Below are 72,089 nucleotides of genomic sequence, written 5' to 3' on the forward strand. Positions count from 1 at the left end.
GGTCTAATTGGCTTTTATTTCAAATAGAAGTTGCAGGCATGAGGTAAGGCGCTCTAGGTTGTGGCGACTAAGTTTAAAAAATACAAATATTTGATGGAAAAGGTAGTTGTTTTTTTTCCCAATGGATGTTTTTTTCAAATATGTAAAAAGGAAAAATAAATAAAAAAAAACAAAAACAAAACATGTATTACAACCTTGGTATGTTTTGAAGCTAGGTAATGGGTCTCTCATGTTGGAATGTAAAAATGTGTAACTGTTGTTCCTTTCTTCCCGCTTGTAGCACCAGACAAGATAGTTCAGGATGGTACGACGCTGTTGGTAAGCAGCTGGAGTTCGACAAAGGCCAGTCACCTCGCTTGGACTCCCCCTCCCCCCCCCGTCCCTAAACGCCGACAAGCTCTCCTCAGCCATGGCTAACCTAAGCAGTGCGCTTTGCATTGAAAACGGACAAAACGTGGACGTGTCGCTCTTACAAAAGGATAATCTTCAGGACGGTGGATTAAGCCATCTTTTGGATTATAACGCCGAAATGGAAAGGTACCGATCTTTTGCGAACTTTTACAAAACCAACGGGGCGTTCCCACAAACTGCCAAAATCGCCCGCATCACGACGCCCATTTTCCCCAGTGCCAGGATTGGCATGTCCCCTTGGAACTGCGATAACGCCATGCTTTGGGGGAGGAAATCAGCGGCAATAAACCCTAATAGGACCAGCATGCATAGAAATGACTCCCAGAGGCCGGGTAAGCCTGGCGTGCCGCCAGAGACGCTGCAAATGGCAAATAATAATTTCCTCTCTACCTTATCCCCCGAACACTGCAGACCTTTAGCAGGAGAATGCATGAACAAGCTGAAATGCGGCGCTGCCGAAGCAGAGATAATGAATCTCCCTGAACGCGTTGGAACTTTTTCAGCTATACCGGCTTTAGGGGGCATCTCATTACCTCCCGGGGTCATCGTCATGACAGCCCTTCACTCCCCCGCAGCCTCGGCAGCCGTTACAGACAGTGCGTTTCAAATTGCCAATCTGGCAGACTGCCCGCAGAATAATTCCTCGGCATCGAGTGGAAACCCGGCAAAGAAGAAGAGGAAAAGGTGTGGGGTCTGTGCGCCCTGCAGGCGGCTAATCAACTGTGGTGTCTGCAGCAGTTGTCGGAACCGCAAAACGGGCCACCAGATCTGCAAGTTTAGGAAATGCGAGGAGCTGAAGAAGAAGCCGGGCTCGTCGCTTGAGGTGAGAACCGGGACTCAGCTTCCCCATCTTTTGTTATTACCCCCGTGCACTCCAAAGCATTAACCTTTTCATCCAGTCACGTTCTAAGCCCTTGAAAATTGTTTCCATGCCCACCCATGCCTGAACATCCCCCCGGCTTCTCAAATCTGCCTACCCGCCTCGCCTAATTGGCAGTAATTAGGGGTGTTTGTGCGAAGCGCAAGCTGAGCTTGGCTCAGACACCCCTAATTGCTGCCAGTCAGACTGGGGTTGGAACATATCCGAACAACCCAGCGCTTGGCTCGCCTCCAAGCAGGGCTGGGAAATGGTTTTCAGCAGAGAGCTATCCCTCTCTGCACCCGGTCATTTTAACCAATTATGGAAACCGTCTCTGGACGGAGAGAATCAATATCCCGCAAAGCCTCGGCCTCTGACCACCGAGAGATGCTGAAAGCGATGGCAGGACTGCTGATGGCATTTCTCAAAACACCTCCCAACTTTACCTCGCAAAGAAGTATATTTTGACGTCAAACTACATGACACTATGTATCTCCAGTTGCGGTTCAGTTTGGTCAGAGGTAAAATAGGTGAATTGGTGAAACAATCACAAAGTAAAGACCGACTTGATTTTTAAGGAAGTGCATTGTCCGAATTCGATGGCAAAGTTGTTTTCATCGATTCTGAAACACTTGATCAAGTACCGCAGGTCCTTGGTATACATTCGTAAACCCAATTTTTACATAAATTGGAACACGTCGTAATGTATCACTAATCTACGGTAACGCTGTAGAAAAATCCTAATGACAGTCAATACTTGTACGAAAAACGCACAGGCCATAAATATGGCAATCAAATGAAAACCAGTAACGAATAGAGGATAATTCCTCACCTTGATATTTTCGCATCATATGCAACCATGAAATGCTAAATCGAAGACCCCCTGTATGTATTGATATTCTTTGAATAGCTTTAGATGAATGTCTTTGGCGTATGCATTTGACACAATTGATCATGCTCGGTTTTGCTAGTGTCTGTTATGGTTTGGCAATTGGCTAGCATGGCATTCAATACATTCTAAGCTAGTGGTCACATACAGAGCTCAACATGAATGACTACACCTTTTGAAAAGTAAGCTTTGTATGCATTTTATTGTTTTTCCAGTGAACACGGAATTTGGATTTGAATTTTGCACCACAAATGAATTTGACTGTCACGTGTGCAGGTTGACAAATATCGTTTGGAATCAGTTGTGGCAGTGTTTTGTACTCTAGTATGCATGGCTGTACCCGTCATTTCAGAACTTGTGGAGGTAAATAGATCAGGAGTAGGACAACTTTTATGAGCAAATCCTCATCCTCTCGCATTCAACTGCTTCTCTACAGTGACCAAAGAAATTAAACAAACTAACTGTCGAACTCCTGTTGACAACACAATGTATGGTAAAGCATGAGTTGCAAGATGATATCTATGTCCAATGGCCGCACTGTCCAACAGTGTCCTGAACTGTGAGTGTTTATGATGCGTTCAAGGCGCAGCTCGGAGAAAAGTGTTGTTAAGACGGAAATTGAATTGTTTTGGTGGCTGTGAAAGTGTGTGTGCGCGCGCGTTTGTGTAGGATCGGGGGGGACAGATTGAGAAAGTGGGGGGGTCTCGTGCCCCCTGCTCCCTCCTCCAACTACGCTGCTGCTAGCATGCCATGGAAAATACCGATCCTGAAATGAAACTCAAGGTTCACGAACACATATTGCAATGTACTCATTGATGTTATAGCGTAACTTTGGAATAGTAAATACAGATAGCGTAACTTTGGAATAGTAAATACAGACTCATTTTTGGCCACCAAAGTAATTGTGCCTTGAGAAAAAAGAAAATGATAAGATTTACTTCTCTTCGATCAAAAAGTAGCACTTAAACTGATGACTTCCTTGTCACTTGGCAGAGAGTTCTTTCCATTTGCTGGCTGTGATGTTTATATGCATCACATGGTTAGAAGTAGAATAATGGCAGCACCAAGGTTTATGTGTTCTGATAAAATGTTCCTCTCTGGCGGGTTACAGCTTGGAATCACATAGGTGGCAATCAGAAGCTTGTGTACTGTCTTCTTGCGTGTATTGTGTACAAACAGGTGTCTCAAATAGATGTCCGGGAAGTTGGTGTCACTCTGTCTTTTAAAGTATGGGTACACTCCCCAAAACAAATCCACACTTGCTTTTAAAAGTGAATTTCGCTAGTTCTGATTATGGACTCTAAAAGCGGTAATTACACCTGCACACCTTCCGTTTATGGAAATGTGTTGCAGGGTCTAAAGCATTGGCGGGGAAGCTATTTTGTGGTTAAATGTCTTTGGGCTTTTTATGTCAGTTTTTCTGAGGTTTTATTCGGGGCCCGAGCACCAGGTGGTGCAAACACACTCTTGGATTTCCTTCTTCTGACGAATAAATCATGTTTTCAGTGGCCAAACCATGACTGAAAACTCACCAGTTTTTGCCAACTCATGTCATGTATACTGGTGAAAATCTATGTTGGAGTCAGGAACACGTCGCCCAGAAACTCACTCAGTAGCACTGACTGGAAAGTTAGGAATAAATTAGCCCAAGGCACTAGTTTAACAACACAGAATTGAGCAGGAAATCTTTAGCTAATTCCAGGGCAAGCATTTTGTTGAACTTCTACCAAAGGCATTCTCCCAAATGAGCTCCATTTGGAAGCTGGTAGACTAAGACAGATGGACGACGGCAAGTTGCAAAGCTTTTTTGCCATCTGATGTGGGCGGAGCAATGGGTCAAACTTTGATAATGATTTTGAGGACTGGCTATTTAAAAAAAAAAAAAAAAAAAAAAAAGGTTAATTGCCGCTTGCACCGTTAATTTTCATTAATGTAACGACAAATTAAGAACCTTTTTGGTGGCCTCGACATACCCAAACACTCACCAATTTTTGCAAGCACATCTATCCTGATGATAATGAATGGAGTCACCAACGCCCCAAAATTTAGTCATTAGCGGCCTAACTTAGAACAAATTAGCCCCCATAATAGGATGCGTGAAAAGGTCTCAAGAACCCATGAACGAAATTGAACAGGAAATCAGCCATTTTGGACCAATTCCTGGGCTAGTGCTTTGATAAACATCTACAGCGGGATTTGCCTAAATGAGCCCCACTCGGAAGCAGGTGCGAGGTCCCATTCACCTCTGCATAGTTTCAATTGTTTGTACAATTGGATAGCGAGTTGGATCGAATGTTTCGGGGGCTGTAGGTGACTCATTCCTTGTCTAAAGTGGGCCTGACCCTGGTTTGTCAGAATTATTTACAGTTCACTGGTTTATTGGTGCCAAAGTAGACAAAGGAGGCAAACTTCTCCCGTCAACAGTGACTAACTGTTGAACAGCCACGCTCTGGCTAAATACCAAGACACACAAACCTACTCGCCTCATCTACCTTGTTGCCTTGCGAGCGGTGATAAGCGACTGGCAGCCACTTGGATTTGGCTGTCAGCGTTTCCCACACATGGGACTCACCCTGAAGTAATTATATCTAAAGCAGCGGTTGAAAAAATGCAAATCAGAATTTTACTCACACCCCTGAAATCGGAGAGCCAATTTAATCTAATACCCCCTTTAATTTAGCGCGCTAATGCAAGGCCCTCGAGAGTTGCCCCGTGTCACCGCCGTGCCGTTCGTCGGCACGTTCCCGCTCTCGCTTTTTCCGCTCTTTGCTAGCAGGATGGATTAGCCTGGCAGAGGAATCTCATCTAACCTAACATTTCCCGTGCAGCTACACCTCCACTTACGCTCAAAGGTCTTTCGTTATCTTTGTACGTGCGATGGTATGCGTTCCGGCGTTCGCCTCGGTTTACCTCAACTTTATGCGTGGATGGAGTCTCATGGATCAGCCTCAACAGTCGCTTGAATGTTAATTACGCTCTTGGCAGCTTGTGTTGACATAGTGGTCCACATGGCCTTGCTTGGGATGGGCCACACAGGAAATGGTGATCAGTTGACAGGAAGTGGTTTTGGACTGCAAAGAAAGCTTGAAAATGTAGTCTGATTTGGCTTGGAACCTCTTAATTGCGACCCTGACCTGACCCTCCTGCTATGTTCATTTCTCAGGAATAGCAGTAATGTTCCTGGGTTAGCTTTCTTAAGCATGTTTAATGAGCCAAAACTGTCAGAAATGAAAGAACACCAATCGACATTGTTTATATCGCGTTATCTCGACTTGCAAATATGTGAAACGAAGCCTTTTCGTTGTACACCCAAACACTACTCATGTTTCAATTTGACCCGCAGCGTAACCAGAAAGGTTAATCTGCTTACCCGTCGTCTACTGCTATTAGCATACGTATAATAAGTAGACCATGTCCAAAAAAATATTACTCTTTGACTGGCCATTACTGATCTGTGTAATTTTGGTTTAGGTGTTTCCTGCCATAGATACAAGTCTGAGTTTAATTTAAGAGAATAACATTACATTTATGATAATTTAAGAAAAGATTAGCCAAAACAATAAATAGGATGCGTAATGGGTAAACAAAGAGTGAATTCATACTCCAGACATACTATTCATGCCACAGTACATATAATAGGTTACGAGGTTTTCTTTGGTATTCTGTAAATTTCATTACATTAGAACCTCTAGGACGCTCGATGACCATTCAAATTTCAAAACAATCTTCCCATTGGGAATAATGGAAATTAAACCTAGTCTCCACGGTCAAAGCGTCATCATAAAACCGTAATAAACGGTCCTGACAATGTTTTAAATAACTTTATTTTCTAATTGCCCATAGAATTTTAAAAATGAAGTTGTATAACTACGTTAAAATGATAAAACACAAGTGACGATGAGCATTGCTAGCGGTTATCAGTTATGACTGGCTCGCTAGGGGCTAGTGCTAACAACTAACACTGGCTGTTCGTTATTATCATCGTGTCGATGAAGTACAGTAGCTACGGTCTTGAATTTTGTTCAGCGACGCAACCCAAATTTGTTTGCAAATCACAGTTTAACGTAGTCTAGTCACGTCGCTAATACAGCAGTAAAGTCAGGATTACAGTGAACATTTGCATGAAAAAAAACCAGAAGGAACAATCAAATTTAAGAGTGGAAACTGTGTGTGTCTTCTTGTGCCACATGACTTCATATTTTGGGCAAACTATCTTATTGTCGGATTGCAAAAAAAGACAGCATAACTCCTGTAATGTTTGCTGAACTGAGGTCTTTTGAGGCAGGCTTTGACTCGTTCGAGGTTCCGCTATCCGGTTTGTTCGAGCATTTGTTTGCTTTTGTTAGCTTTACAGTTGTCGTAGTAGCGATCATAAACATGCATAAATGTCGCCATTTGACATTTCCATTAAAAATGTCACAATAGTTTATTGCTTAAATAGCAAATCTGATTTAACCTGAAAAAGAAGAAGCCCTTGTCGGTGTTGTCTCATAAAGCATGATGATCCACAAGGGCGTCAATTCTGAGTAACTGATCCATAAATTAGGATTAAAATGTAAACAAAAAGGGTTTTTTTGGGGTTTTTTTTTTTTTTTTTTTGTGTGTCTGTGCTTCCGAATGCATCTTGTTCCTGACCGATGGCGTCAAGTAGTAATGGACCTTCCCAGACCGAGCGACAATTTAAATTCAACCTTCAGTCGCACTTTGAAGGTTATGCGTCGCATGCATAATTTATTTGTTTTTCAAGGTTTTTTAGCTTGTGCGTGACGCCAGCAGACCTGGATGCGCTCCAGCGAAAATCCGAAAGGCAGCCTCTTATTAATTTCCAGATGACTTTTAAAAAAAATTAAAAAATAAAAAAAAAATTTCTTTTTTTTTTTTTTTTAAATACACTTTTTTTTGGGATGGAATTGATTATAAGGAAGTAGAGAGAAGGCTAGGAGTAAATACATTTTACTTCCTCGTACTCTATTTCAAATATGTATATTTTAACTTTATATTTTTGTTCAAATCTTGTTTGTTTTGTTGTTTTTCTGTTACCTTTTTTTACCTTAAATTAAAAAAAAAAAATCCACAGGCAGCTGGGATGGATGGGTGGATGAATGGAGACAGACAGACTTTATTCATCCTCAAGGAAAATTTACTGTTAGTCTCAATGAAAACAACCCAAGACAAAGCAGCCACGCCGAATTAGTAATATTAGATGTATAATTATTATACAATATTTCCATACAGAAATAAATGTTATAGTACTAGGTCAGTTTAAGGGTAGAACAGGTGCAGTTTTAAAACAACAAGCGATGTGTTTCACGTTTTGGAACCAAACGTGGATGGCATGGAGGACAAAGCACAAATATTCGGTTGCACAGAATTCAGCCTTTTTTTTTTTTTTTTTTTTTTTTTTTTTTTTTTAAATGAGCAAAATGTCAAAGGCCGGCAGCGTTGAGTCACGTGCGTGGAAAATGCACAGAATCCAAACCCACCCCACCCCCACTACCTCCCATCCCAGCGGGTTCCTTTGTGTCATGTTGATATGGCGACGTGAAATGAGCGCCACGCGACGGTGGCACGTCTGCTCGGAAGCCTTTTTGCTTATTGTGGCAAAAAAAAAGAAAAGAGGAAAAAAAAAAAGGATAGGAAAAGCGGCACCTTGAGGAAAATGGCAGAGATTCAGCCTCTTAATGAGAGCGAGGACGACGACGGCGGCAGGCCAGGTCTAATTTGTTGTAGGTGTGCTCGGAATAGATAAAGACCAATCTGTAGCCTTCACCACCACCACCCCTCCTCCTCCTTTCCCCCCCAACCTTTACCTCCCCCATTGGCCGATAACACAGAGCGCTCCCAGCCAATCTCCGTGGGCAGAGGGAAAAACTGCACACAGAAAAAGCCTGAGGGAGAGAAGACGGCCTTTAGATTTTCATACTTAGCGGGTTTATTCAAGCTTTAAAACTGCAGATTAATTTGGATTGAGCGGAGCGAGGTTGGGGGGGCGGGGCGGGAGGGGACTTGGCAGTGAGCATCTCAACCTAAAGGGCAACCTTAAGCCCCTGTCAAGACAATAGGATTTTGCCGTCGGAACCAGGATGCATTGCGCTTAATTAAACGCGCACCCCCCCTCCTCGCGGATGTTCTGTCAGCTTCCATCGGCGGCATGAAAGCTGTCATCCTCAGGCGAGCCCCGATGCGTGACACCGTTAAAGAATTCATCCCTTTTTGCCACCGCTGCCAATTAGGGACAAAGCGTAATCGGAGGCGTCCGGATGATGCCCTCACGTTACGTGGCCCGTCGCCTTCCTCTGCCCTCGTGTGATTTAACATCCCTGCTTCAGTGGTGACGCAGAACTCATTGTCATTGTCTTTATGAGAAAGCGGGGCGGGGGCGGGGGGGGGGGGGGGGCAAGCCCAGGCGGAGGACGGACAAGCGTGAAAAGAGCAGGTGCGGCGAGGACGTTAATGTGTGGCGCTTTTAAATTTTAAACAGACGGTGGTAAATTATTGATGCCGACTCCGGCGGAGAAGTTAAAAGGTATCTCGTCATTACCGAAGGGGGAGAGAGGCGGAAAAAAGGCTTGGGTGAACGCACGGCAATGTCTCAGGCTACAAAGTGGTTTAATACTCCTCAAAACGTGATTGGTTTGTTTTGAATCTACACGTTCATTGAAGGTTTTCTTCATACAGTTGGAAACAAGGGACGCTCTGCCCAAACTACGTTTTGTTGGTTTACATGACAGTCATGCCATTTGCGGGAGATTGGTACTGAGCCCCACCGCTAGGGTTGGGCATAGTTTGAATTTGAGCGATTCCGGTCTCGATTCTGGTTCCAAACGATTCTCAATTCCGATTATTTTTGGGGGCTGGGTCAAAAATGTTTGCATGTTTTGTTTTTTTTTTTAAAAAAAGGGTGTCCAAATTATGAATATCGATCTTCTTAGCAGCCAGCAGCATAGACTAAAATGAACATTTGACTCGGGGTTCTTTATAACCCAATTGACTTAATATTCATTAATTGTTTCAGCTAAACGTTAACTATAGCATTGTTAAAATAGTTATTTGCGACTGTATTATCACGTCAAATGGTTTATTTTTGCAAGTTTTAACTTGACTTCCTGTTTTAAGCGTGTAGCCTTTTATTTGGAAGGTTTGGCACCGGAACCAAACATTTTGACACGAAAAATAACTACTAGACTTTACACCGATTTTATCGGGCTGATCGGTATCGGTCGATATTGAACATTTTATGCTGATTGCCTTTAATGTCATAATTCGCCGATCCGATCAATGACGTAATTGATCGGGTACGCAAAAGACATCAACTCCGCGTCGCCGCGTGCACAGTATATTTGAATCCAAAAGCTAGTTAATTTTTGCCTTGTCGCGTAGTACTGTAAATATCTGATGGCCAATGAAGTTATCCATCCATCCATTTTCTTTGCCGCTTATCCTCACTTGGGTCGCGGGCTGCTGGAGCCTATCCCAGCTATCTTCGGGCGGGAGGCGGGGTACACCCTGAACAGGTCACCAGCCAATTGCAGGGCACACCCCCCCCCGCCCCCGTTACCCTTAAAAAGGGTTTACATATTTATTTGTTTTCGAAAAAGTTATATCTACTTGCTGCGAAGATTCTCCATAACGTTCGCTAACAACCCCGGCTAAACTTTGCTCCTTCCCGACATGGACACTGTGAAGCCAAACAGTTTTTCATAAGTTGAACCAAACTGAGTTCTGGCATTAAAACTAGTACCTGACAGGAACTGGCACTCGCTCAGTGTGAAATGGTTAGTAATGAGTGCTAGTAGTAGCATTCCAAGTGAAGTTTGGATATATATATATATATATATATATATATATATATATATATATCTGTCTCAATTTGTTGCCCCTCCCCAAATAAAGATCTCCTTTAAAATTAACAAAGTTCTCCCAATCAACTGCCATCAACATGCCGAGCCTCAAACCTTACTCAAGCATTTCTACAAAATAGATGCCTCCCTCAAATAGCCTAGCAAAATAATTAAAAGGAATACACTAGTAAAGGTTTTATGATGCTTTCTATTTCCATTATTTTGTACCCAAATAGGCTTCATTGGCTGGATTCTAGTGACGAGTGAGTTTGTTGGATCAAAGGGCGAAGCCGTGAATACATGGGGGTGTCGTTCGTCGAGGTGAAAGTGAAATGTGTGAGTGACAGCCGGGGACGGCGATATAAATCGGCCAATGTGGGCTTTTTTTTTTTTTTTTTTTTTTTAAGCGTCTCCGTTTCTGCAAGTCAAATCCTCACATGCCGCCACCTCCTCTATTGTGGCTCTGCTCGCACATTATGAATATTTCATGGCAAGCATCTGACACCATGCCCAGAAAGATATTTCAAGGTTTTTTTTGTGTGTGTGTTTTCACCCCCCCCCCCCCTACCCTCCTTCCCCCACACTCTGACAGAAAGCCCGAGGTTAGAGAGCGTCACTGAAGTGTGAAGTGGGGCTGTGGCCCCCGGGCAATGCATAGGATTTATGATGGTTGATCATCAAGTGGATATTTCCCATCTCCTCTTCCCCCCTTTTGTCTCCCACTGCTGATGAACTATTAAGACGTTGAGTTTGTCATCACTCGCCAAAGACGTTTGCTTGATCGGTGTATGATTTCAGTCCAACTCGGAACGCCCCCCCCCCCCCCCCCCCCCCCCATCTAACGAGGTATAATGACTCAGCACGGGATCGGGGGTTCTTATCTTACACTTGTTAGCTACAGCTGCCTCAAAAGTGGCATAGACTGCTAATGTTTGGTGCTAACACTAGCTGACTTGCCAACTGGTTAGGTGTAATATCTATTGTCACGCTGTTTGTGTAATGTGTGTCCTAATGCGGTAGCAAAAAAAAAAAAAAAAAACAATTGAGGCCCCGTTGAAAAGTTTGTGTAACTGCTTGTATTAATAATTAAATCTGTAAATATCGCAGATAACAAACTATGATCACTAAACACTATCATTTCAGACTCAATTTATATTAGCCTAAAAAATAAACGGCTGACAGATGATTTGGAAAAAAATGCACCTGAAGTGCGCATGTACATGTACATAACTTTCCACTAACAACCCAGTCTAAACTGAACTCCTCCCCGATATACAAAGATATTAGTCTTTCAGTCGAAATGTATTGCTTCGACATACAAAAAAATGCAAAAAGGTGAATTTGCAAATAGGGGATTACTGTATTTGTTGATTTTTTTTGCACTAAATGAGCAACATATTATATTTTGTTTGTTTGAGAATATTTATAGTTTTTTTTTCCATTTTGATCATCATTAAATCAGTTCCTGTTTCCAGTTTTGTTTTACATTTTGTTCCGAATCTAACCGTGATCTAAAACCAAGTTACATACCAAAATGTAACTTTTTTTTGTTTGTTTTTTTGCCCATTACTTTTACACCCCAAGTTATTAACTTATTTTCACATTCGTGACACAGTTAATGTTAACGATGCCGTCATAAAAGTTTGAGTGTTTTATTGTTGTAATTAAGCATGGGCCGGTATCAGATTCTGACGGTATGATAACCATGAGCAAAGATCACACGGCAAGACGAGACCTCGGTAACCCAGACAAATTATACAATCGGGAGGAGCGGACGCTGCCTTCCGGTGTGCTCAAATGTCGCTATGTTGTGGTATTTGCAATTCTGTTGTGTTGTGGTTTCAAAGTGATGTGTTGTGGTGGGGTTTGCATTTGTTGTGGCGTTTGCAATTGTTGTGACCCGTCTCGGTCACATATTGCAAGGAATAAAATGTACAACCGACCACCTGACCAGCCATTTGGCACAGGGCCGCGCCCCCACTCGTCCTTTCCCGTCGCTAAACGATTGGCGATCGCAAAGATCCGTCAGCAGCTGCCTTCCCACCCAAATGTTTGCCAGTCTGCGAAACGTGTTCTAACATGGACCAGTTTGTGGCGTAAAAAAGGGTGGAGGATCACTGGTGTACATTACTACTGTGCATTGCTGTATGTTTGAGTTACATGGTGTTTAAGAGTATAGAAAGTGTTAGGAAAGGAGCGTGGGGAAGATGAATAAGTGTGTGATGGTTCATACAGCTTTAAAATATGTATAAATAATACCAACCAAATAAGTGGTCGCTCCTTCGCAGATTTCACCTATTGCAAGGGTGGTCCAGAACATAGCCTCTGTGGTAAACGAAGGGTTACTGTACATCCCACTTTCTGAGTTGAGGCTCCGGCTTCAGGGGGAGGAGTTATGATTAAACTTCTGACTCGGAATTCGGACATTCCGACATTTGTGTCATCCTTTCAAGACAATGTTGTCAAAGAAAAAGGGGAGAAAAAAAAACAAGAATTATACCACAGGAATGGTATGATGGAAAATTTGAGCAGTTTTGAAACTGACTTTTTAAAACCGCTGTATCCTGTGCAACGGGTAAACTAGGTATGGGCACCTAGTGGTAATGTATGGATATTTTTACACTTGTGAATGTTGCCTGTAATCTTACGAAACGTTTTAAAATGACGATAGTCTGACGCTGGTGTGGATTAATGAAAATTGTATTTCCACTGTTAGGAATTGCTGCCAAATCGGGAACAAATTGCAGGTCACCCAGTGAGTAAAGGGACACACAGGCACACACACACACACGCACACACAAAAGTGATTCCTTATTCGATGGTGCTACAAGTGGAAGTTCTTCTAATCATTCTTAATTGATTACTTTAATCCTTCTTTCACTCTCTGTAATTGGGGAAGCTTTTTTTTTCTTTTCCATTTGTTGCGGCAGCTGTCCTAATGTTATTGTCTGCTGGGTTGAATTAAATACATTCACATTAGGTTCTCTTACTTTAAATAGTAAAATGTTATGTTTTCCCCAATTAGAATGAGTACTGTGTAACCAGTTCAACATAATGGGTTGTCCAGCACTGTTTTGTCATTAGAAAAGAGGCTGAATGAGATTGTTTACTTCTAACCCAAAGTAGCCTGATTTGTTTTTAATGGCCCCATGTTTGTATTCTACACACTTTTCAAATGCCTCCTAGTCCTCCGACTTTATTGGGTATTTGGTAAAGATGACTGTACGAACATTTCATATCACCATTGATTCCGATTTACGATTACGGTCATCAGCTTTTTGTGAGTCAAAACATTAAGTACGCTGCTGACACGCGTCAACGAAAGCCAAAGCAACGCATAAATATTTAATTAAAAATATGAAAATGTTATTTCAGTGGCACAGCTGAAAATATCAGGTACACTTGCACACTCCAACGGGAGCCAAAGCAATATTCAAAATATAACACAAATGCACAAAATTACAAATACAATATAAAAACATACAACAAATGTTAGTGATACTAATACTGAAATATTGGAAAAATATAGAATAGTGGCATGGAAAATATATAAAAATATTAGGACATGTTGAAATATTAAGAAAATATGACGAAAATTCATTGAAATAGTAGACCAAATATACATAAATGTGGGGGAAAATACAAACTCTAGAAATAAAAAGACTGCATTTACAAAAATATTAGAAAATATTACAAATAAAGCTTAAAATATTCCTCCCACAATTTATACAAAAAAATACATAAATATAGGGGGAAATTACAAATTAGACAAAGAAAAATGCTACAAAATAGTCATCTTTAAAAAAACAAATTAGTATAATAGTATACTATACTTAGTATAATTAGTCAACATAAAATGTAAGAATATTAGTAGTACACTGTTTTCTCGCTGTATTGTGCGATTAGCTTCTTTTTGATTTGCTGTTCTGGGGCCCACCAGATGGGCGACACCGAAAGGCAACTACTACTCTCAGAAACGCTTAACAATATTTTTAATAGTAATTAACAATTTAAAATGTAATACTGTTTATTTACTGTTTTATTTGGGGGGTGGGGGTGGTACCGTATTTGTTAAGACCAGGCATTGTGCGCGTGAACTGCAAACTCTGTATATAAAGCAATATTCCAACTTCTGCTCGAAATGAATTTTTATTGCGAGAGAGGTGATTTGCACCACGTCCCAATTGAGTGCCGATAAAGATTCCACTTCAGCTGTTTGTCGTCACTAAGCCTAACCTAAATATTATGTTGATTTACAGTAAATATGCGGCGTTGTGCGTAAAGACCCTCTGAGTTCCAGGGCTCCCACACAGATGCTGAGAAATCTGCTCCAAACAAGGCGGCCCCGCTCCTGCTTTGCATTTCAATTTACCATTTCACAGAAGTTGCGGCGCGTTGCCTGGATGTGAGCGTCGTTACACCCACGCGGCTCCTTGCTCCACTCGCTCGCTGTTCAAAGACCTGCGACTTGGCTGGGAAATTGGGGATTTCCACAGCGGATCCCTCAGGTATCAAAACATCCAAAGCTTGTCGGACACATCTTCCCACCTTTCTGCGCTCTGAATTGATGTCCTGACTTCGCGGTGGCGGGCCGTGCATTTGGTACCTGGGCATCCAGTTGGGATTTAGCTGACTTAATCCACCACCTCGTAATTATAGAACCCATAAATACTGTACAAAAATGCAATATAACAGCATGCAACTGTGCCACGTACATCATCTGAAACGGTTCAAGATTAATATTTAGCTAATAACATGACAAAAACAGAAAACACTGCGATAAAATGCGTAGGGCTGAGTCACGATCCGATGTGATTTCGATTCTTCTTAATTCAATTCGACTTTGATTATTCTGCGTGAACAAGCCTGATGAGATGGGACATGAAAAACGTGTTGCCTTCAAAGTCCACTTGCAGGACCTCCACCTCTAGTAATCCCCCCCCCCCCCAGAATAGTTTTCAATCGGGAAACACTGACGTTAGTGTTAAAAATGGCTTGCTCTCTTTGTTGATGCAAAGTTAATGGCCCAACAAGGACGCAACTTTTTTTGGTTTCCTGAAAAGTGATGGTTTTGGCGAAACAGGGATTCAACCTGACGCCAGCGATTATGTGGTATGCCACCACATTTTTGAGCAATAAAACATCAGGGGGGAATGCAAAATAACGAATAATTTGTGCATTTGAAGTACAACAGTGGGGGAAAAACATGACAGTTCTGTATAAACAGTGGAAAAAAAAAAGGCTTTACTTTTATAGCTTAAAGCACCAACCAGGAGCTGAATCAATTCAGAGGTGTTGCTGAATCGTTATTGAATTGGGGGTGAGAATATTGCAATGCATTGATTAATCGCTATTTTTTACCCATCCCTAAAAATACATCATACTCAGCAGAGCTTCTGATCATTCTATATATTCATGTGTGCAGATTTCTACAGACTTGTTTTGCTACTCAAACTTGGCTTGCTCTGACCAGCCAATCAGAGGACCGAAAAAATGCCGATGTCATTGAGTGCTAGCACTCGAGCCGACTGAGGACAAATTAAAGAAACAATTCCATTGCTAATATAGTTGAAGTGACATTTGCCAGCACTTCTGATTCTGAAGGCTTTAGACAGGTTAGATTGACATAGCAACACGTAGACTGAAATCTGATTGGACACAAAAAAAATTCCCAACATCCACATGGACTAGAAGCAGGGCAGCCAAGAGAAATGCTACGAAATAAAGAGATTAGACTGTTGGGAATAAATATAATTTCATGTGGGAAAAAAAAATATATGAATTGAGTTGATGTAGGTGAGTGTTTCTGATAAACTCTTGCTTGCCCTGACTGTCACCTAATCACGCATCCGTTTTTGCTGTGTTCCTTCCCCCCCAAAATCTCACCTGTTAGGCGTACGTGTCAGCGTCTACCATATTAGCTTTCCTCCCGGAGGAATTACAATAGCTTTCCGCGCAGCGTCGCCCGAAATGGCCCGGCTTGGACAAGGGTGCTTATATAAAGCTAATTGAAATGGTGGCAGGCGCCGACTAGAAGGTGATCTTGACTGCAGACGGCTGCCTCTGACCCAAGGGTGCGTCGGGCTCAGCCTCCCATCTGTGTGGGAAGGGATTTTCCTCGCGTGACAAATTGAAGCGTCGTGGCGTCTGCAAACCCATCTCCCAGAAATGACATTCCCCATGCCTTCCGCTGTGATGTTCGGAATTAGACGCACGCACATTAGCGTCCCCGGCTCCTCGAGCCAAGCTGGCAAATATCCCCGAGATTTTAATGGTAAATTCCGACTGAGACACATGACGAGCAGACGGATCTCGTGGCTACACTTCAGATGGTAAAGTCATGTATCCAGCAGGTGTTTCGCCTTTAGCTGCTGATGGGGAACATCTGCCTTGAAATCAGCGAATCGGCTGTGTCCGTAGTGGGGAACAGATGCGTTTGCATGTAGACCACAGACATTCAACCCCGCATATTCGCGGTTCGGCTTTTGCAAATTGGCCTATTCCCTGATTTGTTTGGGCAGCAGCCTATCATCCGTTATTTATCCAAAAACTCACGTTTTGCTGTTGCCGAAGCCGTGTCTAATATTTCAATATAAAATAGCCACGCAGACTGCCTAGCACGGCATTGTTCGATGTTGCATTTCCTAATCCTGCAAAACCAAAAAAACTGGACAAAAAAAAAAATAAAGGTTTTCTTTCAGAAACCGACAAGTGCCATCTGCGTTTTGCTGCAGCTGGCATCACTGAAGCCAATCACGAGCCCTCACGTCTTTAAGTCATCAGCTACTCGTCACTCCTCACGTGTGGCCTCAAACATTAACCCCATTATTTCACATTAATTGGCATCTATTATAACTTCGATTGCCCTTGATACTACGCTTACACTTTATATTGATATTACACTTGATACAAAAACATTATGGCAAGGATAACAGAAAATAATACACAAATAGCAGGAATAAATACAACAATACAAAATCTGAAAAATATGAGAAATATTTTACAACAAAAACAGCATCATAAAAAATTCATCATAGCTTAAAAAAATATCACCGAAGAACTAAATGGCATAAGATCAGAATCAGAGAATATTAAAAAAAAAAAAGATATCAACACAAATACAAACATGACAATACAAATACAAACATGACAACAATATAAAAAAAATTACAAAATGTGGTACAAAATACGGCAATATTAGGAAATACAAAAATGTGGCAAAAGTTTTATAAAACAGCCAAATATTGGATTTACAATATACAAATATTGGAAGAAAATACGATATTACGACAATTAAAATTGAAAAGTACATAAAATGTATACAACATATTAGAGAAATTCAAAAGTATTAGACGAAAAATACAACTATTCAAAACTACTAAATAGATGAAATTCAGGCAAAAATACATGTTTGTGAAATACAAAAATGACAAAGATATTTGCAAATAATAAAATATGAGAAAAGCAAAACTATTAGGGCAAAAATATATAAAAAAAATATAAAACAATATAAATATCAAATTAAAAACCGTAAGTACGGTGGTTAAAAACGTGCAGCTGGCGACATTCTTAACGACGTTGTTATGCACATCCGCTCCTATGCGGGGCTTATGAAATGCGTGTCTGACACTGACGTCACTGTAATTACATTGGTTGTTTGCGAGCGGCGTCGCGCTGAGCTCGGCCTTCCGGCGGCTCGTCGCCATATGGTCCATCTGCACGTCAGCGAGATTTTGCCAAGAGTCTTTGCGAAGGTCAAAAAATCAAGTCGGAGGACGCTGCCGGAATTGCATCTAGGCTAATTGCTTTCGCCTTCATTCATCTCGGGCTCGCCTGCTCTCTCTGTCTCTCTCTCTTTATCTCTCACTCTCTCTCCCCCCCACCCCCCTCTCTCTCTCTCTCATTGCCTCCCACTGAATTTAGTAATCTGCTTTAGGATGTTTCGGAGATGGAGATGGATTTGATTTTCCACTGCTGCCCCCCAACCCCCACCCCTAATCTCCCCCCTGTGACCACCACGCCTCTTGCAGCTCTTAAGCACACCATCATACATCTCCCCCTCCCCTCCTCCTACATCACCGCCTCGGTGCATGAGCCGAGTCAGCAAAAAAACTCCCAAATTCCTCATTACTCACAAACACCCGCAATACACTTAGCGTGATTTGCTCCTAACGGACGTTTGGTGCAAGGCTGGCCGTTGGAGTAAAACTATTTGGGGTGGCTCGAGATCACACGACAATGCGCCAGAGGATGTTTGTGTGTGTGTGTGCGTGTGTGTGTGCGCGCGCGCTTTAGCCCCATAGTCATTAAATATAGGACAGGTTTTTAAATGTGCACATTGTCAGCAGTAATAGGCTGAAAAAAATTGGCTAGCGCTGTCTTACTTAATGTGACCATGTTAGTCAAGCTTTCCATCTCACAGCTTCTAGGTCGCAAATTAGAGATTGTAGCTCTGACACATGTAAAATAATAATAATAATTAAAGCTGAAAGCAGCGATGAAAGTGCCCTCAGACTCCGCGTTCTGAAGTGATCAAGCTCTGACGTTATGTTCCGCCCTCGTTGTGTGACATGGGCAAAAAAGAAAAAAAAAAAAAATCTTTTTTTTTTTTTGTTCCCCTCTATTCTAGTGTTTCTCAATTTTTTTCCACATCACGTATCGGTCCACCTAAAAAAAATAAAATAAAATAAATATCTCCTAGTAGCATAGTGGACCAAAGTGTTCCGGAAAAACGAGACATTTTATTCCGAAAAAGTGTATTTCTCATCATTGTTAGCCACTGTGACATTATGCACAGTTTGAACATGAACACTGTTCAATTGGGGGAGGGGGTCTGTACTTATATTGCAAATAACAGTTAAATAAAAATTGTACCAAGCTAACTTTAATAACAGTTCTTCGAGATTAGAGTTAATGTTTTTGAAAAGAGATCTTAATTTTGTACAGAAATTTGAACAACAAATGTGATTATAATAAACAATATGGCTGATGTTAGTGTTTCACAAAGCTTTTATACCAAGGACCATCTCAAAATGTAATTATCTTTCCAAGTACCAACATAATGAACAACATTAAAATACGGTAGCATAATGGGCCTAAATGTTCATCAAAAACGAGGCAGCGGTTTTATTCCTAAAAGTTATATTTAATATTATTGTGAGCTGCTGTAATATTATGCACAGTTTGAACATTAACGCAACACTTAAATGTTCCACTAGTGGGTACCCATACCACACTTTGAGAATCACTGCGCTAGACTGCACAGACACAACTCAATTGACAGAATGAATCTCGACTTTTACTGTAGGATAGCCCTAGCAGCAATGTAAAGCGATATTATAAATTGCATGCAGCTCTTTAAAATTAGTTTTATATGGCATATTTTGAATGTTATCCCATAATTTGAGTTGTTGTAACGTACACTATGTGGCATCTTCTTGAGCGACGATGCAGGCCCGGAGGTCATTGGCATGTGCACGGCGAGATGAGCATCCCGTCAGTTATGGCGGCCTTGGCAAGAGGTACCTTTTATAAATGGCATTGGGGTAGCGGTAATATTGGCTACAAGCGTGGAGATGAGATCCCCCCCACCCCAGCCTGCGGCATAGGTGATGGATTGCTGTACCTTCCAGGTTTGAGCTTGGCAACGCCCCAATATTCCCGCCGAATAAAGTGACAGGCAATATATAACCCATCAGTTAAGGCCGACTGCACTGCTGAAACTCCCACTCACCGCTTCTTTCTCAGCCGTAACCCCCACTTTGAATGTGTGCTGCCTCCCTCCTTGAGCGTGATGAAAATTATCCCCAGCTCCGCTCTCCTGATTTTAAACGTGAAACGCGAACCTCCACAGCCGCACTGATTTCACCGCGCGGCTTCGTCGCCCTACTGTTCATAGACGAACAAACTCCGGTTTCAGAATTGATTTGCGGTTCAAGTCAAAGGCAAACATGGCGACAAATTTGCTGCAACCAAATCTATCTTACATCCTTTAAGTTTTTAGTCAACAGTATACAATATATGGAAAATATTATATATATATATATATATATATAAAATATATAAGTATATATAATATATAATTTATATAAATTATATATAAATATATAAGACATATGGACCTCATTACGTTAAAATTTTTGGGGACCTAGGTGCAAAATCTGCGTGAAGTTTGAGGCATCAATTGTTTTAGTGTGGTCCACCCTGGTTGACATTTAGGGGAAGGGTCACCCAAGTCATCATTTTGGGGAGCAGGGTGCATCATTTTGTGGAGCGGTCAGTCTGGGGTGCAAATAGTTTAGGGGCCAGTCACCCTTGGGTGCAGAATTTGGGAGATCGGCTCAAAATTTCAGGGTGAAGTTACCCTGGGCGAAGAAATTTGGGGTTGTGATACATGGCTGCAGACTGCAGAGTTCACCCTGGTCGGAAAGAAATTTGGGGCATGGGTACAATCACTCTGGGCGCAAAATTAGGGGGAAATCTTCCGGACTGGACTCCCTAGGCAAAAGTAAATAAATAATTAAAAATAGATACAGCGTAAATAGAGCGACTGATTGCAAGATGACACAAACAATTGGCCTCCACATTGTCAAAGACGTCAACTTTGACTTGTTTCGGCACGTTTCGCATTGCCGAGCAAGAACTATGGTGGCTATAGATATACGAGTGTACTTCTGCTGCATTTGCTCAGATTTGTTTTTTAAAATTTATTTTGAATGAAATCCCCCTACTTTCCCCATCTAGAAGTAGCCATGGTTGACTTTCTTCTCCCTGCCCACCAGCTCCCCAAAATCCCGCTTAGCTCCACTCCGCTACACCGTTCCCCCCCCTTCTGTCTTGGCCATAGCCATGTGCAGCCAACAAACCTGACTAACAATTATACACGCGTGTATTTCTATGGAGTGCGTGATGCCAGATGACGCAGACAATTGGGCTAGATGTCGACTGTGACTTGTTTCGGCATTGGCAAGCCAGAACTACGGTGGCTAACGAGGAACAAAAATGCTACTACATACTAGTACTGCTACATCTGCTCATACTTGTCGGTTTTTGAAGGGAAATCTTCCTACTCTCCCATCTTGCACACATTCTTCAGATCGGAGAAGGAAGCGAAGAGGAATATGTGCTTGGCTCAAACATATAATTCCGCTAAATTAAAAATGTCCAAATGATTGCATTCCTATCGTTCGATCACCGGGGAACCAAAACGTCTCGGGAGAAAGCGGGGCACATTTCCAATCACCCCAAGTTCAAAAGGGTAATTTATTCGCAGCCTGCGCTTAAAGTCAGTCTGCTCAGGATGCCGCTGGGGTTGCGCCGCCGGAGAAGAGACACATCATTTTCATTTTTCGCTCGCTCTTCCCTCCCCACCCCCGCTCGCCGTTCTCCTCTCCGCCTGTTGTTGTTCCTCCCAGAAGCCCCGCGTGGCGTCTTTTAGCGCGCGCCGGCGAGCATATTTCACTTTTACATTCATCCGCGCTGACGTGCCGGCGCTGATTGAATTCTGAGGCGCGGCGGCGTCTGCCATTATCGCCCTCATCGTCTTGAGTGGTTTATCTCTGGCCGCGGCTCAGCGTGACTCCAAGGCTGTGGCGTAGACCGGGGGGCAGGCTTGTGGACTCTTCGTGCCTTTTTATTATTTGGGGGGTGGGGGTAGCTTGAGCTTGCCCTTGGGTACATGTGCGCACCTGCTTTCAGTTCAATGGAATACCGTAAAACCTCACGGCGGATACAAACTGATCTCTGCCACGATTAGCACAAGAAATTGACACCCAACTTACGTTTTCTGAGCTATAAGCCGTCGGTTGATTTTAGTCATTTATTTATTTTGCACGCTGAAATTTGAGGTACGGTTGAGCATCAGCTTGATGATGTGAAAGAGGAAATGGAGCAATTACGCTTGTGTGATGCCTTCGCATGTGAGCAAGGAGAGCCACAGTCGCCGATGCACTTTCAGCCGTTTATTGAACAGGACAACAAGTCAAATGCACACAAAAAAAAGAAAAGAAAAATGACAACAATCGCAAGGAGCTGGCCTACCTGACTCCAGCTCTTAATGTCACTCATAGACCACGCCCCTTAAAGGCACACGTCCAACACAAATACTACAATATGTACAGTAAATACATTTTATAAAAAGTGTATTTCTTTACATTCTCTTTCACAGTTTTCTCCCTCCAGATATGTTTTCTTCCAAGTTTAAAATGGCTTACTTTAACCAGGATCCCTCGCCGTACCGTAGCCAGAGGTATAAGCCTGGGTTGCTTTTGTACCCGTTGGTGCCGTAAATCCTTGTTCCCTTGGACCAGCTGCATCTTTTCGAGCTTGCTGGGTAGCTAGCCGGCCGGCCGGCTCTCATCTGCCACGCTGTGTGTTTTTTTTTAAAGTAAATGCGGCATTGCAGTAGATGTAGCTCTTGTCAGAATGAAGTAACTAGTATGTTATTCTTTGATTCTTTGTGACTCAAATCTGAAAATTCTGATTAGCGCTCATTATTTCCCACGGACTTGAATGCCGAGTCGCCACCATTTGTGAACAGCCCTACTTGACACCAATTAATGCCTTCAGGGCTTTGGCACCATCTTAGTGTTGTCGAAAGAGCATATAAGAGCAATAAATAGAGCATTGCGTGGCGAGGCATTCGCACCTGTGGGAATAGTAACACTTCTGCATCAAATTGAAAAACCCTGCTTTTTCGTTGTGAATTTAACTGTACCGCTTGGCGCAAAGGTGGCTTCAATATTGCGCCCTTAGGGACAAAAGCAGATGGATCCTTTTTAAAAACTAATAAGTCATGTTTCTACCAAACCGTGAAGTTTGCTGCATATTTTTTGCAATCACAAGTACAGTGGCTCCTTGGTTTATGCTGGTGCCATTAATGTTTTTCATACATATATTTACTGTAATTGGCTTTACTAATGCATCCCTGTAAGTTAGTGATGGATTATGGCACACTCCAAATGTTGCCACCGTATGAACGGAACTCTCTCGTAAACTAACCCCCTGTATACTGTCAAATTCCACGGTGAGAGAAATTCACTTGTATTATTTACAGATGTCACATTTATCTTCTGTAATCTATTTGCATAATAAAGCTCATTTCCCAGTGTGCGGAAATGTGAGTGTAAATGTTGTTGCCCCTTATCCTTCCATACGTCCATTTGGGGGGGGGGGAAGAAAAAAAAAAACATTTTCTGCGAATACAAAGAGGAAAGGTTTAAACATGGCAACATTGGTGGAGGTTTTATGGATCATCTGGGGAGGAAACACCTTAAGGTGTGCATTTTTTTGCGCAACCAATTTTCTGTCATCAAGGTCATGGTAATCCGCAAAAGCTGAATCCAGGCAACTCGACTCCTCTCCGTTGTTGCACCTTTAATCCAAAACGCTTCTTCTTTTATAAACATACTCTGAATTCATTCTTCACTGATTTTTCATTCCGTAACCAAAGGGGAAACATCTTTGACAAGAAAAAAAAAAAAAAAGAGTCAAGTTGCCTCCATTCAACGACCTGGATCCTTGAGAATTTACACAGGCATTGATATCCACCATTTCCGTGAAGTACATTGGTACCTTGACTTACAAGTGGTCGTTTATTTTGCTTTGCGTTGTGAGCAGAAAATGTACTTATTGGTGAGGTTCAGGTGCTCCACCACTAGATGTTGGCAGCAAACGTCACAACATCGGGCCACCATCAGTTCACGTTGGTTACCTTGCACGTAATTGTTGTTTTTTGTGCAGGTATTTTGATCCTCTGACAGTAATTGCTAATATCCACTAAACATATGAGTGAGTGAGGCAAAATAATTTTGAATAAGAAACATTTTAAACTATATTTTTACTGTTTTTATACAGCACTACTGTAGAATACAATTTTCTCTATTCAAAAGATATAATACAAAAAAATGCGGTTGTTTTTTGGGAGGCTGGAACGGATTAATGGCATTTCCGTTCATTTCAATGGGGAAAAAAGTTGATTAGAAATCCGAGGGATTTGAGTCACGAGAGTGTACATGGAATGAATAAAACTCATAAGTCGAGGTACCGCTGTATTCGCTTCAAATCTCACGGTTACTGCAACGTTAGGTCCGGCTTCATAAGCTTCCGGGACCGAAATACACGCGACTGAACGTTAGAGTCCGAATATAACGAAGCCCTAAATGAACCATCCTGCCTGCACACCCTGCGGTGGTGGAAACGTGTCTTGACTTTGACTTTTACCTTTCAAGTTGTTCCTTTCTTTCCACGGGGCCTCAATCAGTTGGCATGGCGGCCCCACCCGCCAGGTTCAGTGAGGATCACAGGGTGTCATGGCTGTCCAGAGACCTTAAGCCGCAATCAGCAGCAAATTCTTCCGTCACGTGTCATTTTTGTATTTTATTTTTTTCCCTTCCTTTCTTTCCTCGTCTTTATCACGGCAAGCTGGCATTTAGAATGCGCCGTCTGCCGTGGACGTGTGCTTCATTTGAGGTCGAGAGACGTCGCTTGGCCCGTCGATACTTCGCCGCCGGAGCGGGAAATTGTCTTCCCGCTGCGTGTGCGGTCGCAGCCGCCTTGTTATGTATGCTCTGCTGCACACGCTGCGGCGTTCGCGAGGGGCTGAGCTGCTGCCACGCCGTCTTGATTCGAGGTGAAACCTCGGGGTGTCGCGCCCGCCTCGACCCTCCCCGTTCTTTCCCCTCGCCCGTTCCCTCTCTGGCATTTTTCTCTCTTTCTCCGATTCTGAGTGTTTAGCACATCCGCCTCACAGTCCTGATGTTCTGGGTTTGAATCTCGGCTACGGTCTTCCTGTGTGGAGTAACGTGCATGTTAGTAGCAATGTGACAAGATTTCCCCAAAATGACGGAGTGTCAGAAAGCCAAGTCTTGTTGGAATGGCCACACCAACCATTTTGAAAATCAGGTGATGGGTCCTGGAGAAATACATTTTTGGGGGTCAGGAAAAAATTGCATTTTTTGGGGGGGAAATTTGAGTAAAACAGTATAACTTTCCCTGTTTTATAATCTCCCTGACCCTTTTATTTTGTCTGTTACTAGAATTCAAAGGGGTTCTCCAAGTCAGCACATCAAAATTAGCGTTACGTTTCAAACGATGTCACTTGCCCTAAAAACTGGACTTAAGTAGTGCAAATGGAACATTTGTAAGAAGAGCATTGTTGGCAGTAGAATAGGTCATGTACTATAATAATAATGCATTGTTTTCTTTTCGTCAATTTTTTTTTTTCCGCACTGTAATTGGCTGGGAACCAGTCCAGGGTGTGCCCCCGCCTTTCACCCAAAGTCAGCTGGGATAGGCTCCAGCTCACCCGCAACCCTAGGATAAGATAAGATAGAAAATGGATGAATGGATGGATGCCCTATATTGGCCACTTTTCCCTCCCTCTGGCCCCTGTCTCAGGTGGAAGTGTGCTAATTGAGCCTTCCTCCTGTCCGTTCGCTGCAGCGTGGTGAGGCTAGCGAGGCCACTGCGTGCGATTCCCAGCGGCTGACTCGAGCCTCACCGGATCGATACGATGAAAAGTTAACAAAACGAAGACACGCCGAGCGCCCAGATCAGGGTCATTATCGCCGCTCGCCTGCCGCACTTCCACCGGTGACTGATCAATGGAAGGATATGGATTTACACAAACGTTCTCGCCTCACCTTGCTCTGCGCGTTGACGGAGCTCTTAAAGAGCATCACGCTTGAGACCAAATGTGTCGTTTGGTAGAACCGCACAAACTTATTCCCCCCCCCCCCCTTCCTTACTCCCTGTTACGTTTGCCTGTATTGTTTACTTTAAGACTGTTGATGTTGCCCTGGTTTACAAAGAAAAGGATTCATTACAGTGGAACCTCGATTTAACGGACTAATGGGATTATGGGGTCGTCCGTAAATTAGATTGTCCGTTAAATTAAAGCACTTTTTGTGGCCTAAAAACACCTTTACAGTACAAAATTGTTTTGCACTTTGTTTGTCGGTTAAAAACACCCAGTACAGTGCAAAATGTATGTAAATATATATAAAAATGTTTTAAGGTTTATCCAAACTTACCTCACTGGTGCATGGTAGGGGTGATTTTGAGTTCTAACTTCACTGTTTTCTGTCCGTTAAATTTGAAGTCGGTTAAATTGAGGTCCGTTAAATCGAGGTTCCACTGTATTTGGTTTATTTGAATGATTTGCGAGTTTGTAGTTGTCAAAGTTGTAGTTTTGTATGTCAAATGTTTTCCTGTTTATGTTTTGTATTTTAGCCCCTTACTGTGCCGAGCCATGACCTTACCAAACTATCATTGTTGGCGTACTATGTCCCCTCATCAGCTGGCTCGTTAGCTAGCAGCCATTGTGTACAATTATAGCATTTCCTCTCTTGTTTCCAAAAGTACTGTTCATGGCGTCCATGCAATTAGACTGAGACGTGACACAACACGTTTTTTAGCCTTTAAAAGCGCAATGTTTTTTTGTTTGTTTTTTAATCACTCGGTCGGTCCGTGACTTTGTGAATTGGCGATGATGGCATCCCGCCGCGTCGGGGCGCCCGTCAACCACCAGGGAGTGGTTTGTTGTAGCACAAAAAAAAAAAACACGCTAAATGGTTCTCTTTTGCGAATAAGTCATACACTTCATAATGTGTGCAACCAAAACAAAGTGTGGAGTGACAGGGCCACCACATGCTAAAGGAAATGCCGCGTCCGATGTCGTCGTTTTTACGTGGTGTTCGTGGCGGCGCACGTGCTCATCAGTATGCCTTTAAGGAGCCACTGGGCATTAAAATGCAAAATTGCCCTCCACTCAGGCTAAAGTGATTTTAGTTGTGATTATGCACCATTTCCTCCCACTCAACAGCGGGGGGAAAAAAAGAGAGAGAGAGAGCGAGGGGGGCAGAAAAAATAAAAAGAGCGTGCTAATTGGTCATGGGGATTGGTGGGAGGTTTTGCTATTTTATGGCTCCGACTTCTAAATGAGTTTGGGAAAGGAGAGGCTGCCACTCTGCCGTGGAGCTTTCTGTTGGCGCCGGCTCAAATTGAAATGATGCACTGTTCCCCCTCACTGCGGCTGCAGCGCGCAGTAATTAAATGCCTCATTGTTGCTTCCTGGGAATTGGAATGGAATATTTCATGCGGCGTGGTGATTATTTGGGGGTGTAGGTGGGGCGTGGATGTAATCACCTTGGCTGGATCTCTGATGAAACGCTTTGCTCGCTTTGGTGCTTGTCGCCGCCTAAAGTGGCCCCCTGGGTTTTTGGCATTTTTTTTTTTTTGTTTTTTTTTTTTTTTTACTAAGTGCTTTTATTCATCACCGGCCTTGTTGTCATGAATTCCTGTTTACGAAAGAGGCATTTAAAGCAACATTGCGTCAAAATTTGGACCAGCCCAGCCACTTTTTGTGTTAGCCTTGCTGCTCATAGCCTTTAACTGTAAAGCCAATGTTTAAATTCCCATTTTAATGTTATTAACTGTATGTAACTCAAATGGGACTCGTTTGAAGGGCGAGTTCTAAAAACTGCTTGCAAGATTTGAATGTAGCCTCACATCACATTGTAAGCAAGCAGGCGTTAGCCACGGCTGCTAAATTGGTAGCATGACTTATTCGTGATTGTGTTACTGTAACATTGTTATTGTTTTGATGGGGGGGGGGTGATAAACTTACCTAGCGAGCTGAAAGCTTGCTCATTGTCGTCATAGTTCTGAGTCCTCTCAGTGGCCACTCCCACCTCTGTAAGGCAGCTTCTGTGTTCACCCTTGTTTTGTCTCGGGATCTTTCCTATTCCTTCTTTTTAAGTTTTGTTGCTAACCCGAGGTGGATATTCCACAATAGTTTCAGCCAAGCTCCTGAAGCCTAAGGAAACAAGTCAGCGGGAGGCTACGTGTGTGTGCCCGCCCAAATGATTGATATCTCGTTTGACGTTTACGATTGTTGTCCCTGAACGTTTTCTGAGATCAGGCAGGGGGAAAAAAATCACTTATCACATACCAGAGGATATTCTTTTAGAGACATCCGATAATCTGGCCTTTGCTCACTTTGATTAGAAAGGAGGGGAATTGCTCAAATTCAGCCTGATTGTCAGTATATTTGTACCCTGCTTAACTCCGCAGTTGGGTAAACAACAGATGTTAGCGGAGCCCTGGAGCAAAATAATGCGAATCGTAAAATGCTCCTTTGTGCTGCTTTAAATATGTCAATAACAAGCATCCCCACATTGTGTCTCCCCACAGAGGACGCCGGTCACTAATGGCGAAGCTTTCCGGTGGTTCTTCTAGAGACGCCAGCCGCCGTCGTCCATCACCCGGCAGGAGGTCACGATCAACCGTGGACCGTCCGCTCGGAGCACGTGACCCAAAGCGCCCCAAAAAGACACACATACACACACACAGACACACACACACACCACGTGGATCAGAGGACGGAATACAAAGTGGACATAACGGACGAGACAGCGAGTTGACAAAAACATACTGGATGTTGTTTCTTTTCTGTGTAATTATTGTACCTTTTGACAGTATCATAATGTATATTTTTGGTGTCTTCTGAATGTTTTCAGTGTTTGCGGCCGGGCGGCACTGGGCCGCCGCCGAGCTTGTGTAAAGAAAGGACTAGAAAAAGGACAATCTTTTTGGAACCTCGCAGAATCCGTCCCGACGGGTGGGGGGAGGGTGATTGACGATAAACGCAACACACTTTACTCTGGAGCAATAATTTTTCAACCTTCCTTTTCCGCATATCTCTTCTTTCACTACCCAGGAATCATCCGGAAGCCATTTAAGCACCAACTTTTTTTGTCTCGATGAGGCAAGAATGGCATTTTTCTCCCCCCCCCCACCCCCCCACCACCCCCCTCCCCCACACTATTTTTTTTTTAAGATTTGTGATGACTCGCCACAATACAAGGCACATTGTCTTGTGTGGTGGGTTGCACTTTAAAAAAAAAAAAAAAGAGCATTTATTTCACAGGAGAGATATTGATGGAGGAGTTTGGAGGAGTATTTAAACAAAAACAAAAAAACGATGGATGTCAGCGACGGTAACGTCAATAAACCCTTTCCTGTTTGACACCAATGAAAGTACACTTATACATATTGAACATATCAGGTGTTGTTCTGGAGCTGCAGGGGGTCTTATCCCCCTCAAAGTGACCCAATACGGCTCAATTTACACTGCAGGTCCAAGTGCACAATTCCGAAGCAAAGCATATATCCCATTTTTGGAATATTTCCATGCAGATTTCAAGTGACTCGCATCTGATATTGGCTGATGAAACACTTAAAAAAAACTCCACAAGCATCAATATGGAAGTAACCAATAATAACTAAATAATAATAAACTTTAATTTCCCAACATTGGTTTCAGTTACTCCACGAGCTGCTGTCCGCAATTATCATGCTTATTCAGTGATGGACACACCGCTAATGTAGCCTATGTGCACCATATTTAATTGGCTATGCTTTCTCTGTGATTTATGTCTGTTTATTTGCGGTGTTTGGGCCGACGCAGGTGTGTACACGTTACCAATCGCCATCTAATAGGCTAATATAAAAGTAGTAGTTGATGACAAGGAAGTATTGTTGCTATGGTAACTTTCGTCTAGGAGGCTCACGTCTTTGTATGTCTGGGAGGAGCTAAGTTTAGCCTGGGTCGTTAGCAGAAGTTAGTCTTCGCCGCATGTACGCACGCACATTTTCGAGTTTAATTCGACTGTAAGCCATTTCTTTTCGAGGGTAATCTAAGATGAGTTCGAATTTTTAATTTTTTTTAACCATAGTTTGATATATTTCCAGTTTAAACTATTATAGGCAATTTAGAAAAGAATATGGGATGGTGTTAATGACTTTTTTTTTTTTTTTTTTTTTATTTATTCACCGTTTTTTTTTTATTCACCGTTGGGCTACATCTAAATATCCTACTCTACACTGACTACCGCCGCCGATTATGGGGAACACAATTTTTGTTGAGTTAGGTCTGACAGCTGTTTTTAACTATTTTTTGGGTGCGGAATCTAAAAATGTAACTATAGGATCCCCGTTTTCTTAAAACATGAACAATTTATGTATCTATGTAAATAAAACACTAAGATGGAATAGTTACAAGCTTTGAAAACTAAAAAAAAAAAAACAGCATAAAATGAAATAGTACTTACAACGGTATGCCCATGGTTACAAGGTTAAGAGTAAAGCCAGCACAAATCCTCTTAATTCCTACTATGCTAGCTTTCTGTATGCAGATATTGATAGTACTGACCTATTGGGAGTTGCACACACCTCACCGCACTGTCTCAATTGTGACTGCACAAACAAGTTGCCACGTAGCTGTCGATGAATCCAATCGTAATCAACTGTCATACTCCAGCTAATCAGTGACATTTTGCTTATCTGGAGGGTAAACTTGACGTGCTAGAAAAAAAACCGACTGCAATTTAGGAATCAGCATGCCAATTTTAGTTTTAATCAGCATAAAAATCTAACTCAACAGAATGTCTTCTTTTTTTTCCAAATTGTTCCCCAGTGTTTCCTCTACAGCTGTAATGTAACATTTAGACCATGTTTCTCTATGCTTTTGCTGTTTACATTTACAGCAGGTGTTTGTTTTATTATTTATGTTGTCTGGGCAGGAGCGGACGCGTAAACATCGCCAATCGGTGTGTTTCGATGACAGCAAGCTCGCATTGACGGGAATGATCTGATCTGTGCGTTTATGCTGCACTCGCATCAGTACATATCGGATACGTATCCAACTCTTATCAACAATTTTTCGAGGTTCGATTCCAAGCTGTGGGGAGTTTCCTCTTCCCGCTGTCATGACACGCTTCTGAATTGTGCTACAAATCGGAATTGTGACTTGAACCCAGCAGTGTGAATCTTGCCTATAGGTTCGTCATTGTCCTGAACCCTGTTGTTGCATGTGCAAATGTGTTTTTTCCGTTTTAAAGACGACTTAAAAATTTGTATATTGTTGTTGTGATGCTTTTATGTGTTCTAATAAAATAACTTCAAGTACGTTTTTGGCGTCCTGACATTGGATCCGGAAGAACGGGATTAATTAAGATCAACTGATAAATCGTCTTTTTTTTTTTTTCTCTCTCTCTCTCTCTCTCTCTCTCTCTCTCTCTCTCACACTCCTCTCCCACCACACACACGTTGACGTGGAGTTGACGGGATGAATCTAACACCGTTGCTTTGCCTCCCCAGTCACGTATTCCCGGCAACGCTAAAACGCTGCGCCAGGGAAGAGTGCTTCCCGGAGGCAGCAGACTTGAAAGGACGAGCGAAATCCCATGTGGTTTGTCATGCTAGAATGCGTAGCGAAGAGCGTGTTTGGGTGTGGGTGTGTGTGTGTGGGGGGGGGGGGGCAGAGGATGATGGCGGGTACCGTGTGAGGGAGGGGGTTAAGGATGGGAGAGATGTGCTCCTGAGATAGCGCCAGCATCAGAGTGATTGCCGGGTCTTTGGGATTCAGACGGAGGCGGGTGGGGGGGTCGGTGGTGTTGAGTGGCGGTTCAGGAGGAAATCATCCAGGACTGACTGCTCCGCCGCTCGCAATCACCCAAATTGAGCTCCTTCTTGCAGCCCGCCATGTTGACGGCAGTGTGGCGTCTTAAGCATTCGATACCCGCCGCCCTCGCCCCTCCCTCGTCGGTCATCAGAGGGCGGATAACTCGCTCGCTCCCTGGCCGGCGAGATTAAATAATATCACACACTGCTTTAATCCTCCCCCCCACCACACACACAGACCCACACCCACGTGCTCTGCGTTCGGGATTAAAAATCGTCAGGCTTCCGGTGCTGATGGTGATGATGAGAACGCGCTTCCTCCTCCTGACAGGAAGTGACAACAGCTAAAGTGAGTGATTTCCTGTGGAAGGAAATGACTCAAAAGGCCGATTTTTCATTTTTCAAGATTTAGGACAAAAAAAGTTGAAGTCCTTTGTTTCCAAAAAGTCAACAGGAAGTAGAAACGACTTATTCTGCACTTGATATTTGACTGTCATGGCATTGAAAAACAAGATAATTAGGGCTGTCACTATTGAGTCATTTTAGAATCGATTACCCTATCGACTATTCTCGAGTACTTGAGTAAAATCAGCCTTTGCCGGTTAGCATTCGTGATTAGCATTGGCGCGCTAGCAATAACCATTTTAGGTTAAAAAAAAAACGCTAACTACCATTCAGTTAACTCATACATCATGTTATATGTACATTACACAGCTAATAGTGTCTTAAAAATCATTTACAGATGCTCCTCTGTCATTTTTTGGCAATGTTTTCCACTGGCCCAACACGGCAACTAATGTCAGTGCGGTAAGCACGGACAGTGGCCAAACATAGTTCTGAGCGGTGCAAATATGCTTTTATCAATAAAAGCTGTTTTCACAGTGCGCTTTGAATGATAAATCAGGTTGGGGTTTCCACTGCTGGCAGAGATGTAAACACTAGTTGCATTAGCCACGTAAAATTACGCGGCATCGTACGATACTGAGGAAACATTGATGACAATTTCTTCATGAAGATGAAGAAATATGTTGCGTATAAAAAGCAAAAGGCGGAGACTTAGTGGGAGGCACGTGCTTCACATACGAGCGAACCCGGGTTTGAATCTTCGCTTTGGCCCTCCCCTCCTGTTTGGAGTTTGCATTTTCTCCTCGAGATTGTGTCGGTTTTCTCTGCATTCTGAAGACAAAACCGTCCATGGTGTGAATGGTTGTTTGTTTATATGAGCCCTGTGACTGGGAGGAGAAAAACATTTTTTTTTTCAAGAAAATAAACTTAATAAGGAGTAACACAAATATGTGGGTGGTGGGGGGGAATATATTTCTAAAGGATTTAAATTATAATATTTCATGGTACAGTCTAGTTTTAGGAAGTGGGGACAGGCAACAAATGCTATTTCTTGGTGTTCAAGGTAGTTAAATTTTTTAAATTGTATTTATATACAATGCAATCAGATCAAGATACAGGACATGTTCCTAAATAGAAACAAATATTTCTGTTAATTTTATCATGCATGGATTTTATCTCCTAGGGGCGCCAATTTTGTGGATTAGTCCATTTACATTTTTGTTTAATTAAAGCATCTTTGGTTGAACGCAAGCATTCCCACTTACGGTCTTCAGTTAACCGAGCAAGCATGTTTTGGGAATGAGGGAAGAAGAAGAATTCCAGTTTTGTTTTTATTTTCGGATTATTGAGAAAACCATTCAACTGTGGCTTTGTGTATCCACTGTGGTCACCCATCCGATCTATTGTCCATTTTTTGCCAGTTGGGCTGTGTTGCAAGTCGAGGCGAGATCAGTGTCGGTGGAGAACCTTTGCGATCGTGGATGTGTTCAAATAGATGTTAACTCACCTGCTGCGCATCCACATTAGCGACAAATTACACAACCTTGTTAGAAAAAAAATAAATACACTCTCGCAAATACAGACCTTTTATATGAGGGTTTTTTTTTGGTTTTTTTGTTTTTTTTCTTGCCGAGCTGGTGCAGAAATAGACGTTTTCCCGCAGTGAACTCAATCTGAACCGCTCTCACATGAAATATTCTGTTTGCTGACACTTTACCTGAGCTACAGCAGCAGGACAAATAAAACGAGATCCCCAGGAGATGAAGTCATTTGATGGAGGGGAGCGAGCTGAGCAGACGTGGAAAATTAATCATTCATTAACTTTAAGGAGCAAAATAAAATAGAAAAGATGATTTTCAAGTGTTTTTTGGACAGCGAAATTAATATATTTGACTCTCGGCACATTAAAATAAAAAATTCCCTCGCTCAGTTGATTGACATTGTCAAATTGTCTTGCTTACCTGTCCCCTATCTCTTTAAGAGACAGCATGAGACCATTTTTTGTATTCGTGCACATTTTATGTTCGTGTAAATCGAGCCATATGGTTCTAAAGTAAGTGTACTCTTACTTGAGTACAATTTTTGGCTACTCTGCCCACCTCTGCTTACAACAATACTCCCAGGGATATATTGTCTCTCCTCTTTACGACTGCGACTTAGCAGCGGACCTTCTCTGCCTCTGCTTCTTGCTCTTCATTACGTTGCAACTACAACCGGTAGAGCTCAGCGCTGCCGGGCATGTTGTGGCAAAATGTGGTACTACACTGAAGGTACGCAACTCGAAATTCGGACTTGCCTTTGTACTGTAAAACCACACACACACACACACACACACACACACACACACACACACACACACAAACCCGAACTGATTAACAAGCCGCAATATAGCAGCACAAATATTCGATGGTGGTGTATCGATATAATATTTCGCCCCTATGACGTTCTCTCCATCTGCTGACAGACTCACCGGGGCCGTCTTCCAACTCCCACGCACAATTGTAAGAATTAGCATGTTAACAGTGAGCGACGGAAGTCAAATGAATGTGTCACTTTGATTCTACCCGGATGAGCTTGTGGCGTCTCATTTGAGCGAGCCTTCCCATTTCATCTATACATTTCCCCCCCCCCCCCCTAACATTGTGTGTCCCAGCATGAGGAGAAGGCACACTGCGAGAACGTGGCCGTGCTCGCACATAATGAGGCGGCGTAAGAGCAGCCCCTCCTTCCTCCTCCTTCCTCTTCCTCCTGCCTTGTCTTTCATTATTTATTTACCCAGCACAGTTTTTTTCTCCAAGGCTCGCATATTGATGCGGGGGGAAAGCAGAGTGTGAGTGCGTGTCACAATCATTTCCTGACGAAGGAGACAAGGTGGAAGTAATCAGCAGCACGCTGATGCAATATGACAGGCCGGAGAAGCATTGGTACACACTTAAGAGCAGGGGGGCGAGAGGGAAAAAAAACACCCCCCCCCCCATCACCAACACACAACGTGACTGAAGGAGGAAAATTTGCAGAAAGGCAACATTCGGGTGGGGAGTGGATTTGCTAATTTTGGAAAGTTGGGTTTTAGTTTGTCGCAAAAATGTTCTTTTGCAAAAGGTATGAAAATGATTGGTGATGTCGTTCATCCCTATGGAGATTAGATTTCCCACAGGGCTGAACCCTTGAATTGTTCCATCTCGGCATTTGATCAACATTGTAGAGGACCTATTAGGCTCTAAAGTACAAACAAAACACAAAAACAAATACATTTAAAAAATGAAAGGATTCTACTAATTTTGAATCCACTGGCGCCTATCCCAGCTGACCAATCACACGGGCACATACAGAAAAAACAACCATTCACACTCACATTCACTCCAATTTAGTCTTCAGTGAACCTAACATGCATGTTTTGGGAGTATGGGACAAACCTGGAGTACCCGGAGAAAACCCACGCGAGACGAAAAGGAAGTCTGGAGCCGAGATACAAAGCCAGACCCTTAAAACTGCGAGTGTCTTGGCGTGAGCTGTGGCTGACAGCAGCTCAGCAGAGCGGGGACGCGCCTGAGCTGGTTTTGCCCCTTTTCTAGAATCGAATGCCGTCATCGGATCTGCCAAATTTGTGGAATCCAGTTAATTTTTAGAGTGTATCAATGACGAAGTGAGTAAGGACACACAAGTATACTGTAAGTTGCACCACATGGCCTTATCAGAGTGTTTCACGAGATGCTGATTAGGGAAAGTTAGGCCCATCGATCGCTAAGTAAGTCCCTTCCGCCCCCGGAAGTGGCGTTCTTGGTCTTTCATATTACAGGAAGCGCTTTGTTAACTGTAAATTCCGCTAACCTAGCAGCCTTCTTTATTTTTTTTATTTCTTTGATTATTGTTATTATTGATATATTTCCTATGTTTAGGTTCACTTACCGACCTGTAGTTGGTTTTTCTTTCCTTTCTTTGAAAACCACACACACAGGCGCGCGCGGAATCACACGTCCAAAGTGTCAAGCCCCAATACATTAGTCCTGCTTTCTTGAAGTTCTCTGTGTTTATATTTGAAAAGAAAAATATTGTGAACCCCGTCGTGTTACATTTGTTTTAGATTCATGACGGCGGTCATGTTTTGTACTATGGAATTGAGCAGCATCCCCCCTCGCACCTCTGCCATTCTGCCCACTTTTCTCGCGTAAAAAGTTCACACGCGGGACCCGTCTGCCACTCGGCCTTGCTGCCGCTAAACAAGTGCAAGTGGAAGCGGATGACGGTGATGGTGGTGCGTTCAGCGTCTCCGTCGTCTTCTTCTCATCCTGATCCTATTGTCCACACAAATGCACATCCACGCGCACACGCGCATGCCTGGAGGTGAAAGCGTGCTGATTGATTGATTGAGGCGCGGGGCTTCATGACGGCTGGTGACATTTCCACACATGCCGTCAAGGCCCATCCCCCAACCCTCATCCTCCTCCGGCAGAGAGAGAGCGAGGAGAGAGAGAGAGAGAGAGAGAGACGGATCTCAGAGGAATTAGGCAATCAGTCAGCGGGGCTGGATTGCACGGTGGCGCGCGAGCAAACGGTTTAACATAAATGAAAACCGCCCCTCGGATGACAAACCGTGATTCTGAGAAATGACGTCATTTTGGACGGGTGAGCAATCGGCGAGCGATTCAGAAATGGATTCTGCAGAAATCAAATTCAGCGGTGCCTCGACTCATGAGTTTAATCAGTCCAGTGACCACGCTCGTAACTCAAAACATCTTTAATTATCTTTTCCCACTGCAATGAATGGAAATGCCGTCCCTCCCAAAAAACACCAATCAAAAATTTGGTAACGTCTAGTAGTAGGAAAAATAGCACTCTACAGTAGTGTACAAAACAGGCACTAATAACATGATTTAATAAACTATAAAGAATTAAACCATTTGTGCATCATGATTTCGTGCATTTATTCAATGGGCTTTGATGTGGGGCACAGTATAACACATACAGACATACTACATGTACAGTAGATTTGATGGTGAAACACAGACGACCTTCGCAACTAAGTTGTAGTGACATTAGTCGTCTTTCGCACAGGATGAAGAATATATGCCTGTGAGTATTGTTATATGCTCGGTCTGCATGTGTTTGTACCGTCCATTCGTGTTCAAACGTAAGTTGTTTAAAGGTTTAAAACTACCTTGGTATCAGGCTACTTTCATTAGCCCATCTATGGGGTTTCCCATTGTGTGTGTGTGTGTGTGTGTGTGTGCGTGCGTGCCATTTTCGGGAGAAATTTGGGAGTGTGTCGGTGAATCGTTGGCGTGCAGGTTTACCTGTCAGCACGACACCTCCCCTGCGGCCATATTGGATTGTACGGCCTCCCTGCTGCAATTCGTCTGTGGCGGAGCGAGGTGGCCAACAGAGCAGCGGGGAGCGGCACAAAAGACATATGCGGCGTAAAGCGGCCTCCCCGGAGAGAAGAGTGACACCAAGCAGGCACCCTCCTCCTCCTCCTCCTCCTCCTCAGCGGTGTGATTAATAACCCTGACGCCCCATAATCTCTCCATCATCTATCTATGTAAATGCCCTCAGACCTGCAGCGCCAACACTCTTTGACTGATGGCTGCTCCCTCTCTCCCTCTGTGTGTTTGTATATGTGCACATTTTATTTATTTTTTTTGCATCTGCCATAAAGGCAAGTATGTGAGTGGATGCAAGGAAAGAGAAAGATTCTACCTTCCACTGGAAGGTAGTCTTCACCATCACAAGTGGTGTGCGAAACTGCAAGATTTGGCATAGATCCGATACCGAGTAAATACGGGGCCAGGATCGCGATACCAATACGATGCTAATACGACATGACACGATACCGTGACGATGCATCATGACGCAAAACGATACGATGCAGATAGAACACAACATGAAACCACATGATACTGATTTAATACAACAAGTAGTCGGCAAAATTGGTAAATATAGTAAAGTACTTTCCACGACCAGTATGGCAATACCAGCACACTACTGATATCAACAGGATACCAATACAATACCAATATTTACGTTATGCTACTAGTTAGACTGACCAGCTTTAAAGTTTCCAAATCTAGACAGTAAATAAATACATGTATAAATAAATAAATACATAAATACGAATACAACTTGTTCTGCTGGTTTGGACTGTATTCTTTTTTATTATATATATATATATATATTTTTTTTTTTTTTTTTTTTACAAAGCCCTAAAATTACTAAACATAAAGCGGTTCACATTGACTATTTTTGGTGTTAGGTTTGTTACTTAACAAGTTAGCTAACCGCACGCTGTCGAGGTAGAAATGGGCCAAGTAAGTAACTCGAAGTTGCGCCGTATAACTGTTAATGTGAACAAAGGCGCTCAAGTTCTTATTTAGTATGGGTTTGGGGACTTATGCCGGACTCCAAAGTGCGTCACGTGTCACTATTTTAGCCACACGTTCCCAAAAAAAATCAGGAAAACTGAAATTATGAAAAACTGTTTTACGCAATATCTTCACAATTAAATACGACATTGTTCTCAGTCTTTGCGCATGTTTTCACCAATTATCTTCAATCTTGTTTAGAAACAAATTTCTGAATTCTGTTAATTTCCTTGAGGAAATTGAAATTTAAAAAAAATAACCTTTGGGGTATATCTGTCAGCGTTTCAGTTCAGGTTAGCTGTAGTCACTCACTTTTCTGTATCCTGGCGCTTATTGTTTGCAAACGTTACGAAATAGTGTGTCGTCAACTCCAACGTTCACCCTGTTGGTGGCCTGACGTACAGTACTGGATGGACTCACAGGAGTCACGTGATGGGAAGTTGGTCAAAAGAGGACACCGAGCACCATTTTTTCCCCCCGTCCACGACGTTACCTTGGAGCGCGAAGGCAGACATGTTGTTAATAATGAAAGCAGTAGCTGGAGGCACAGCGAGGCTAAACTTCCTCTAACAAGTGGCTGTGTGACAGCGCAGACATATGCTTCTCGCCTCCCCGCACCCCCGCCTCTAGCCTTCGACTACACGCTCGCGCATTTCACACACGTCCGATACGCGCGGGCGGGGGAGAGACCTCCACCGTCGCCGCCTGCCAAAGGACGATAAATCAAACGCCTAATGGCCGCCAACAACGTGATAATTACGAGCCGGGCCTGTGTGGCATGAAAGGGACTTTTCGCCTTCGAATGTGTGAACGCGGGTGATGGAAGGCTGCGAGGTCGAAGTTTTAGCCACGGAAAAAGAGAACCATTCTTTTTCAGCCGCTTCTATCGGGGCGTTCGTTAAAACCAATCAGCAACTGTTAAACGAATCAATTAACTAATCTCCTGCTGGCGGGTCAACATCATTTCTCAGTGCCCTCCGAAGCAATTTTAAGCTATTGATGGATAAATAATTCCCTTTTATATTGCGGCATGACATTAAAGTCTCTCTGGGTGTAGCTCATAACTTGATTAGAGTAATTGAATAGTGGCAACAAGTGATGATTTATGTGAGAAACGTTGTTGGGTTTGCATACAAAGGTCAAGGTAAGACCCTCTAAGGACTGTACGAAGAATGACGGAAAAGCCGGCCAATGACATTTCAAGTGGATATAAAAAGTCTACACACCCTTGTTCAAATGCCAGGTTTTTGTGATATAAAAAATGAGACCAAGAGAAATTATTTCGCCATTAATGTGACCTATAACCTGTACGATTCAATATTTTATTTTTTGTTAATCTTACCTCGAGAGAGGAAGTAAAAATAAACAACTGAGATAATGTGGTTGCACAGGTGTGCACACTCTCGATTGACTTCTTACAGCACAAGTCAAAAAGGGCTTTGTAGACTTTTTATACCCACTGTAAGGTTGCCCAATAATTCCATGAACAGTGCCTGAAGAGCTCGATACTGACATAAGATGCACCAAGTATCATCGAAACAGTCACTGAAAAGCTGCCCGACGACAAGGCCGCCTAATGATTGTATCAACTGTGACTGACTGAAAAGACAGAAAATCGCATAAAGACCACAAAATGACCAGTGACTGAAAATGATATTAAGAACAGAGGCTGGAAAGAAAACCAATGGCATGTAAAAAGCCGATATCACTGGCGGAGACGTCTCGCGGAGATACCAGTTCGCCAGGATGTCCCCGCGATGTCGCCGGCAGGTCTCGAAGATGTCGCAAAGACCTCACTAGTTCCGGACAGAATTAGTCTGCGACGTCTCAGAGATGTCTCCGACACCTGCTGGAGACCAGAAAAAGTCTCCAAAAGGTCTTCAAAAAACTCAAACGAACTTTACTGTGACTCCCTGGCGACCCGGGTAGTCTTCAGGTGACGTCACGGAGACGGTCGCCAACTAGTCTACAGGTCAGTGAGATTGAACCTTTAGACTGTCCAGTGCTTGCATGAACAATGACTTTTAATCCAACCGAAGATTGGATTAAATCCCCTTTTCATGACTAATTTTTCCATATTTGCTGGTTTATACTTTTTTTTTGTTTTGGGAATCGGTCACGTACATGCCCTGCGATTGACTGGCAACCAGTTCAGGGTGTACCCCGCCTCCTGCCCGGAGATAGCTGGGATAGGCTCCAGCGCTCCTGCGACCCTTGTGAGGATAAGCGGCTCAGAAAATGGATGGATGGACGGTCACGTACACATTGAACTTTTTCGTGGCATTTCAAGGGAGTGAAGCGTTTTAAAGCAAGCTTTCTGGCTCCTTGGTGGTTGGGGAAGATTTGACAAGTCGGAGGACGGGGGGGGGGGGCGAATCTGGTTTTGATGGCGGCGCTGCTGTGAAGGGGGGCTAGCCAGAGAGTATAGTAAACACTGACGTTGCACAACATTTAAAATCAATCCTTCCAGCCACGGGCTTCCAAAACCTTCCTCATTTCACTCGCTTTTTTTCGTCGCCTTTCTTCTCGTCTTCCTCGCTCCCGTCTTTGTGTTGTGTGGTGCTCCGCCTGATGCAGGCAGCACTTAAAAGACGAGCGTGGGGGGCGGTGGGGCTCTGAGTTTTGTGACAGCGGCGCCGGCTTTTATTACCTACCCCTCCACTGCACTCCCAACCTGAACTCCCCTCCTCAACATCACCGCTTTCAATGCCGCCTCCGAAAAAAAGTGGTCAAGTGCACGTGCACAGGTGCGCTCGGTCACGCTGGTTGCACCCTGACGAGCGCGTATAATCGGACCATTAGCGCGCCGTCCATCCGAGGGCCGGGGGCTCATTTGCCACCGTCCAAGCTGTTACCTGGGCTCATGATTGGCTTCAAGATGAGCTGAATATCATTTTTTATTAATTTTTTGTTTTTTTGTTTTGCTTCTCGGCATGACTGCATGATCGCGCCCGTTTGGTCACATGCAGAAAACGCAAACACCACACGTGCGATACTTTGGCCATTTTGTGACTCGAAAGCCGGCCAATGAGATAAGGCCCACTAAATGATCGCAAGTGACTGAAAAGTGGACCAATAACGTGTATCCAAAAAAAAGAGGCTTCGAGCTGTTTACATAACACTCCCAGTTGAAGTTTACTGTCAAACAAAACATAAAACAGAGAGAATTACACATGTATTTAAAACAACCACAGATTTGCCTTTGGAAAGTCAGTTTAGCTTAATGCTAGCAAACAATGCAAAATGCCATTGACATGCCAATGTTAGCATTATTTTAGAAGATATTTGAACACAAATGGTGGAGCAACACATGCAGATAGATCATGTAACAATTCTCACTGAGATATATTCTTTATCCTCTATGAATAATGACTAATATTTCTGCCTCTTACTGAGTCACTTGATTTTCAGTGGCTTCACATTAATGGATTATACCGGTTTGAGGTAGCTGAGGTCAAAAGTTACGTTTAAACCTTTTTTTTTTTTTTTTTCAGTTTTCACACATCATGGCATCATGTGATGCGCAAGAAGACACAAAATCAGACACAAAATGGCCAAATTAGTTTTGGTCAAGAAAAGTAAAATCAAAACATGTTCCTCTTCACAACTTTCAACACATCCCACTCCAAAGTTCCTGAATGGAGCCAGAACACTAGTGATTTTGAAAGGTTTCCAGTATAGACGCTTGAGGTAGCTGGGGTCAAAAGTCAAATTCAATACATGCTTGTCATCACAGCTATAAGGATAGAGTTAAGAACTGTATTTGTTTTGAAGAGCATCAGACACAAAATGGTCACATCATTTCATGTCAAAAGATACTGTATTGTTAAACACCCTGTAAAGAGAATGCAGGTATTAGTTTATAAATTTATTACTGTATACACGTATAAATATAATTGCTGAAAACAGCTGCAAAGACTGAGAACTATTTAATATTGAATAGTGGCAATGTAGCGTTAAACTGTTTTTCACCATTTCAGTTTTGCAGATTTTGGGGTGTGGCTAAAATGGCACCCAGTGACGCATTGGGCGTCCAGTATGAGTTGCCCCTCCCCCATTAAAAGAAATCAGTGGTTATATGGCGCAATTGAAACATGCAGTTTGCTAGCTCGCTATGCCAAGACCTCCAAAATGCATTTGTCCTTTGGATATTCTGTTGGCGTGGCCGCTTTGGAGCGCCTCGTTGTCAGCCATGAGTGCACGTACTGTACGTCACGCAGACAAAGTCCAACTTGACAGCCAGCATGCGGACAGGGGCTTTGCGTTGGTGTTGTCGCTTTAGAGTGCCTCATTGTTGGCCGTGATTGAGAGAAGGAGGAAGAGTGAGGAAGAGTGAGGTAAAAAAATAAATAAAAATTTTAAAGTCTGACGGGACAGCCAGCGTGTGGAGAGGAGATTTGCACTCGTGTGACTGCTTTAGAGCGCCTCGTTGTTGTGCCGTGTAAAAGCCCCTCGACGTCCTGCTGGGATATTTTCCAGCCACTGAAGGCTATAAGCGGATATATTTTCACAGCTCGAAATGTAAGGATGTGTAGGTATGACAAAGATGCTAGATGAGGTAGCATCCATTTTTTTCCAGGTCATAGAAGTGGCATTTGATTGACAGTTTGATTGACATTTCTGCTGAATGCGGTTTCACCGCATTCAGCAGAAATGGCCACAGCGTTTGAGAGCGGCTCGATTTTTTTTTTCGCCATTTTGAAGCCTCATTCTGTACACTTGGTGATTTATTTATTTTTTAAATGATTCAACTTTGGCAGAGTTGTTAACAACATTCTTCCCTGTGCTGTGTGACGATGATCTTTATTTTCACTTCAAGTTATGCTGGTCATCGCAACTTTCAACACATCTTTCGTTGTCCTTGGATGGACTGATTTTGAACGGTTTCCAGCATAGACGCTTGAGGTAGCTAAACCCCAAGGTCAAATCAATCAAAGTTCCACATCACAGCATTCAAACCAGCTTCTCCCAAACTCCTTGAGGACTGACTGAAAGAACACTATTGATTTTGAAGGTCTTACAATACAGATGTTTGAGCTAGCTCACCTGAAAAGTTTCAATCAATACACATTTCACGTCAGAGTTTTAAACAGATCCTTTTCCAAATGTTAAGGGCTAGGATTCTTCGCGGGGGCAAGAATCCTATCGACTTTAAAAGCTATCAGACAAGATGGCCAAATGAGTTTGTATCAAAATGCAAAAATCTAATCAAATCCATCAAATCATTGGTCATAACAATTTCCAGCAGATCCTTTTACAACTTTCATGTCTTATTTTCTCCATATATAATAATATATTTTTGAAGGACATTAAAAACGCGGTGGCAGTGAGACAAATAATGTGACAAAACCCGTGTGTGTGTGTGTGTGTGTGTGTGTGTGTGTGTGCGGTTAATTGGCATCCACGCCCACACAAGAGTCATCTTGAAGCTGCGGACTTCTTCTTTTTTTTTTTTCTTTTGACGGCAAAGCTTTCTTCATGCATGGCTTCCGCCGACGGCACAGTGAAAAATGTTGTTGCCAGGCAACAGGCATAACAATGACACAGGTGCTCGCTGCCTCCCTCTCCCCTTCTCTCATTGTTGATGCCTTCTGCGTCCTCCTGCTCTCTGTAGTGTTAAATGACACTTGTGCGTCACGTAGCTCTCCGAGACCCGTACGAAAATGTATGTATATGAAATATATATTTATTATTATTATTATTATTATTTTGTATGAGTGGATTAAATGTTTTCATTTTCTTTTAGAATGTGTTTTCGTTAATGAATCTTACTGACAACAACAACAACAAATTGTGGAAGGTACTGATGAGGAATTAGGGGCTTAACATCAAGGTGGTGAGGAAAGCGTGACGTTTAACACACCGCTTTGTCGCTGTTGTGGTCGAATTATCTGAATGCGCGAAGCCGCAGCGGCTGCGTGAACGTGTACTTTGGACACGGCTTCGGCTAGTCTTCCTCGATGGGATGAAGCGGATCAAACCCGGCACCGTGAGAAAGAGACAAATGGAGGACCACCAGTCGTTGCATCAAGGCGACAGGATTGTTACTTGTTTGTTGAAGACATTTCTCCTTAAATCCGGATGTCTTTTTTTTCCCCTCTTTCAAACCAGCAGTCCTCTCTATTCAGAATTTGGACGTCGGTGTCCTCGAAGGAATGTCCCTTCTTCTTAAAATGCAAATAATCTGCTGATTCTGGACCCGAAGAAGCCGCTCACCGATGCTGCGCGGTTCGCCTGTGCAGCAGCTGTTCAGTCTCTCCAATGTAGAGGTCATTGCACTCCTCACCGCACTGCACTGCGGAAACAACATTGCTGAGTTTGCTTCCCCGAATTTTGTCCTTGAGTTGACCCAAGTTTTTTGTTTTTGTTTTAGTGGGTTTGAAATGCATTGGGATGATATGTTTGGAGAAAATCTCTTGACAAACCAGCCACTGAGGGGGCCACCAGATTTTGCCTCCTGTTTCTGTCTTCATGTCTTCAGACTCGGGTCTGGTAGATTTTCTTCTTTTGGTAGGTTCGACAAAGGCGCAGTTTGGATAGCCACAGTTAATAAGAGCCTTCCAGTCTGCTCCTTCTTTCTTCCATTGTCGGTGGTGGGGATCATCTTTGCTCTGTCCTCGAGGGTTCTACTAACCTCCATCTTGTGTTCCAGTAGTTGATGGCAGTCAAAGAAAAGGCACTAGTCTGTGTGGGTAGATTTTCTGTAGACCTCAATATTGTTTTAATGCCGCACTATTTATTTTTTAAACATAGGGTGAGCCATGACGTCCGCTAGCCAAACTATGAGCTGCACTGTTTGTTTGTGTAAGGACTAGACATGTGGATTGAGCGCGAGGCAGTACATCACGGTTCTTGTTCACGCAGCTCTTTAAAGAGTTTTTAAAGCATACATGCAGGTCCGAATTTAGAGCGTAGTACACTAGAACGTCATGCCGCAACATACCAGGCAGCATTGAGGTGTACTTGAAGAGATGCGTTATTAGGATTCTCACATAGTTTCTAGGCAGGACACGCCCTGCTCGAATATTACTGGCTCCGGGACATGTGCCGCTGCACTATGAGTGGCTGTTGTATCCCTGTAGAACAGGGATACAACAACTTCCAGATGGGAAAAGAATTATGTGATTTTCCGTAAGTGTTGGCGGAGGTAATATGTTTCCCACTAACCCTAATCCACCCTAATCCTAACCTTAACACATCCTAAACCGCCTTAAACCCCAACCGTAGCATAACAAACGGTTTTGTTTTTATTTCATGCCAGCGTGATACATGTTTGGGATGGTCATCTCGTTACATCTGCGTCGCGACGCAGGAGCCAATCGTGTTGCAGTGGGGCGTGTTCTGCCTAGAAACTATGTGGGAATCCTAATAACACGGAAGAGATACAGTGTAATTCATTGTAAAAAGAAGCAGAGAAGGTCCCCAATAGTGTTTCAGTAATAATCTTTCCCACAGAGCATAGAGCATGTACAGTATGCCTGTGATTATTGCTGTATGCTCTGTTTGTAAAGTATGTGTTGCACCTGTCATGTGTGTTAAAGCAGCACTTGACGGCTAGTTTATAATTACCGTAACATCTATGATAATTTGTGATGTATTGTTAAATAAAAATAAAATAATAATAAAAAAATCTGTAAATAAAGTGAAAAAAAATGAAAAGAAATCCATGCTAATTTGTTAGCCCATCAATGATGTTTCACATTATATGTTAGCATTAAGCTACCGGACTTTCATTAGATGAAATGATATGGTTTGTTTGAACATTTTAGTGTTTATATATACAATGTTTAATTCTCTTTTGCTGTATTTGCAGTAAACTTCAACTGGGAGTGACAAACAAAAGAGCTTGAAGCAAGCACACTTTGGGAGCGAGAGAATGAGAACAGGTACTAAGGACTACTTTAAGAAGTGTCTTTTAACAAGTTTAAGTGTATTTAAAGATTGTGGTCGGGTAAAACCGACAAAAAAAAGTTTTAATATGGCCTCTCCATCCTGGCTTTCCACCTATTGTGCGTGAGTTTGGAACATGCCACCTTGCAATAAACTCCCTGTATTCCATAATTGCCCGTGTGTTTAATTTTTATGGTGCGTTTTGAAAATAAGTCAAGGAAAATTGCGGGCAACTTTTCGAGGGCCACATGAAATGGCGTGCAGGGCCGGATCTAGCCCATGGGCCTTGAGGTGGACACCTGCAATGGAACTAACACCTGATACTGAGCAGGTTAGTAAACAAAGCGCATGTCCAGCGCTAGCACGTTAGCACTAGCCCCAGCTCGTCGTCCTCCTCCTCGGATGACTTTGAGCTTCCGTGTCCCCCCCCCCTTCTCTCTCCTCCTCTTCCTCACTCACTCCACATCGCCCCCCCCCCCCCCCACTCCACCCCAACCCCACCAACCACCTCAGCCGACAGTCTTTTGCCCTTAATCAGAAGGCTGCGGCCCCCGCCCCCTCCTCCGCCCGCCCACGCACGTCCTCCTCATCACCTCGGCCGCCCTTCCCCCTGTCCCTCCCATCAGCTGCCCCCCCTCTCTCTCTCCTTTCATTTTACGCTTGTCCTCTCTCCATCATCCCCCCCTTCGTCCTCGCCTCCCGCGACAACCCTGCAGTTAGCGGCTGCCAAAGGCCGATTCTCTTCATCACTCACTCGCGCACTTAGCGAGACAACACGTGTGGTCATTTCCCACACGCTGCCACACGGCGAGGTGGGATGAGGTGTGGTGGGGGGGCAGCTTGACCCCGGCGTCACGTGTGGATGGACGTAGGGGTTAAGTGGCAGGCTGCTGACTGGCAGGGCCTGAGAGACCGCACGGTCGCGAAGCGGTCCCAACCTGGCAATCAACAAACTGGTCCAGGTGTGGCGCCATGTTAGCTGAGGGGGGTGGGGGTGGGGGGCGGGCACACTGGTGAGACCATCTTGGTCAGGGCAAACACTTTAGTACTTGTGCAACTCCGCCGCACCTCCCGTGTGTGTGTAAATGGAAAATGGCCCATTACGGGAATCTTCCGAGTGCAAAGCTCTTTTTCCCAGCAGTGAAAGAGTGAGGAAGAGTCAGCGAGAGGGAGGGAGGGAGAGGGCGAGGAATCAGAGGAAGGGGGGGCGTTAGGACACCTCCATCCAATCTGATCAATGACGATATTAATCTGAGCGCGAGTCAGCCCCGACGCCCCGGCGTTTGATTAAAAGAGGGAAGAAATATGACGTCACCTATAAATCTGTTTGTCAAAACGTCTCGTGTCGGCACTGGAGAGGAAATGCTGGACGACGTGAGGAGAAGACCAAATTCTCGTCGTCGTCGTCGTCGTTAGATGAAAGCAAACACGACCGCAAATAAACATAACCCAATGCAAACCCAAACGGAATCTTAACTAGCACAATCCCTAACACTAATCACAACCCACACACAAAACTCATTATTGACACAAAACCTGACCACAGGCCTAACATACAGTGGATAGAAAAAGTCATCACACCCATGTTCAAATGCCAGATTTTTTTTTAAATATAAAAAAAATGAGACCAAGATAAACCACCATTTAAAGTGCAGATTTTTTAGATGTTCTAGTAGTCTGTGTATGTTATTGCCGCCATCATGCTTCACTGTAGGTCCAGTATGGTGTTCTTTCGGTGATAAGCACGTGTTGTGTTTGCGGCAAATATAATTATGGCTCATACGTTCAACCTCGGTTTCATCGGACCGTAACAAAACCTCCCAAATACACACGGGAAAATGTGTGAATGTGTTAACATGAGTTGGAAAGTGATTGGTTGAATCTGAACATATCCTTCCCAGTTATAAGAGGGTGTGCACACTTGTGCAACCATGTTGTTTCAGTTGTTTAGTTTGACTTTTTAAAAAACAATTGCATTGAGTTGTACAGGTTATAGGCCACCATAATGGTGGAAAAGGTTTTGAATTATTTTGTATTTATTTTTTTTGTATCTGCTGTAAATACCGAACACAAACACTTACAAAAAGCCAATACTGACTCTAATGCTGACACAAACCATTACAAAACCCTAAACTCAACCCCTAACAGAACCAAAATCAAATACTTGTTCTACTAACAAAATTGACCATCGCCCCAACATAAACGCTAACCACAAACCCCAATGACAACCACAAACCTCAACCCTGACCACAATCCTAACCACAACCAAACTTGACCATGAGCCTAAAACAAAACCAAACCACGAGCATAACACCACCCCCATTTATGTCACAACGGAACAGGCTATAATTGGTCTGCTCACCTCTTAAATGTCATCCCATTTCCAAGCACAGCTAACAGGGTCATCCCTCCTCCACCCCACTCTCAAGCATGCAGCAGCAACTTCCGACCTGCGGGGTCAGATTAAACCGACGACTCAGATATGCACCAAATAAGGATTGAGTGAAATTTATCAAATCCGACCTTCGGCAAAAACTTCCTTGAGACTTTTGCTCGTATTGCGCTCACAGAGTTCCAAACTGCATCATTTGCACTGACAAAAAAAAAAAAAGAAAGAAAATGGCCTCTGGAGCACGCTAATACTAGTCATCCAAGCTAAATTATCAAGCGCAAGGGTTCTCAAACTTGTTGGGTCCAGGGACGCCCTCATGACCCGCGATCAAACATAACTACCATGTGCACCCTAGATTGAAGATACATTTCTAGATCAAGCACCCTCCAGTCGCGTCTCATGTGACTACTTTGAGTGAGCGAAACCATGGATACCGCTAATGCTAGTTTCTGTTCCACTACATGAGGACTGTGGACCGGAGGAGAGGAACAAACATGGCGAGTACGACAAATAACCTTGAGATTGCGAACCCTGCAATCTCATTTGGGTCAGCGGTATGGTAGCATTTCGGCTACCCGGTCGAGAACGGAGATCAAAATCGCATCGTCGAAAACAACCAGATATAATAAATATAACATGGTATTATATTTATTATACTAATTTAGTTGTAACAATAATATATTTGTTGTATTGATTTACAATCTAATCTAATCTAATATAATATAATATCAAAATATAATATCAAAATATAATCCAATAAATATGTATATGTATTTTTTTTAACGTTTAAACCTACTCATAACCTGTTTAATCGAAAACAACTTGACCAAGTTCCTTTGAATTAAATTCAATATTTATTCATCGTTGATGTGCACCTCTTCCACAAACAACAGGGCTGCAAACAGAGAGGAGCTAGTTTAGAAAATCAACCAAAGTTGCCAACTAAGCAATTTACTCGCGACACGTTTTTTATTGACTTTTCTGACCACTCTAGATGCTATACATACCTACGCAAAACCAGTGACCTAACCACAAGTTGGAAACCTTTGACCTTTGACTTTGAAATCGTCTTACCTCACGTGTACAACTCTACATGAGAAAACGGCAATGTGCGACATCACAATGACATGACGTATATATATATATATATTTTTACAAATTTGGTAGATTGGATTTCGGTAGGTTTGGTGGTGGTGGGGGGGGGGGTGGCGGGGGTCCGGGGCGACGTCATATCTAGGGCCCGCTCGCTAATTTAGCGCCGCGCTAGACCCCAAGGTCTGCCTGCCTGCCTGCCGTTTTCTTAATCCATGGCTGTTTAACGCTGGCTGCGCTTGAGTAATTAAGCAGATAATCTTCAATTAAACTGAGCTCGACCCCGCCGCGCGCACCCCCAACAGCCACCCACCCGCCGACTTGCGACAGATGGGCCTCGGAGGCGAGCGGCTCCTCTTTGCGCCCCAAGATGAATGGCCGCCACCCCCGGCCCCAGCGCCGCCGTGCTGTAGACGGGTGTGTTTGCCATTTGCGGTTTCATCTGTCAGCGTTTCATCCTCGCTGCTAGCTTGGCCGCCACACGTTTCGTTTATAGTGTAAAAATAACTGTGATATTAGCGCATATTTTTGTTTTAACATCCAGTGGTACCTCAACCAGGGGCGATTCTGGGATTCATTTTCGGTGTGTTTGATCAGCAACCCCAAATGTGGGCTAGAAATACCTTTTTTTTCCAGTCAGCAAGCTATTCAGTTGCACATTTGCTTTAATATTATCACACTTGTGTGAGTCGTGACAGCACAACTAACTTTTCGCATTCCAATTCTAACAGAGTACAGCGGTACTGTCTGACTACCTGAATAGTCGCAAATCCACATTACCCTGGTTTAAGATGGATAGACAGCGTATTGCTCTGCGTTGGTAGAACGTGCAGAGCCCAGTCGAAGAGAGGTGGCAGGGATTGGTTGCCGCAAAACATTTTTGACCAAAGGGGCAGGGGGGTTGCTGTATTTTTGTTGTTAAAATATCACGTTACAAACAAGTACGAAGTCCAAAGAGTCTCGAGATGCGCTGCGGACGTCAAAAATGCCTCCCTAGGTGACCGTGAAGCATTTTCCGCTAGCTCACTCGCCAAAATGTCCGCCTGGCTGCATGTTAAGTGGATTTACCGCAATTAGAATCGCCATCAAAATTTATCGCACGGCCTCATATATTTAAACATTCTCTTCCCTGGTTATTATTAGAGACACTTTGCGCGAAGCACAGCGGGCTGTGAATTATCTCCGATGTAAAACCATTTACGTCGATACGAGAGGTTCTGCCACTTTGATGTTGTTGTTGTTGTTGTTTACGAAGGGGCATATTTTAACCACTTCCTACTTTTGAACCTTACAAGTCTGTTGCTCTATTCCGAATGTTAATCTTGCTTTTATAGTTATGTGTGTGTGTGTGTGTGTGTGTGGGGGGGGGAATTTAGCTAATCTAGATTGAGATTTTTCACTTTGAAAATTTGTAAATAATTAAATGGAAAAAAGTAATCCTACAATACAACAAAATAAAAGTAACAATAACATAATGAATTACTGACCGACCCTAGTGAGGAGAAGCGGAACGGAAGATGAATTAATGAATTATAACAGTAAATTCAGAATTGCATGAGAATAAAGGTCAAATTTATGATGACAGTGGAAAAGTGTTACAATAAAATCACGATTTAACTAGAGTTAAGTTGGAATTTTGTAATAATGGCGTTGAAAATGAACAACCATTCAGTTAGTATTTATTTTGTATGAGGATAATTGTCTCTATACATGCATTTGTTTGTGTTCGGAATGTTTTATGCGCATAAGCAAAACAATTTCTAATTTTACATGAAAGTGATGATATCATGAGTGTCGTTTTGGTGTGTGTGTTTGGAAAATACATGAAGTCATTTTACACAGAAAAGTCTAAATTTACAAGGAAAATGTGTAATTTTGCATAATAGTTCAAACAAATTGCGCAAAAATCACAACATTCCAAGCATTTGTTTTTTTGGGGGGCGGGGGGGAAGTTGAATAAAGTGTGGCGTTTATATTTGGAGAAATATGCCAGTTTTACAAAGACAATTCACAATTCTCAAATCATAATTTTACAAAAACAGTCGCGACAGTATTTCCAAAAATAAACTTTGCTTTTCTATGGTAACAACAATGATTCCGCCCCCTCATAATTGTACTTTTTCTTTTGTGTGTGTGTCCTCATACTCCTTGGTAAGATCTCTTTCGCACGATATTCCTATTGACACAAATGGGTTTTCGTCAAAGTACTAGTAGTCCCTCTGGGTCTCATCGAAACGGGTCCATCATTAATGTGACCTCATGGGACGACAACGAGTTATTACCTCATTAAGGTCAGCTATGTTACCCTGGAAGCTGGAATCAATAGTTACTGTATCGCCGCCATTTTACCGACAGACATCTCAGCATCAAGTGGTTTGATATATATAATTTTTTTTTTTTTTTTTTTTTTGTTTAGAGGTGGAAATAAAGCAAAACAAACAAACAGAAAAAAAACGACAAATACACTTTTGGCCCCTAATATGGCCGAGTGTGGAATATGAGGCGGTAGTGTTAAAACGTGATCAGCCGCCTCCTCGTTCAATGAGCCCTAAATGAGCCTTTTGAATTCCCATCAGCCAGCGCGCATGCATTTTAGATGCCTTACGGGACCTGCCATTTTAGCCCCGCGCTAATGATCCGCCAGCGCGTCGCCGCCGCTAACACGTATAAACGCCCATCCCCACCCTGCCACGCCACCACCACCCGCCCCTCCATCCCTGCCGCCCCGACCACTCCTGTTTCCACAGTGATAATTAAGCCATCAAAGCGTGCAAGCGTGCCCATCCTGTGTCTCCAAGGTGAGAATGTGGGCTCACATGTCAAGTGGAGCGCAGCCACCCGTGTGGCTCTTTAAAACGGCGACACGGGGGACAGGCAGGGGCTGCTTATGCGTGTGTGTGTGTGTGTGTTTGCAATATGTGTGTGCGCGCCTGCAATTATGGCAGCAGCTGCAGGCGAGAAGAGTGCACAGTGTGACGTCAGATGGATGGCGGATAGCTGCCACGCCAACAAGGCCGTCAAAAAACAAACTCGCCCAAATACGTGCTCGCATCGATACATTGTTATTCTGCGCCACCCAGTGAGCATCTGTCAATCCTCGGCGTAAATGCGATTGATTTATTCTTGCTTTTTATCCCTGATGATTCACCAAATGAAAGCCGCAATGAAGGGGCCATCATGCCCCATTGTTTTTTTAATAGCATTTCATAACGTAGGCACAATAATTTGCTATTTAACGTCAACCATCCATCTAGTTCAGTTAAGTCCAATCGGGGCTCATTTGGGCAAATCCGCTACTACGAACCCAATAATTCACCCAAAATGGCTGCTTTAAACCAAAAAGGATGACTTAATGTTAAATTTCGGGCATGGGTCCTTGAGATCCACTGAAACTGGTGTTGGGGTAAAAATTTTCAAACAGTCCAGGGGACGCTACTGGACCCATCAAATATTTACCTTTGCACCAGGGTAGACAAGTTTGCAAAAAGCCGTACGTTTTTGGGAAGTATTTTACAAGGAAAATTCGCAAATTGACAAGGAGATTTCATAATTTTTCACAAGAAATTCCTAATTCCACAAAAGGGCACGTGCAAATGACAACATTTTGAATCCATGTTCCGTCCGCATTAGAGCTAGTAAACAAACCCCCAAAAACTGCAATTTATAGTCACCAATGTGTCAAGGATGCTTCTTAATGGGGATCAGGCACGTGCACAGATAGACCCCAAGTGGTGCTCAAGCACCAGCCCTTTTGCCCTGGAAGAAAAAAAGTGTCCATTTAGCTGATTGTCCCCACCCTCCTGGTGCGGCAATACCTTTCACAATCAACAAGTATAAATACTTGAGTCCATATTTCATGAAAATAGCAAAATAAGTAGTTAGTTTTCCAGCTCGGGTTCTACGGATCTCCGTGTAATTTGACCACACACAAAGATTTGTCATCGAGTTCGCTCAATAATCAGTATGTGTGTGCACATCCGACAAATGAGTCGTTGCTGATTTTGATCGGAAGGGTGAAATTGGGCTTAAATTGGCCCGATTATCAATATGCGTGTACCCTGCTCCGAAGCACGACCTCTACAAATGGCCAAAATAGATTATTGAACAGGTTCAACATTGAGGATCGTCAACCCCGATTGTTTCCCAAACATATTGTAAAGGACAAACCACTCTCAGCATTCAGATAATTCACTCAGATATTCATTAACTCATTCATTCATTCACATTGAAATTTGTCTCAAATTTAGCCCGATTATCGGTTTGCATATACCTTGCTTAATATTGCTTCAAAGCCTGTTATTTTTCTGGCTTGGGTAGAAGAGATTTTTGTTTTTGTCCATGGTGGACATTAACAGGCTCTCGCGCCCTTATTGGAATTCTGGCCATAACACAGCACGCTAATCCCGACACGCTTACACCTGACGGAGGTAATTAAGGATCCGTGATGGAGGCGCTAATCAGGAGGCGTGCGCGTTCATTTACGTTTGTAGCACCAGCACCTCCCTTATCGCCCGTTACGGCGTCAAACCGCGTCGAGCGACCTTTCCCAATCAACAGGTAATGCGTATAAACATGTCCTAACAGCTCCATCACGATGATTGATACCACGCCACGGGAGAGTCGTAATTATTATCGCGCGCGACGCCCGGATAACGAACCGCCGTGAATTAACGGCGGAAAAGGTCGAATCGCGGGCATTTCCCGCTACGACCGATGACGACGATGTTGATGAGTGCGCTTCCTGTTACAGGCATTACTGTGCACCCCCCCCCCCCCCCCCTTACGGCTTACGTTTATGAAAAAAAAAAAAAATGAAGGTCACCAGAGCGATTAATTGGTGGCTGCGGGGAGCTGATGATGTGCAGATAATAGGGGCGGAGGGGTGGGGGGTGATGGGGGGCAGGTCCGTGGCCACCGGTCCTGGAGGAGAGAGATATAACCTTTTTGTCTCGGCGACGGCAGATATACGAGGCGGGCGAGCGTCGAGGATTATACACCGGGTCCTCGCAGCGAGATGAGGAGGATGGAGGAAGAAGGATGGGGGTGGGGGGAGCAGTGATGGGTGGGGGCGCGGGGGGTGGGCAGCTTGTGACCGTAGAATAATTTCAGCCTCTTTTCCTCCCTGGAGACCACACGCCGTCTGAGCCAACCTGCACACATGCACGCATGCACACACACACACACACACACACACACACACACACACACACAGACACCCTCCCCACCCCCTACGTTCCCCCTCGCCTCCAATCCTTTAACTGCCTGCCGACGCCGGATGTCTCTTCTTCTCCGCCTCAGCGTGGTGGGGTGGCGGCGTTGGTGGGGTTGCAGGAGGAGGGCTGTGTGTGTGTGTGTGTGTGTGCATGTATGTGTGTGTGCATGTGTGTGTGTGAAGGGAGGGGGGCAGATGCAGGTGGAGTGGAGGCGGGGTGTAAGGAGAGAAAGGAGAATCGGGTTCCTGTGCTGCTGCTGTGGCTAAGTGCTGCTGCAAATCATTCCCACATTAGGAATACGGGCAATTAGCGCCGCAGCATGACTACGCATGCGCACATCCACACGCGCACGCACACACACACACACACACACACCTACACGCACACGAACAAAGAGCCTTCCTCCAGCAACATTGTTAAAAACTAAAAGGTGTGCAACCGCCTGTCCAGGTAGTCACGCCATAAAAACATACACACAAAAAAAAAAGAGTTCAAACCAATTCATTCTTTAGCAGGTACAGGTACCAGACATAACACAGGGGGAGAATTGTGAGTACAATGTATATATCAAAATTTCTAAGCCCAAAATGCTTATTTGTTGCCACAGATGACTAATTTGTGGTCGAGAAGGTACGAACGAATATACCGTGTGCATGAAATACTAATTTTGCCCGAAAATATGGGTGTAAGGTATGCATGAAATACTCATTTGTGGCCATGAAATAGGTAAAACGTGTGCAGGAAATACTCATTTGTGGCCATGAAGTAGGTATAACATGCTCATGAAATACTAATTTAGGACTAAATGGAACAGTACTGAAATTTTTCAGGTCTTACCTGGAGGAAAGAAGTTATTTTGTAACCATTGGAAGTTTTGTATCTCATCGAATGGCAATGACGTATGGTGTACCTCAAGGGTCAGTTCTTGGACCACTTCTGTTCAGCCCGAGAGGCAATAAAAAAATTAAAAAATAAATGCCACCCAGATGTACATGTTGTTGATGGGAATTATATTAAACCCACAATTGAGTATTTTGTGGCCACAAATTAGTATTTTGTGCCCATTATGTCTATATTGTGGCCAGATTTTTTTTTAAATTGGTCACAGACAAGAATGCAAAAAAAAAAAAAAAAAAAAAAAAAAAAAAAAAGAAACCCACGTTGCCGTTCCACCTTAAGACTGCCACCTTAAAAGATTATCGCGGTTATTTCACCGCCACTGAGCCGGCACTAATAGTCCGAGGCAGATATTGAAGCGCAGCTCGCGCGCAGGGGCCGCTGAGATCTATTAGAAATTCCCATCTACGCGCCTCATACATATTGATTTCTGACACCAAGCAGCAATGAAAGGCCCGCGGGGAATAATATATTTAGCAGGGTTTGCAGTGAGCGGGTCACAGAGTGCATAAAGATTAGCCTCGCGGGCCCCTGACAGGACGAGGCGCGAGACCAAATTGTCGACAGGCTGGAACGCCGCTTGCGAGACACAAACACACATACACACACACACACACACATAATAGATTTGTGCACTGTACACTCACATAATCCAAACTTTTGGTAGACGTTGCTGATGTTGAAAAGTACTAAACTCACTCATTTTTGGTGAACATTGTAGGGTCAAAATATTAGGAAAGCTCTTAACACATTCACTGCCATTGACGGCTTTAGAAGTCAAATATCCATGTTAACTGGAAGGCTGACAGTGAATGAGTTTAATATGATGCAGCGTGCTGCTACACCACCTCACACAACAATGCAGGAGTGACGAACCAAACATGAATGTTTTTGGAATGTGGGAGGAAGCGCTAGTACCTGGAGAACATCCACGCAAGCACAGGGGAAGTTCTGTTCATGCAAACTCAGAGATTCGAACCCAGAACCTGAGAACAGACTTTCTAACCACTATCGCACCATGCTTCCCAGTACATGATACAATGCCCTTCACACTTTGAGTGACTATTTTTTTCACACCAAATAAGAACCCTCCTTGTTTTGAATGATATTTGATGTAAGATTCCTGTTGAATAAAATATTTTTGGTATATTTTTTCTTTGGTGGAAAAAGTCATGTGACATGCAAATCATGGGGAGGTTCTGTCATGTGTGACGTGCGTGTCAGACATGCTCACCGCTATCTTCACTGTGCTTCCCAGCTACAAAAACGTCAACGACAATAATACTCGTTATTTTTACTTTGTCTTACGAAAGCCCTATCTTAATGCTAACACACAATGGGTCCTCTGTCCCCATTGTTAATTATTTATCGCTTCACTTGCTTGTGTTCACAGACACACACCTGGGCCACTCCCTAATTGTCATAAACAACTAACTATCTAACTTGCTAACTAACTAACTAGCTAACTAACTAACTCTACAGATGTTAAGAACTGACATCGTCACTCTCACTACATTGCAGTTGCACAGCCGGGTCCACTACACTTGTCCTGCTCACTTCGCCTCCTGTCCTGTCCTGTCCTGTCCTACATTGTCCTATTCTCCTTTCACAGGGTGTAGCACTACTGTCCCGTAGAAAATGTGAAACCAATGTGACATTTTAGTATTCAAATAATGCTTTGTTTTGTTTATTTTCTTACAGCTAGTGTCCTGTCTTTTCTTGTTTATTTCTCTCCTTGTCCTGTCCTTTTTCTTTTCTGTCATTACCCTTTAAAACCTCTTTCTGGCCGACGGATTAAAAAAAAAACCTCCACTGTTGTACTCCAAATACATAAATAAATGAATAAATACCGTAAAGACTTAATAACCTGAGGCTATGATGTGATGTGAGATTCAAGTGTTTTGCATTACAAGCGTAGTCACAGAAGTAATTCAAGTCACCACTGTCCTTCTTTTTCCGTGATTTCCACCAGGGAGCACCCACGGTTGTGCTGCCATGTTGGCGCGAGTGTGGCGGAAGACGGCGTGGAGGTGCTGACCTGAGGGAATGAATGATGAGCTTGTCCAGGTGAAAGGCTAATTGCTCGGAAGCGTGCGAGAGCGGCCCCTGACTCCTCCTCCCTCTACCTCCTTCGACTCTCATCCATCCATCCTGCCTTCTCACATGGCCCTCTCCTTCCCCTCCATCTCCTGCATGGCCCAGCGCCATTGCCATTACCGCCTCTTCTGTTTTTTTTTCCCACCGCCATCCCCTCCTCTTCTTCCTCCTCCTCCTCCTCCCGCCGCCTCTGAAGCGCCACTCGGCAGCCTCTTCACAAATTACAATCGCTCAGGGTTTAGGCAATTGCCGCAAATGGCGAGGCTGCATGTAAGGATTGGAAAGGGGAGGAGAGGGCTGTTAGGGCTGGAGGGGGAGCCTTGGGTGAAAGGGTGGCAGGGGCTGTGTGGGTGTGGGGTGGGGAAGGGGTACTGGAATTAAATTACCAATTCAATGGCTGAAGCGGCGCGTGACAGCGACAAGGCGTGGACATAAGATGGTGATGAGGCCACAAGGATGCTCAACCTCGCCTCCGGTGTGCCAAGATTTGGTCAACTTTATGCGCTTTAGATTGCAATATTTTTTATTGTGTTTGGAGATTTGGTGCAGAGCTAGCTCCCTCTGTAAAGAAATTGGCTTTGGGAGCATAAAGATGTAAATAAAAAATATTTTTTTAATTAAAAAAGAAGTCAGACTACTGTAGGCATGGGTCCGGTGCATTTGGTGACGCTTACTCAAGTTCGGTACGCTTCACCTCCACTGCCACACTTGGAAGAGGTGGACCATGCACATTACAATTATTGCAATGCGATGACTCCTTATCGACGATAACTGCCACCTTGCACAATAAAAACGAATACAGCAGCGAGAAAAAATCCACAGTGATAAACGTCGAGGGCACACTTTTGTCACCACGGGCACGTGGGCGTGGTATATATGTGTCATATATGTCATGTAATTGATGTGGAGACTCCTTCTCGACAGTGACTGCCACCTTGCACATTAGAACGGGTATGGGCGGCCAGGCGAGGCAGAGCCTCACCCGCATGTAAAGTAAAAAAATAAATAATGACTACATAAAGTTATTTTCCATGTTAGTTCTCCAGTCTGTGCATCATATTGATTTTCTTTTCAAATCCAATAATGTCCGTGAATTCATCGTTTAAATTGATGAATTCGATTATTTCCTGTCCAAATACATGGGTTAGACGGGAAGTGCGGCAACTAGCAGCCAGCCTCAACTCAGATTGTCTCTCACAAAAAGCAGAAATAATGCAGCGCGACAGTACCTTCTATTTGTAACATCACTATACTACATCAGAGGAGGCTATTAGCAAATGCCTGTTTTGTTTCTTTCACTTAGCCAATACTGTATATTCCCAGGGCATTGACTCAATCGCAACTGGGCTGTTCTGGTTGTCTTACAACCAGAAGAGTAACCAATATAATGTTTTCAAACACTTGAAATACGCGTTCTGATTTTCCATAATCAGGCAAATGTATTTCATATTTGTGTGGTGCATATTTAGTTTGGCTGATCGCATAAAATCGCTGATAAAGCGCAAGGTGAGGCAGACGGGATTCTGCCTCCACATTGTGGTCGGCAACCTCCTTTAGAATGTCTGTGGCAGCCACACTGAAGGAGGCAAATATGAGTGCACACAGGGTCACGTTGGTGCAGTTTTTTTTTCCAATGCAGACATCGAGCTAGCTAGTCTAGGTTCTTTCACAGCGTTAGACAAAAAGCTGATATCATCAGACAGTATAGCTCATAGTGGGGAATGAATGCAAAACTCCTGGACAGCTTCTCAGCTTTTGGGCTGAAAAGTATTTCATCTTGACTGCACCGGAGGTTATAAAGTTACTCCAGCTTGTGCTCACTGTGCCAGTGACAACAGTGTCTGTGGAAACATCATTCTTCCATTCAAAACACTGAAAACATTTATTTGGAGTAGTGTCATCAAGGAAGAGAAAGTAATAGAAATGGACTTCATGTACAAGCAAAGTACAAGTAAAGGTAAGACAATCAAATGTATTAAATTTGATGTAAAATGAGATCAGACTATGAAACAAATTATCGAAAGTTCAAATTAAAATTTAGAATTTTAAATATTTGTTTTGTTATTGTTTTGTTGAAGTCTGCCTTTAAAATATTTCAGCATTGTAATAATAGTTACAAATATGAACGTAACATTTCGGTAGAGGCTTAAAACAAAATTCTTTTTTTGTACAACACTTAGAAATTTCACGAGTGGGCTTTTAAATCAGTATGGAAACGCAATGGCTAATGCTGGAAAAAACAACTGGAAATAACGTTCTTTATAAAAAAAATAATAATAAAAAAAAGCCGATATAATCTATAAATACTGTATATGTTTCTTTTTGTAACCATTTTTCTTTTCTTTACTCAACTCCAACTATGACAAACTTATCCAGCGAGACGATTTCAATTTCAGATTTGGAGCAGACTGCAGAAACACGAAAGGTGTGCCGGAGCCACACAGCTCTTGAAAATTAAACTCCAGCGGCTCGACGCTTTTAAACCTTTGCGCTGAAAACCGCCTCGCCATCACAAACACACTAGCAACCAAATACAAAGCAACATGGATTAACGCAAGATTCATTGCAAGCAGTAGCATCCGATAGACTTTGTCATGCGCCGTCAGAATTTAGGGATGCTACTGACGTCTCCTTGTTGAAGAACAACGGCAACAAGACTAACTGCGGCATCTACCGAGGTATCTCCCTCCTTTCTGTTCCTGGGAAAGTAGTACGTAAGGTCCACCTCAACCGGCTGATCGACAGCATATCTGAAGGGAACCTGCCAAAAACCCTAACCGCAGCACTGTAGACATGATCTTCTCCGTTTTCCAAGTACAAGAAGGGCTCACCATCCAAAAGCACGAGACAACTTTAAGGAGAAGAAGCGAATTGATGTTCCTGAAGAATCCACACGAAGAAAAGCGTCATGTTTCCTTGCTCCCATTGCAGTCGTGTCCGCTAATCGAGGACTGGCCTGACACGCCATCTCCGCTGCACCTCGCACAATGGAAATAAACAGAATAATGCGAAATAATCTACAAATTCCAGCGTCGTATGTTCACATCTCCCTCAGATGTTGACCTCATCCCTCTCGACTCCTTCTCGACAGTTATTAATGATAACCGTCACCTTCCACATTAGAAATGAACAGAATGAATAGAAATAATCCACAGTGTAAAAAAAAAAATACAAATAAAATAAGTCCACAGCATGCTCAGTCACTATGAAAATATGCACTCGCGGAATGTTTGTGTTATATGCTTAATTTGATCGCTCATCTGCCATTTTTTTTCATAATAACCACCACCCTGCACTATAGAAATAGAACGATTAGAAATAATCCAAAGAGTAAACTACTCAGCGTCCGTGTTATGTGATTAATGTGATGATAGATTTTCCGAATAAAAGACACCTTGCATAATAGAAATACACTGCATTCAATAATCCAAATGATTACGCAAATCATATTTTTTCTCAGATTTTCCTAAATAGTTGATACAGATGACAGTCGGCATAATTTTCAAGCCTTCAACCGTCATAATGTAATTCAAATGTTTTTGAACAAACCTCCCGATGATCACAGCATTTTTTTTAAATAACAAAATTAAAATGCACTGTTCCAAATTGTTACGCAAAACAGAGTTTTCACACATTTGACAGATTTTTAAAGAACTGAAAGTTGTTATTCATTGAATTTCTGGCATTGGGAGGTCCTATTTACTGAAATCAAAAGCTGTTTCAATCACAAACATCATAAGTCAAGTTACATTTTGATATTATAGGACCCCTAATTTGGTAGCAGCTTCACAATTCTTACATTCATTAAGCGTGTGTCTTTTTGGAGAGTTGCTGTTTGAATTTCTTTGAGATGTTGCATTGTTATGCTTGAAGATGATTTTGGTAATAAAAGCACGGTTCTTCTTTTCTCCACTCTGGAAGAAAGCGGTCAGTCGGAAACGACACTTTTATTTTTCCAAACATCTTTTTCACACCTTCAGGGACCCGAAAGGTGCCGCCAAGCTCTCTCACCGCCATGTTTGAACAGAACAGAAATGACCTATCCAAGTTGCAGTAATACAGCGTTGTATTTCTACGTCTCCCTCGGACGTTGACCTCATCCCTCTCGACATCAATGGTTTAATCGGCCTCCATAAACCTTGGACCGCAGACTACTTTGGGATTTTTATGGGCGCGGGGAAAGAAAAAAAAAAGCACACATACAGCCAAGCACACCGAAATGTGTGTTAGTATGCGTTTTTATTTTTTGTTGTTGTTGCATTTGGGTGGGACACTGGTTTAGGGACGGCCGACCGACGACGACAACAACACGAGGCGCTCCGTTGGTTTTCGTGGCAAATTAGCATGCGAGCGGCACGGCGCATTTAGCACTTTGCGATTGAGTTCGGCGGGGGCCTCGCCCAGAAGGTCCCTGCAGGCGACGTCAGCGGCGGTACGGCGGCGCGGTGGGCGGGAACGCGCTGTCAAAATTAGATAATAAAGCACCGCAGCGCTGGCGGATAAATGCGCGCGAGAGGGCATCCATCTTGCGAAAGCGTGGCTCCCGGAGAGGATGCGGCTAAATGACAGTGTGTGTGTGTGTGTGTGTGTGTGTGCGCGCGCGTGTATCAGGGAACCAATGGGAGGCCAACTTTTCGTTGCAGCTCAGCTCTCGCTCTAAAATCCCACACACAGAATTATGATTCAAGTGTTTATGCAGGAAGCAAGGAAGACAAGAAGGAAAAAAAGGGGGCTTGGGGGGGAGGGGGGTTAGAGATGGATAAAGAGAGGGAAAGAGGAAGATGAGGGAGGGAAGAGCAGGGGCACAGATCGAGGGATGACGGCCGGAAATTAAATGTCGACGGGGCACTTAACCTTTCCCTAATAATGTGAGCTCTGCTGAACCAGCACAGCGGCCTGATGTTTCGTCGATACTCCTAATTAATGGGCGGCCTGATGTCGTTTTGACAGTATTTATACAAAATGGACGAATGGAAAAAAAAAAAGATCCATAAATATTCACTCATTTCTCTGGCGGGGGGCGGCACTTCAGTGATAGTTGACCATTTTACGCTTCAAATGTGAAACCATTAAAAACACGTCACGCACAATGAGCCGATGATCATTTGTTCTTTCCATTTTCGAAAATCCCAAAACAAAGTAGTGACTTATTTTTAATAACTAAATTCAAAGATACAAAAATGAAAAAGAGGCGTTTGTGGGGCATGATGGTGTGGGGCTGCTTTACAGCAAATGGTACTGGTAAACTTCACATTATTGAAGGAAGACGCTAACGTCTGGCTAATCTATCTTCACTAATGTTTGTCACCAAACTTCCGGGTCACGGAAACTAGATCAATTGAATATTACAATGAAATTGAGTCCTGTGTTCTGTTATTTCATTTTGCACTTTTAATCTGAACCTAAATTGTGAAGAAGAGTACACATGAAAAATACTGAGTCACTTTTTCCATTTTCTCTTTTTTTTTTTTTTGATTGCCGAATGAAAATTAAAACAAATGTAAAACATCCAATCTAGGGGCTGCACTCAAAAAGGAAGGTCAATTGCATCATCACGCGTTCCCAATTCGAAGGCTCCTTCAAGTGCAACCTTCTTTGCATTTTTTTGTGCACTGCCACCACAATGAGGAAAGCAAGAGCAAACACTTTTAAAGGGGTCATACAGTATTATGTAAACTTGACTTTTTCATTTTTAACCCAAGAATCACTGTTTACGAACTCAATGCAAACTTGTGAATTTTGCTATAGAGCCTACAACAACTATAAAACTATTTGAGAGGTTAGCGAAGGAGTAGCTAGCTTTGGCCACCGGCTAATGGAAGGAAGGTGGGCATCCATTATTGGTGAATTTTTGCTATTCGCGTCTGGGCTTGGTCCCAAACCCCCGTGAATAGCGAGCGCTCACTGTTTCCAAGTAGTTGGGTCTCTTTGATGTTGCGAGATGCGATAGGTGAACTGCGATATAGCGGGGGGGAAACTTCGCGGTGGTGCCCCGACTTACGATTTTTGAGTCTCAAGCCGTCGCTTGGTCAAATTTTCACTTCGACGCAGACAGACCATTGCGTTCGTTTTACTTTTTCAATCAATGGAAAACACCTTTGCACAATAATAGAAGCATCCATATAACCTCCATTTTTTTCCCACAATATTGTTGTTGGCCAATCATTTCTCCATTTGCAACTTTTTTTTTTTGTTACAAGGGAGGCTTCGTTCGGCCGGCGTCGTCAATAATGGAATAGTGATTCATCATTTAATTATGATTTGACAAATGCTCGCGCCTCCTCGCCGCTCGGCGTCCCTCCACCCTTTCAATTCTCCGCTCTGCCAAACTGTCACGCGCTGCCCTCGTGGGATTAATTCGAGCTGTCTGTCTTTGTGAGGCTGCCGGTGCTCTCGCCGGGGGCAGTGGGGTGGGGGGGGGGGGGGACGTCGGGAGCGCGACACTGTCAACGAACACACGGGCTGACACTTCCACGGAGGACGCGACGCTCGCCCGCCCCTGCCGCCCTTGTTATTGTTTTCACCTTAACCCCCTCGCTGCCTCTGTCTGGATCTCATGCCGATGTAGCGAAGGAGCGAATGATGAACCGCGATATTACTGGGGGACAAGAATACTGGAATGACTTCAAATGCAGTAATCCACTGCATATTTGCATTTAACTGTGTGGAAATTCAGCTATTAGCTGTTATGCGGCACACAAATGGAAGAAGTTGCCAACAGAAGTGACGTCAGCCCTAACTGTGAATGTTCTGAAGGCCAGGTTCAAAAGCATTCCCACTTTTAAATCATCTTTCAGGCACTGTACGCTGTTTTTATTGTATTTTTATTTTTCTCTTTGTTTGAAATGTTTATTAGCTGTTTTCCCCCCTTTGTTTTGTTTAATCCTTTTAATCATGTAAAGCACATTGAGTTACCTTGTGTATGAAATACGCGATGTAAATGCATTTGTTTTGCTTTGCTATTAGCATTTTATTTTTAAACCAAGCCTCTATTATTTGCTGCAAAGTTCTATTTGCTATTTTTTTGTACTCTTTCTGTAACGCACTAAGATCACACAAGATGGCGCCAAAGCTGGGAATGAGTGTACACTGGTTCATGTTTGCTATGCAATGGAAGTATGTAATCAGGATGCAGTGTTGTCAAATACAAATGGCTACCTTCCAGACCCAACTGCAATAGGTGGACATCCGCAGTACAGAGAGACCGTATGATTTTTTTATCGTAGAGTTCTACCCCTCCAGCACACTTTAACCACATGTAAACAAATTACAGCAAAAACACTTCTTAAATGTCTTTGAACCCTAAAAAGGCCAGGGCTTGATCTGTTGTGGGTGAGTGTACTTATTGTGTTTTTACTCTTTTCCCGGCATTCAATAAACACTTGAAAAGTACAAGACTGTGGCTTTCCTTTCCCACATCTGAGGGCATTGCATCAAGTAAACTTACAGACAAAACACAACCAGAAAGACATCCATCCATCCATTTTCTGAGCCGCTTCTCCTCACGAGGGTCGCGGGCGTGCTGGAGCCAATCCCAGTTATCATCGGACAGGAGGCGGGGTACACCCTGAACTGGTTGCCAGCCAATCGCAGGGCACATACGAACAAACAACCATTCGTACTCACATGCACACCTACGGGCAATTTAGAGTCTCCAATTCATGCATGTTTTCGGGATGTGGGAGGAAACCGGAGTACCCGGAGAAAACCCACGCAGGCACGGGGAGAACATGCAAACTCCACACAAGCGGGGCCGGGGATTGAACCCCGCTCCTCAGAACTTTGAGGCTGACGCTCTAACCAGTCGGCCACCGTGCCGCCACCAGAAAGACAATGACGTAAAAAAGACGAATCGTACGAATTTAACGACGAATCGGACGAATTTAACGAATCGTACAGTGCAGCGGTCGCCGATGCACTTCTCAGTTGTCTATTGACTGCGACATTTTATTGGACTTGAGAGCAAAAATTTGAGATACTAGCGCTAGCTATAGTGGCAGCGAATTTCACAACAGGGAGCAGTTTGGCACATGAGAAAATATTCTTCAACAAGAGGCTTCAAGCTGTTTATTGTCACAGTTGAGGTTTACAGTCAAACTAAACATAAAACAAAGAGAATTACATGCGGTGTATTTACTTTGAATGTCTGCTAGCTTAATGGTAACACACGATGCAAAATGTCATTGGCAGGCTAATGAATAGCATCTATGTGGCGATGTTATAACGTTTCAAGGTGCAGATATTTTCCTACAAATGGTGCAACAACACATTATTTATCCTGCGAAAAACAACTAATACAGTGTTACTGCGGCTTACGGAGTCAGTTAGTTGTGAAACTCTTCTTTGTTTGTGTCTGTATGACTGTTTTATATAGCCCCCCCCCCCCCGGTGGTCAAGGCACGCACAAACGAAAAGAATCACAAGGGCTGTAACGGATTAATAGTGTTTCTATTCACTTCAATAGGGAAAGATGATTTGAGTGTGGTCATACAACCAATTAAACTTGGAAGTCCAGGCACCACGATAGCAGGGCAACACTTATTGAAATGACTTAATTACAGTACGTATCGCATATTTGCGGTTCACAGTTCACCAATTCACTTATTTGTGCATCGGTGGCGGTGGCTCTCCTTTCCCAAATTTGGTGGCAGTAAACAAGTATATTGTAAAAACCCAGGAAAAAATATGCAATATAGTGGGGGGCGTAAATAATTAGGAAAATAAATTTCTGGCTTTGCTAACAAAGAGTCCCCCCATCGTAGCTTGTGGCAACACAACAAAAAACTGTCAAACTCGTCAAATCAATGAAGGCGAGCTCGCATCTGCGGGCGTTCAGACGCAGAATTTGGCGGCAGATGCAAAAAAAAAAAAAAAAAAAAAAAAAGCCAACGGATAAAACCGCAGCCGCCTGGCGCCGCGGCGCACTAATGGGCGGCCATTAAAACAAGGCGCGTTGGAGGTGAGCCGCGGCGCCCGTGCAGTCAAATCCGGCAGGCCTTCGCCCCAGCTGGAGAGATAAGGTTTAATGCCAGCCACGCCGCCTGGCCTTATCTTCCCCGCTGATGGAGAGAGGAGGAAGGGGGAGGAAAGGGGGGAAGGCGAGGGACAAAAACAAGTGTCTTGCAGGGACCGCGGCTGGCTGCGTGCGTGCGTCCTCCCGCCGTTGGCATAGAAACTAATCCACGTTCACATTTAGCACCTGACTCGTTTATTTCCACCTCGGCGCCGCTCGGAGGGGGAGGAGGTGGAGGAAGGCGGGGTCGAGAGCTTTCTCCCGCTCATAATGAGGCCCACAGGAGGTGAGGGAGGGCTGCACGGTCGGGGGGCGAGCAGGCTGACACACCTCAGCCTCGGCCGTGTCCGGTTGTGTTTCTCGTAAAGACGGAGCTGCTCCTGGATCGTGATTGGTTTGCTCGGGAGGATGAGTTGTCGGGCAACGCGGCCAGGCAGTGGTTTGCAGGGTTGCAAGCGAGGTTGCGGGTTCAAATGACGTTGCTGGCTTGTGTCTTTTTGTGTGGAGTTTTTATTTTGTCTGTAGTCTTACCGGCTACTATGCCGAAACCTACCTACAAAAACTTTTGAATTGTCTACAGTGTTGACAAAACCAGTAAGTTCGGTTCACTGAAGATTTCCATCCATCCATCCATCCATCCATTTTCTGAGCCGCTTCTCCTCACGAGGGTCGCGGGCGTGCTGGAGCCCATCCCAGCTGTCATCGGGCAGGAGGCGGGGTACACCCTGAACTGGTCGCCAGCCAATCGCAGGGAACATAGAAACAAACAACCATTCACACTCACATTCACACCTATGGGCAATTTAGAGTCTCCAATTCATGCATGTTTTTGGGATTTGGGAGGAAAACCCACGCAGGCACGGGGAGAACATGCAAACTCGACACAGGCGGGGCCGGGGATTGAACCAGGGTCCTCAGAACTGTGAGGCTGACGCTCTAACCAGTCGGCCACCGTGCCGCCGCCAGCTTGAGTCATTGAAGAAAGATTTTTTTGACATTGCCAAAACCAATGTTCGGTTAATGGAAGAGTCAAAGTTTTCTTTAATGTTTACAAAAACATGTGTTTTAGGCGCTTCAAAGACTCAAAACTGTCTTTGATGTTGACAAAAACATGCATCTAAAGTCTAAATTTCATGTAATTTGATGCGTGAGCGTCAACTATAGAACTTTAATTTGATGTTAAGAAGACAAATGTAGAGTAACTTAGGTTCACTGCAGACCCAAAATTGTTTTTGTTTTCAAAAAACCTGTATGTTACTTTCACAAAAGAGTTGTCTTTGATCTTGACCAAAGCACATTTGTCTCATTGAGAATGCAAAACAAACAAACAAAAAACAACTGTTTTCAAAACAGTTCACCAAAGACTAAATACTCAAATTTTCTGTATTGACAAATGCTTGAAAGTTAAGTTTATTGGAGACTTCGGAGTTTAGTTTTATAAAAAAGTGGCTAAGTACCGTAATGTGTTACTGGAATCACTGGTTACTAGGGGATAAAAGTGCATGGTATCTGGGTACTGTTATGATATGCTGCGATGTACTGTTTACATTTATTCGTCAATTTGGCTCGCCGCCATTTCTGTGGTGCGGGTGGGGGGGGATTGCGATTGTCTCTCGGGCGGCGTCTTCTTCCGTCTTGGACACGTTTTTGCGTGTGGACGCGCTAAGCCGCAATATGGCGCGCAGACAGCCATTTTTTTGGCAACAGCGGCGTGAAAGCGGGCCGATTTCACGTCGTGTTTGCGCAAGCGGTGGCGCCGCTGCCTGGCGGGCTTAGCAAGGTGTTTATTTTTTTTCCCCCTTGACGTGGGCCGCGCTCTCGCGTCACTCCTTTTATTTCCCCCGATGGCGCAGCCCCCCCCTAACAATCCCATCCCCATTGCCCCCCTCCCCCCCCACCACCACCACCACCACACATTCCCAGTCTGCCGTGACATTAGTCAATGAGCTGGAAGGAGGAGGAGGCGGCTGCCGGAGCGCCATCTCGCTTTATCCGCTTTCTCCACCCCACGTCTGTGTGTGTGTGTGTGTGTGTGTGTGTGTGTGTGTGTTCCCACAATGGCCTCCAAAAGGCCTTGGGGAGGATGTGTTAACGTGCAAGGCTTTTTTCCCCGTGGCCGTCCTTCAACTCCCCGCTTGCGTGTTTTCCCAAGATCTCGATGTTTCCCATGCTGCCGTCGTCCCGGCCCCCTTGCGCCCACTTAGGGACTCGGAACCCGCGCTCCATTCAATTAACAGCAAACACAAAGCGCCACACACTCTTTCACCCAACGTGCAAAAAAAAAAAAAAAGCCCCTTTGCAGGCCTTCTGCAGAAGGAGCAGGTCGAGAGGATGTTGTTCGGACAACGCGTGACCTTTAGGTGTTTCTACACCTGCTTTATTCTCTGTTCATGTGTACGGCAATCCGCCACATATTCTTGGGTCACTTCGCACATTCACCTATTCGTGGGTTTTGTGCTCTTTCTGAAATGCCCTTCAATGCCACAAAACGGCGCCAAGCCCGGTCTACTTAGGAATTGGTGTCAAAGAAGTATACATGTTATAAAGCTGTATGAACCTCCCTAGACTCTTATTAATTTTCCCCACACTCCTATTTAACTCTACCATACTCTTATAAGCACTTTCTATACTCTTAAACACACAGTAATGCACTGCACAGTAGTACTGTATAAAATGTAATTTTTTTAATTTTATTTTTTTTACAGCTTTAATGTTTTAGGTTCGGAGGAATTTATTTTATCACAAAAAAATTATTACAGCATACACTCAAAATCCTGCGATATAGCAAGAGAGCACTGTACCATGAGTCAGGGCAAAAAAAAAAAAATCAGCTGAATGATGGTATAATACAGTAACCCTTCGTTTATCGTGCAGGTTACGTTCCAGTCCACCCCCGCAACGGACAAAACTCGTGACGATAGCGGCCAAATATTATTTTAATTATTTAGATGTATTTTAAAGCTTTGTGCATATACATAAATACCAAACTATATACATGCGAGGTGCAGGTATAATCTCATCCTCATGTTGCATCTTGCATCTGTGACTGAATGCGTGTGACTTTAAAACAGACATCGGAGTCAACAAATGAGAGTGCAGAGTTGGTTTGCTGTTAAATGGCTAAACCGTTCGGCACTCTGTGTTGTAAGACTCGGCGCCAGTTGTTGTAAGCGGCAGGTCGTGTGAGAATATTTGGTTGTGTTTATTTTGTTACCTTGGTTTAATAAAGCAATTGGAAGTGCATCCGACGTACGGAGTGATTACAATGGTGCTAACTAGCGGTAGTAGGCTATGATAAATGAGCTAACGATATTTACTTTACCGTAGCCGTGCGGTTGTGTACTTTGCAATAGGCGTATTGTAATTTTGCTTCTGTCTTTTACAAACTCTTTCCTCCTGGCTCGCCCTTATTGCTTCGTGAGTCTGCAGTAATAGCCCGTGTGGAAAAATAATCAACGCAAATTCCCGCAACACAGCGAATAATCCCCAATATAATTACAATTTTTTTTTTAATCTGCGATGCAGTGAAGTGACAAAAAATGAACTGTAATATAGCGAGGGACAACTGTACAAACACATTAGTGGTTGACCAGCGTCCCAGAACGGACTGTGTTCAACCTTCTACCTGTGATCTTGTTGCCGTCATGTGATGCTTTAATTTGACCTTGGAAAAGGTGCAATAACAAAGTATGTAAAATAAATAAATAAATAAAAACGTTTTCACGGTAAAGAGGCTGACAACATTTTTCTCCCCCGTTAAGCGCAAGAGGCTAGCGAGCGCGTTGTCGGCGGTGCATAATTAGGGCCTAACGAGGAGGCGTGATGCATACGCAGGACGGCATGATGCACGGCCGCCGTGCCGCCGGAGCGGGAAGACAAATGAGCGCGTAGCCGTGATGTCACCGGTTTAAGTACCTGCGATGGTCGGGGGGGGGGGGGATTGGATGGATTGTGTGGGGGTTATACAGGCACGGTGCCAAGTGTAAGAAAGCGCCATCATCATTTCGCCTTGCAGCGAGGCACTTAACCCCCAGCTGCCCTGATGGAGCGGCCTATCGAGCTGACCAGCTCTCGTGCATTAGCGCGACAAATTCACCAATTTTTTTTATTTTTTTTCCCCCCAAAACACATTACAGGTTTGACTCAGGGAGTTCTCAATGAATGACTTATTTAACTCCCAACAATAATTCAGCGGTACAATTTGGCAGTGGGAGCAGGAATCGAAGGAGAGTGGCGCCTGGACTTAAGAGTTTAATTTGTTGCGTGACCACGCTCGTAACTTAAAACACTCGTATCACAAATAATCAAAACTAAAAATGTTGCAGCACGTTATTTAGTAAGTGAATTAGCAATCTGTAGTATTGTACTTTTAAAAAATATGGAGTACAATTAAATATCATGTGTGTATCCTAACTTCATGCTTCAATACATTGTGCGGCTCCTTCTGGTGTGTGCGCTTTGGCCACCAGGGGGAAGTATAATATGTACATATGTGCATCCATGAAGAAGAACTGCTCAATAAGCTATTGTCCGCTATGTGTTGTTGCGCAGTTTGTGTTCCAATATCCGTTGCTTAAAAGCGCGGCGTAGCACTGCGACATCAATGATACTTTCATTAGCACGTCTAATGGTGTTTTGCATTGTATGTTAGCAATAAACTAGCAGACTTTTGTGAGACTAAGGCTATGTTCAAACTGCACGGTATGATAACCCATTTCTTTGTGAAATCACATCTTTTTATGTCGCCGTTCAAATCACAAAAACAAATGAGACGTCTAATGTGAACGGAATGTGTCCATGACGTCACGCACATGCGGACAAAATTGGGCGTCACCTTGCGCATCCGAGGCGCCGTGTTTACCAAAGCAATACCTGCAAAACACGAAGCTCCCTCCCCATTGTGCCTCTTCAAAGGGTGAGTAGTTTTACTTTATTTCTGTTCGATTAAACAATGTAGTATGACATTTAAGATTGATTTAGTACATAACTAAAGTCGATACGCGTCTTATTATGATTTGAGCCCGCAACAAAGTAATTCACTTTATATTACTTCCAATGAGTAAAATGGCTTAGGCAATCAACCAGGGTCGCTGAACGGATTGCGTTTGACTTTGGAGTTTACGCCGTACCAGAATTCATTCTGTTTCTCGCAGCCAAAAGCTGCGCGTGCTACGTCGCTAATCACCACCTTGTCTTGTCTTCATGCATGTGCAGCTGCAGGTGGCGTGCGGCGCGTTTATTAAGGTCCCTCTGCACACAACAAGCACCTGCTGCTGCTGCTGCTGGGATACCAGCTGTAAATAATAATAATAAAAACATCTAAATATCA

General features: G+C 43.5%; 1 protein-coding gene across 1 annotated transcript; it reads left to right on the plus strand.

Annotated features, from left to right (window-relative positions):
* The first annotated feature begins 353 nt into the window (after positions 1-353).
* On the plus strand, positions 354-28,777 carry cxxc4 (CXXC finger 4). Its single transcript, XM_061680224.1, has 2 exons — positions 354-1,234; positions 28,193-28,777. The coding sequence occupies exons 1-2, from the start codon at positions 410-412 to the stop codon at positions 28,235-28,237; spliced, it is 870 nt and encodes a 289-aa protein (XP_061536208.1). The 5' UTR covers positions 354-409; the 3' UTR covers positions 28,238-28,777.
* The last annotated feature ends 43,312 nt before the right edge of the window (positions 28,778-72,089 follow it).

This window comes from Phycodurus eques, chromosome 6 (assembly GCF_024500275.1).
Source record: "Phycodurus eques isolate BA_2022a chromosome 6, UOR_Pequ_1.1, whole genome shotgun sequence".
In the NCBI taxonomy this organism is placed as follows: Eukaryota; Metazoa; Chordata; class Actinopteri; order Syngnathiformes; family Syngnathidae; genus Phycodurus; species Phycodurus eques.

Excerpts from the sequence above, each read along its gene's own strand:
- cxxc4 (XM_061680224.1), top strand. The coding sequence starts at position 410 with ATGGCTAACCTAAGCAGTGCGCTTTGCATTGAAAACGGACAAAACGTG. Across the intron at positions 1,235-28,192 it reads AGCCGGGCTCGTCGCTTGAG|AGGACGCCGGTCACTAATGG; the intron begins GTGAGAACCGGG and ends GTCTCCCCACAG.